The sequence below is a fragment of the Globicephala melas genome, chromosome 5, assembly GCF_963455315.2.
Source record: "Globicephala melas chromosome 5, mGloMel1.2, whole genome shotgun sequence".
NCBI lineage: Eukaryota > Metazoa > Chordata > Mammalia > Artiodactyla > Delphinidae > Globicephala > Globicephala melas.
This window is the reverse complement of record NC_083318.1, coordinates 14,576,662-14,648,750: the sequence shown is the minus strand read 5'-3', so window position 1 is coordinate 14,648,750 and position 72,089 is coordinate 14,576,662.

The following is a 72,089-nucleotide window of genomic DNA, read 5'->3' as shown; positions in this document are numbered from 1 at the left end:
AAACTCTTAGAGGAAAACATAAGCAGAACACTCTATGACATAAATCACAGCAAGATCCTTTTTGACCCACCTCCTAGAGATATGGAAATAAAAACAAAAATAAACAAATGGGACCTAATGAAACGTAAAATCTTTTGCACAGCAAAGGAAACCATAAATAAGACCAAAAGACAACCCTCAGAATGGGAGAAAATATTTGCAAACGAAACAACTGACAAAGGATTAATCTCCTAAATTTACAAGCAGCTCATGTAGCTCAATATCAAAGGAACAAACAACCCAATCCAAAAATGGGCAGAAGACCTAAATAGACATTTCTCCAAACAAGATATACCAATTGCCAACAAACAAATGAACGACTGCTCAACAACATTAATCATTAGAGAAATGCAAATCAAAATTACAATGAGATATCATTTCACACTGGTCAGAATGGCCATCATCAAAAAATCTACATACAATAAATCCTGGAGAGGATGTGGAGTAATGGAACCCTCTTGCACTGCTGGTGGGAATGTAAATTGATACAGCCAGTATGGTGAACAGTAGGGAAGTTCCTTAAAAAACTACAAATAGAACTACCATACGACCCAGCAATCCCTCTATTGGGCATATACCCTGAGAAGACCATAATTCAAAAAGAGTCATGTACCAAAATGTTCATTGCAGCTCTATTTACAATAGCCATGACATGGAAGCAACCTAAGTGTCCATCAACAGATGAATGGATAAAGAGAAAAAAGAAAAAAGCTTGAGGCATCATACTTCCTGACTTCAAAATATATTACAAAGCTATAGTAATAAGAACAATATAATACTGGAATAAAGACAAACATATAGACCCATGGAATGGAACAGAGAGCCTTGAAATAAATCCATGTGTATAGTCAACTGATCTGAAACAAGGTGCCAAGATTACACAAAGGGAAAAGCACAATCTCTCAACAAATACTGCTGAGAAAACGGGATATATGTGTGGCACATATATACAGTGTAATATTACTCAGCCATAAAAAGAAACGAAATTGAGTTATTTGTAGTGAGGTGGATGGACCTAGAGTCTGTCATATAGAGTGAAGTCAGAAAGAGGAAAACAAATACCGTACGCTAACATATATATATGAAATCTAAAAAAAAAAAAAATGGTAATGAAGAACCTAGGGGCAAGACGGGAATAAAGATGCAGACCTACTAGAGAATGGACTTGAGGATATGGGGAGGGAGAAGGGTAAACTGGGACAAAGCAAGAGAGTGGCATGAACATATATACACTACCAAATGTAAAACAGATAGCTAGTGGGAAGCAGCCACATAGCACAGGGAGATCAGCTCAGTGCTTTGTGACCACCCAGAGGGGTGGGATAGGTAGGGTGGGAGGGAGGGAGACTCAAGAGGGAAGCGATATGGGGATATGTGTGTATGTATATCTGATTCACTGTGTTATAAAGCAGAAACTGACACACCACTGTAAAGCAATTATACTCCAACAAAGATGTTAAAAATAATCAATTAATTAACAACAACAAAAAAGAAGCTACAAGAACTACAGTCCATGAACATAGATGCAAAAAGCCACAATGAAATATTAACAAACTGAATTCAACAATATACAAAAAGGATCACACACCATGATCAAGTGGGATTCATCCCTGGGGTGCAAGGATGGTTCAGCATATGCAAATCAATTAGTGTGATACACTACATTAACAGAAGGAAGGATAAAAATCATATGATTATTTCAATACATAGGGAAAAAGCATTTGACAAAATTCAACACCCATACATGATAAAAACTCTCAACAAATGAGGTATAAAAGGAATTTACTTGAGATAACAAATGCCATGTCTGAAAAGCTCAGAGCTTAAAAGAGGAAAAACTGAAAGCTTTTCCTCTAAGCTTAGGAACAAGGCAAGGATGCCCACTCTCACCATTTCTATTCAACATAGTACGGGAAGTCCTAGCCAGAGCAATTAGAAAAAAGAAGAAAAGAAATAAAGAAATATTAGGCATCCAAATCAAAAAGGAAGAAGTAAAAGTTATATCTGTTTGCAGATGGCATGAACTTATATATAGCAACCCTAAAGATTCCCACCAAGAATGTAAACTGGTATAGCTACTATGGAGAACAGTATGGAGGTTCCTTAAAAACTAAAAATAGAGCTACCATATGACCCAGCAATCCCACTCCTGTGCATGTACCTGGAGGAAACCATAATTCGAAAAGATACATGCACCCCAATGTTCATTGCAGCACTATTTGCAATAGTCAGGACATGGAAGCAACCTAAATGTCCATCAACAGAGGAGTGGATACAGAAGATGTGGTACATATATACAATGGAGTATTACTCAGCCTTAAAAATAACAAAATAATGCCATTTGCATCAATATGGATGAACCTAGAGATTATCATACTGAGTAAAGTAAGGCAGACAGAAAAAGACAAATATATGATATTGCTTATATGTGGAAACTTAAAAAAAAGAGGGATACAAATGAACTTATCTACAAAACATAAATAGAGTTACAGATGTGGAAAATAAACTTACGGTTACTAGGGGTGGGGATGGGATAAATTGGAAGATTTGGACTGACATATACACACTACTATATGTAAAATAGATAACTAATAAGGACCTACTGTATATCACAGGGAACTCTACTCAAAACTCTGTAATGGCCTATATGGGAAAAGAATCTTAAAAAGAATGAATATATGTATATGTATAACAGATTCACTTTGCTGTACACCTTAAACTAACACAACATTGTAAATCAACTATACTCCAATAAAAATTTAGAAAAAGATTCCCACCAAAACAGTTAGAACTAATAAACAAATTCAGTAAAGTTTCAGGATAAAAAATCAACATACAAATATCAATTGCATTTCCATACAGTAACAAACTACCCAAAAAGGAAATTAAGAAAACAATCCTATTTATAATAGTATCAAAAAGATAAAATACTTGGGAATAAACTTAACTAAGGAGGTGAAAGAGTTGTACACTGAAAACTACAATACGTGAATGAAAGAAATTAAAGGAGACACAAATAGACAAAAAGACATCCTGTGTTCATGGATTGGAAGACTTAACATTGTTAAATGTCATACTATCCCCAACAATCTACAGATTCAATGCTATTCTCATCAAAATCCCAATGATAGTTTTTTTACAGGAATATAAAAAACAATCCTAAAATTCTATGGAAAAAAAAAGAGCCAAAGAGCCAAAGCAATCTTGAGAAAAAAGAACAAAGCTTGAGGCATCATACTTCCTGACTTCAAAATATATTACAAAGCTATAGTAATAAAAACAATATAATACTGGCATAAAGACAAACATGTAGACCCATGGAATGGAACAGAGAGCCATGAAATAAATCCATGTGTATAGTCAACTGATCTGAAACAAGGTGCCAAGATTACACAAAGGGAAAAGCACAATCTCTCAACAAATACTGCTGAGAAAACGCGATATCTATGTGCAAAAGGATAAAATCGAATACTTATCATACATCATACACAAAAATCAACTCAAATGGATTAAAGTTTCAAGTATGAGATCTGAAACTGTAAATCCCTAGGAAAAAACATTGGGAATAAGCTTCACGACATTGTTCTTGACAACAATTTCATGACATTAAAAGCACAGGCACCAAAAGCAAAAATAGACAACTGGAACTACATTAAACTAAAAAGCTTCTGAACAGCAAAGGAAACAATCAATAGAGTGAAAAGGCAAGCTGTGGAGTGAAAGAAAACATTGGCAAACCATATATCTGATAAGGGGTTAATATCCAAAAATGTATACGGAACGACTAAAACTCAATGAAAAAAACCCTCAAGTAACCTGATTAAAAAACGGGCAAGGACCTGAATAGACATTTCTTTATAGAACAGATACAAATGGTCAACAGTTATATGAAAATGTGGTCAACATCACTTATCATCAAGGAAATGCAGATCTAGACCACAATGAAATAGCACCTCACACTTGTTAGTATGACTATTATCAGAAAAACAAACGTGTGGACAAGAATGTGGAGAAACTGGAACCCCTGTACACTGTTGGTGAGTGCAGCCACTATGAAAAACAGTATGGAGGTTCTTCAAAAGATTAAAAGTAGAAGTACCAAATCACCCAGCAATCCCACTGATCAGTATTTATCTAAAGAAAATTGAAATTATGACCTTGAAGAGATATCTGCACTCCTATGTTCATTGTAGCATTATTCATAATGCCCAATATATGGAAACAAACTAATTGTTCAAACCAAACGGTATATATTGATACAACAATGGAATATTTTCAGCCTTAAAAAAAGAAAGAAATTCTACCATTTGCCAACAACATGGATGGACCTAGAAGATATTATGTTAAGTGAAGTCAGTCAGTCAAAGAAGGACAAATACTGCATGATTCCACTTATTTGAGGTATCTAAAATAGTCAAACTTAATAGAAGCAGAAAATAAATGGTGTTTGCCAAAGGACGAGCAAAGGGGGAGATGGGGAGTTGTTGTTCAATAGGTATAAAGTTACAGTTATATAAGATGAATAAGTTCTAGAGATCTCTGTACAACATAGTGCCTGTAGTTAACAAAATGGTGCTATGTACTCACAAATTTGTTAAGAGAGTAGATCTCATGTTCAGTATTCCTACCACCAAAAAAGCAAACGGATATAAGGAAAACTTTTGGAAGCAATCAATATGCTTATTTCCTTGATTTTGGCAATGGCCTCATGGGTGTATGCATTTGACATTAAATATTTGCGGTATTTCTATATCAATTATGCCTCAATAAAAGCTGTATTTAAAAAAATAAATATACCCAGCACTCAATAAAGTAAAAACTGACAATGGTAAATATCCTGTAAAAAAATTAACAAGCATGGAAAAAAATCAGGACAATACAACACATAATGAAGAGAAAAAAACAATCAATTGAAACCAAACCACTACTGACAGAGATATTGGAATCAGCAGACAATAACACTGAAACAGCTTATAACTTCATTCCATGTATACAAAAAGTTCAATGAAGACATGGAAGGTATTTTTTAAAGATGTAAACTGAGCTTCTAGAGATGCCAACCACAATGTCCAAGATGAAAAATACACTGAATGGGATTAATTCAACATTAGATTTTGTAAAAGAAAAAAAATAGTGAACTTCGAGACATAGCGATAGAAACTATGCAAAATGAAACACAGTAAGAAAAAAAAGAATCAAGTAAATTAAAAAAAAAAACCCACAACGTAAGTGAGCTGTGGGATAACTTCAAGTGGCCTAACATAGGTGTAACTAGAGTTTATGTAAAGGAACAGGACAGAAGAAATATTTAAAGTAACAGTGGTTGAAATTTTTCTAAATTTGAAGGAAAAAAAAAACCCTTGGGCTGTAGAGCTGCAAATACACAGTCCTGCTCTAAGAGCTCAGTCTTATAAAAGAAACACACATTTAAAACAAATAAGCACAATAAAATTTGATATCTGCAATAATAGAAGCATGTTCAAGGAGGCAAGATTTCACAGAGAAGGTGACCACTAGGTAGCATTTTCAAAGATAAACTGAAATATGTCATGAAAAGAAGTCATAGGGACAGGGGAGTGTGGCACGAGAGGACATTCCAATCAAAATAAGTGGCATCAACAAAAGCACTGAGATGTGAAGCTGCATAGTGTCTTCGGGAATTTAACCAAGGAGGTGAAAGATTTATACATAGAAAACTATAAGGCTTTTTTTTAAAAAAGGGCAAGTTCATTATAATTATGGGGAGAGGGGAAACAGATTAGTTAATGACACTGGAGTAAAGATGAGGATTACGACTTTGCATCCTCTGCTAACCTGCTTATTCTAAAAGTCATAGGAAACTATTACAAGATTTTAATTGGAAGGGTGGCTTCGTTAGTAATATTTGCATTTTGAAAGGTTAGAACAAGCCAAGCCTGGAGATAGGGGGACCAGACAGAAGCTGCTGCAATGGTCAGAACTGGAGACAATGAAGGTTTGAACTATGGCAGGGTAACAGAGTGATAAAGGAGAGGAGAACTTGAGGAAATGTTTGAGAACAGACACTGGTTGATATTTAGGATCTAAAATCAGTAAGCATGGATTATTTGTTGGCTCTGGGGAGATAATGAGGGAATCAGGAAGACTTTCAGATGCCATGTATGTACTACTTAAAAATACAGAGAAAATCTCCAGCCATTCTGCTTGTCTTCTAGGCTGCAGTTTCCTTCATTCTTTTTTCCTAATCATCATTTTTCCACCTGTTCTCTGCCTTCCAGACACCTGTTAAAAGATTTTGTTTGTTCAATAAAGCCCTTCCTATTCTTCTCATTACATGTTTATTTCATTATCACCACCTAATTCTCATTTTAACATTTACAGGGGAGGGAGGTGTGTTCAAAAGGATGGACTTCATCTGCCATCTTGACCTGATGCACATCATACCACTTAGTGAAAATTAACAAGTGCCTAATTTAGGACCAAACCCATTCATTTACTAATGGAAAATTATGCCTATTTCTTGGCAGGCAATAGTTACTTTAAAATACTTTCATGTGTATTTTGTTCTCAGATTTGGATTTCAGTAGGATAATCATTATGGGTATTATTGGTCAGATTAAGTATGAACTTTTAGAAATGGAATATTTCACCCCCATTTATTTTCTACCATTTATTTTGCTGGCTTTACTTCTCTTCTTTCAAGCAAGAACAGCATCCTGCTCATTTCCATTTCGGTCTAGTGTCAATGTCCCCTTCAGAGCACTTCTCATTTCCTCAGAACAAAGCCCTTCCTAAGCCCAGGGATCATGGTTAGTGACCACATGGAATGCAAAGGGCAAGAAAAGCAGCCAAAGGGACAAGAAACAGCTGGAAACCACTGAAGAAACCTATAGAAAGAAAGCATGAGGAATAAAAGAATACGACTAATGTTTGATATCCAGTGTCACAAAATATTTTGGAAGTTTTCAGTTGTCTTTCCTGGGTAACAGCCTTAAAAATCTATGTCCACCATCTACCTTAAATCTTTTCTGGAATGAGGAGGTATCATGCCCACATATGAACTAAATCAAAACAGAACAGCAGTCATCAGCAAAGACTAAAATCTTACTGTGTGAAGGACAAATGAAGGTTTCTTTTGACAATAAAATGGCTCTGCCTTGATATTTTATTGATTTAGTGTTTTGACTTTTGACATCCAGTTTGAGAACTTTAGTTCATACCAGTTGGAAACTGTAATTCCTTCTCCCAGATCCATGAGTTCAGGGATTCTTGAAGGTCAATGGCTCTTTACTTTAATTCCTCACTATTTTATGAAACTGCCTCTCCAACTTCTTGGTATCTCCAACAACAACAGAACCATATCTGCCAAGATGCAGTAACTTCCAGTCAGATACCACCAAAGGAAAATGATGGCACCGTAAATATTCACATAGGAAAATATGAATTTTGCCTTCACAGATAAATTTACTGCTCCAAGAGCATCAGAAACCACGTCCTGCTCCTACTGCTTACTATCCACTGCCCTGAGTATCCTGCTGGCATCACGAGGCATCCATCGATATACTAGTGGAACACAACAGGTCAGGTTGGACAAGGAAACAATAGTTTCCCACCCAATTTTCAGAGTCCCCACTTTAATGAGAAAGGAAAGAACACTTCAGAGTCCTAATATAACTTGCACTTGATTCAGCAACTCCTAAAGCAGAAAAAGGACTTCGGTGGGAAGGACAGGGGTTTTGCATGGTATTAACTATTTTGATCAAAGGGAAAATTGCACTTGCTGAATTTATTGCCACCCTGCAGTCATTAAACCAAAATGTCTTATATTCATCCGTGAAAAATGGCATATGCTTTTCACAACCAAAATAATAGCAGAAAAGACAAATCCATAGCGCGTGCAGCCTCTATGAGAGGAGTGTTCATATTCTAAGGCTACTGACTAAGCCATCACCATCCCAACAGGTATAGGTAGTGATGAGGAGACCTTATCTGTGACTCTCTAACCAACCATATTAACTTATATTCATCATAAACATTGCAGAGCCTTTTCCTAACGGAAAAAAAAACAACAGCATTTCTTTATTTCTCTGGTGTTTTGGCATGACTGAACGATGGGTTTTAATACTTACTCAGAATCTATTATGTGTTGAAGACTGTGGATGTAACTTCATATATGTTATTTCATTCAATTCTGATGGCAATTCTGTAAAGCAGATGGTAAGTCATTTTCCAAAGGTGGAGACCTTTGCTCAGATAGGTTTGATAACTCACCAAGTCCCACAGCAGAGCTGGGATCTGAACACACTATTTAACTATACAATATCACATTGCTTCCTCTGGGCCACAATACACACACAGTTATCTTATTTTCCAGTTGTTTTCCCCTGTTTTCACTCATAGATCCTTGTATGTTTCCTAATAAGTTTTACCTAATAATTTTCATAAATTATTATTCCCATGTTTATTGTCCTTCCATCTACCAGATGGTGACCTCCTTGATGGCTGAAACCATGTCTGCCTTTTTCATCTTTGTATACAAAGCATGCAGCACAGAGCAGTAGGAACTCAGTATAATACTCGTTGAAATTAAAGAATAAGTAGATATTTCCCTCAGTGAAACTTCCACTCTAGCACACTAGTCAACTCACACTTCCCTAAATGTGCCACGCTCATTTTGCCTCTGCAGTTTGGGTCCTAACCCTCCACATTCTTGGAAAGAGGCTCAGTCTTCCTTTCCCATACAACCCCTACCAAGCCACTAAGACACAGCACAAGGCCTCTCAGATTCCAAGAATCAGTCCCATTCATGGTGAAATGCTAACTCTCCTTTGTTTCTGAACTGACATAACTTTTTTCTATTCCCTTCATCTAATGCTACTTTGTGAACTCATTTTTTTAGTGTGTAATTTGTTCTTATGAGTGTGTATGGGTTTTTTTCACCTCTAGATTAAAAGAGACATGAGTTACTGTATGTTATAATTCCTTTTCTCTTCCCTAAAAACCTAGCACTTAATTATGTACAAAGTATGCCCTTAAATATGTGCTGAATAAATAAATAAATGAACACCTAGGAGGAGAAGGTCTTAGTAGAATATTAAAATAAAAAATGAACTGTATTATCTGTGGTGAAACAGCCTGCTGGTATGAAATCGAGACAGGGTACTTTATTACCTGGGAGGCCGGTAATGGAGCTTCAGCCTTTGCTTTCACCTAGGCAAAGCAGTAACCCTAGAAATATGTAAGAAGAAAGCATACTAAATGGGAACAAGGGGTTTCTTTCCCGTGCAGGAGTTTAGGCTCTTCCCACGGACCTCGTGCTCCTTCCAAAAAGAGAAAAATTCCGCCAACGAACAGAAGACATCCCCTATGTTCTCTCTCCTCTTTCCCCTCAACTTTTCTATTGCTGGCTCCAAGTAAATATATAGAACAGAAGCAAAAAGAAATTACTAATGGGATTTCCGGACAACTCTAGCTGTTACTGCGCAAGGGATACACAAATAAATCATTATTTCATCATTCTCATCTGCCTGCAGAGAAAATTCAACAGCTCTCACCTGTCTTAATTTAAGTTGCCAATAAACAAAAAATAGACGCACCAGAGCTAAACACTTGGAGCTCTGAAGAAGAAACCTGTGTTATTTCAAACTAAATGAAGCTTGAAACATTTAGTTTGTTGAATATCTCTTCATACAACTGTCTATGGCTGAATTTTCCATAAAGTAATAAACAGCCATTGAATTACTGCTTTATTCAGAGATGTCTGACTCAGCAGGCTGTGATTTAGCCCCTCAGGTAAGTTCAGGTTTGACATGGTTTAGAAAGATCTGGTTAGGCTCTTGTTGCAGCAGCTGAAATCTTTCCACGGTCCCAGCAGCTAGAGAAGACCTGGTCCTTCAGCGCCCAGCGCCTTCCATGCAGGCTGAGCTTGTGTTGCTGACTTCCACTATGAAAACAGTATGGGGCCTCAAGACCCACAGACAAAATATAAATTTAAAAAATAATAATATACTCAGGGTTCCAACTGTCCACACATTTTCAGTTACGTTGCACCTATGTTTTATTAATCAACATGTGGTTTCAATTTTAACAACAATGCACATTTGTTCAACAGCATGCTGGCTGTTAACTTCACTTCTCACTGTGTTTAAATATGTCATGGCCTGTGACTCCCTTTTAGGGGTCAAGTGTCTGGCATGTGCCTGCTATGTTATGGTCGGTATAATCTTATAGATTATCCAAACTGCAAAACCAGAATCTTTGATGTCAAAAAGGCCTCTGTATACATAATAGCTATATAATGTATACCTGTATATATTAAACAAGAAGAAAGGTGTAAAGTAGAAAAAAGGACAAACAACTCATCAGCATGAAACAGCCATTCCCTTGCTCTTTCTGGACTGACTGACACGCAGCAGTGTTAAGCTTTGCTCCCTTTCCAAAATACAGAAGCCAAGCTGACCACCTTTAACTGTTGTTCACTTGGAGACTTCTTTCCTCACACTAAAGGATTATATTACACTTTGGAATTTCACAGCAGAATTTGATACCACTTAGTATTTATCGAAACATTTATGTTCACAGCATTTAGTATTTCAACGTCCATGATTTATGGTTCTCTCACCTCCACACTTTTAGCTATAGCCCCTTTAAGGGGACATAAAAAGTTAAAAGGAATTCATTGATCCTACCCTGAAGGCCATCCCTTTATGCTCAGCTATTAAGGATTTTTATGTTGTAAAAGAACATTGTGATGTGATTTGCCTAAATAACAAGGCCCTAGAAATCACATGAGAATTTTTGTTCCTTTCAAAAAAATGATAGTTTCCTGAAGTTCAAGAAGCATCTTCTAATTCTTAGAAACTCCTTTCAAATACTGTCTCCCTTCCACTAGCTCGTTCTTCCCCTTTACTATCATTATGTATAAAGGTAGATGCAGTAAAGAAAAGAGTACTATCTTCAAATCAGAAGATCTGAATACAGATTCCAGCTCTATAACTTACTAGCCACAGTAGCTAATTCAACTCATTAAAACCTTTTATGATTTGGCTTCCTCAGATATTAAATGGAATGAATAATTCCAAATCACAGGGTCAATCTGAAGATGAAATTAGACAGAGAATGGAATAGTAACCACACAAATGTGTTTGTTAAATAATGGACCAAAGATTCAAAAAGACCAAAGTTTGAGAAAATTAGTTTCTTGTGGCTACCAGATAAATGAAGAAAAGAGCAACAGGATAAAGAATGCTGAGGGAAGAGAAAATTTGAGGACACTAACCACAACGACGAACATTTATATTCAAAATACGCCTTCCAGGGCTTCCCTGGTGGCGCAGTGGTTGAGAGTCCGCCTGCCGATGCAGGGGACACGGGTTCGTGCCCCGGTCCGGGAAGATCCCACATGCCGCGGAGCGGCTGGTCCCGTGAGCCATGGCCGCTGAGCCTGCGCGTCCGGAGTCTGTGCTCCGCAACGGGAGAGGCCACAACAGTGACAGAGAGGCCCGCGTACCGCAAAAAAAAAAAAAAAAAAAAAAAAAAAAATACGCCTTTCAGTCCTCCCTCACTCCAAGGCACGAGAGCTATACTGCAGTCACAAGACTGCCACACTGTGTTGCCATCCCTTGAGCTTCGTGGCATCAAAGGAAGCAGTTCAGACCAGATAACCAGTCACTGAATGGCCAAGGATCTCTTTTGGAATTTAATCCCAAATAATAAAGGATGCATTAAAGTTCATTTGCCACCACCGCTCACCCCTCCCAAAAGTTCTCAGTGCCCAAATCCCATTCCCTCTTAGTGATACACTCCCTCCACTTAGGCATTTGAATAAGCATTATATCGCAGCAGAACAACTCAGAGGAATCTGAACCTAAATCCTATTTACTCTTCCCTTTCTATCCTACCAAACCATTTCATCAAGAAATCAAGATTTATTTAGGAAAGGGCTTCCTCTGAGGTTCCTCCAATTAAATCTAATTTACATTTCATAATTTAATTAGTGCTTTCAAAGTAAGCTTCTCTGCCTTGGACAATGAACAGATCACCCTCTCTCAAAAGATGCAGAGAGGATGATGGCATTTGTCTTTGTGTTCTCAGGGCCTGTGATCCTGACAGGGGTCACATTTTGCAGGAAAATTAGCAGTTAGACTGGCAGCCTTATTTCCAACCATGGCCTGCTTCTTACCATATACAAAATTGACAGGTCTCATGAGCATGCATAGCTTCAGCTATTACACCTAGAGCCACAGATCTAGTTCACACCTATCTCCTGGAATCTATCATATGGTTTCCAACTAGATATTCCCACTCAGATGTTCTATAGTATTTCAAATTCAAACTGCTCAAAACCAACTTACTGTTTCCCACCCATCATTTCTTGACCCTCAAACTTATTTGTTCTCCTGGGTTCCCTAGTTTGGATTAAAAACCTCAAATCCAGAACCATAAGATATTATATTGTCACGTATAATAAGAAATATACTTGGTCTTTGTCCACTGTTCCTGGCACAGAGCTCCTAAAACCCTTGGAACTTACAAAGTTATAACAGCAGCAAAGGTGTCTTTTATTATGTTAATGAAGTGATTTTTGAACCCCACCTAAGGATGGTGGCTGGTTGCCTGAAGAACCAACCTTGTGATTAGAGGGTTGAACATTTCAGTCCCACTCCTCTGACTTCCAGGAAGGGGAGAGGGGCTGCAGGTTCAATCTATCACCAATGACCAATGATTTAATCAATCATGCCTATGTAATAAAGCCTCCATAAAAACCCAAAAGGATGTGTTTCAGACAGCTTGTGGGTTGGTGAACATGTGGAGATCCGGGGAGAGTGGTGCAATTAAAGATGGTATGTAAGCTACAAGCCTTTTCTCCACATATCTTGCCCTATGTATCTCCTTTATCTGACTGTTTCTGAACTATATCCTTTTATAATAAATAGGTAACCTAGTAAGTAAAATGTTCCTCTGAGTTTTGTGAGCTGCTCTAGCAATTAATAAAACTCAAGGAGAGGGTCATGGTGAAACAGGAGGGAAGGGGTCAGGGCACAACCTTTGAAAGAATGACATAGCCTAAGGACATGACATAAATTGATTAGAACCAAATGGATCCAAGATGGCAGACAAGTCGACTTCCACTAGACCTTGAGCCTCAGTACACACTCACTGTAACACATCAGCAAGCTAAATGATATACCCACAGGCACCATGACAGTTCCAAGACTGACCACAAGGATCAAACTGGCATTGGCCCAATTCCTGGAAATCCCCGCCCCTTCCTGAAATAGCTGGAATACTCCTCCCACTCATTAGCCTATAAAATTACCCACCCCTATAAAAACTGACAACCCCATACCCTGGGGCCTTTCTCACCTTCTGAGACAGCCCACACTCTGTCTGTGGAGTATGTTTCTCCCAAGGTTGTTCTCGCCTTCTGAAATGGCCCACACTCTGTCTGTGGAGTGTGTTTCTCTCTAAATAAACCCACTTCTTACCTATCACTTTGTCTCTCACTGAATTCTTTCTGTGATGAGACATCAAGAACCTGAGCTTCAATAAGTCCTGAGACCAGGTGTGTGATCTCAGTTGGAAGACTGTGGGTTTTGGCCGGGTTCGAGTCCCAGCCACATGGGTTCAAGTCCCTATCTGGGTTTAGGCTGGGTTCAAGTCCCAATCTGAGGTGCACAGTTTCAATGGGAACCTCTAATCTATAGTCCTTCAGAAGCAGAGGTGACAACCTGGACTTGTGACTGGTGTCTGAAGTGGGGCTGGGGGGAGGTATCTGAGGGAGCAGTGTTGTAGAACTGAAACTTTAACCATGTATATGTTTATATCTTTTGAAAAATAGAAAGACAAAACCTGAAATTTTTAAATGGTTACCTATAGGGAATAGGAATGAACAAGGTAGAGGAACCAGGGACAGAAGCCACACTTCTTTGCAAATAGCTTATTCTGTAGATATGCCTTTAGAAACATGTAATTATTTTATATAATTATAAAATAAATTTAATTTCACAAAGCAATTCCTAAAAACTGCAAATAAAATGAACATATATATGTACACTTTTTTTTTTTTTTGCGGTACGCGGGCCTCTCACTGTTGTGGCCTCTCCCATTGCAGAGCACAGGCTCTGGACACGCAGGCTCAGCGGCCATGGCTCACGGGCCCAGCCACTCCGCAGCATGTGGGATCTTCCCGGACCAGGGCACAAACCCATGTCCCCTGCATCGGCAGGCAGACTCCCAACCACTGCGCCACGAGGGAAGCCCAATATGTAAACATTTAATGGCATAACCATACAGAGAGTACCTATTACAACTGATTCTAAAATACAATAATTTAGAGTAACTTAAAATATAGTAATGATATATCTTAAGTCATTTTCAGTAGTCATACTGTAGGTTGGCATCATTATTCTGAGACGGTTGAATATATACTGTGAAATAATGCACATAAGTACTTATTTTGGTGTTGTTAAGAACCAAGATTTTCAACAAGGTTGAAAGGAGATAAAGATATAAAACAGATAATTAAAAACTCTTTAGTCCTGGTTTTAAGCAGCAGTAAGAATTCATGGTCTACTTTATCTTCTAAAAATAAATATATTTATTTATATTATATATATATTTGCCCTTATGATGTCTTAACATCAAATCCCACTAAAAGGAATCAGGGCTTTTTGAAAAACATGACTGAATCCAGGTCAGGGACAGGAAATGCACAAGATGAGCCTGGAACATCTTGTCATTCCAGAAGCAAAGAAGCTATCAAAAAGTACTGGGTGGGGGAGGTAAATGAGGTATCACCTCACACCAGTTAGAATAGGCATCATCAGAAACTCTACAAACAACAAATGCTGGAGAGGGTGTGGAGAAAAGGGAACCCTCTTGCACTGTTGGTGGGAATGTAAATTGATACAGCCACTATGGAGAACACTATGGAGGTCCCTTAAAAAACTAAAAACAGAATTACCATATGACCCAGCAATCCCACTACAGGGCATATACCCTGAGAAAACCATAATTCAAAAAGACACATGCACCCCAATGTTCATTGCAGCACTATTTACAATAGCCAGGACATCGAAGCAACCTAAATGCCCATCAACAGACTAATGGATAAAGAAGATGTGGCACATATATACAATGGAATATTACTCAGCCATACAATGGAAAGAAATTGGGTCACTTGTAGAGATGTGGATGGACCTAGACACTGTCATACAGAGTGAAGTAAGTCAGAAGGAGAAAAACAAATACTGTATATTAACGCATATATGTGGAACCTAGAAAAATGGTACAGATGAAATGGTTTGCAGGGCAGAAATCGAGACACAGATGTAGAAAACAAATGTATGGACACCAAGAGGGGAAGGTGGCGGGGGTGGGGAGTGGTGGTGGGATGAATTGGGAGATTGGGATTGACATGTATACATTAATATGTATACATATTACATTATACATACATATTACATTATACATACATTAATATGTATAAAATAGATAACTAATAAGAACCTGCTGCATGAAAAAAATAAAATTCAAAAAAAAAAAGTACTGGGTGTGGGAGGGTCATGTCAAAAGTCTTGGGAACAACCTGCATGAGCTCCAACTATATAAACTTCAGATGATATTTTGAAATGGATAAATGTATTTTAACTCATGTGTTCAAAATAATGCTTCCATGGATCATCCCTCCTCCAAAAAAAAAAGGTCATTTTTGCAAGACTTTAGGGAACCACCTTTATTATGAAAACTGGTATTTAAATGGAAAGAATCAAACTTTTTCTATAGCCTCTACCTTAGGGGAATGATAGTCCATGAGGAAAAGTTCTTTATAGAAATTCTGCCGCTAACAATGAAAACAGGAAATGACAGAATTAACATTTTGCAACTCAAAATGAAGTAACAGACCTAGAAAATGATCAATGATTGATAACTCACAGAAAGAAATGCCAAGACATTATGTACCTCCTGGGAAGTACATAACACCATGTAAGAAGTAATCTTACCAAAACAAAACCAAACACAAAAGAAACAAAAAACCCAACCCTCAAACCTGGACTTGATCAGTTCTCTAGATCCATCAATGTACTGGAAATACAAAGGAGAAACAATGTGTTAAATAGCCCCATGTGGATTCAGAAAAAGAAGAAAAGTGGAGGGAAACTTATAGACTAAAAGACGTAAGAAATATGATTAAGGGGACTTCCCCGGAGGTCCAGCAGGTAAGACTCCACACTCCCAATGCAGAGGGCCCGGGTTCGATCCCTGGTTGGAACTAGATCCCACATGCATGCTGCAACAAAGACTCCACATGCAGCAACTAAGAAGCCCACATACCAAAAGGAAAATCCTGAGTGCTGCAACTAAGACCTGGTGCAGCCTAAATAAATGAATAAGTGAATAAATATTTTTAAAAAAGAAATATGATTAAGTAATCACAATATATGACCTTATATGGATCCCCACTCAAATAAACCTTTAAAAATATATGAAAATTGAGGACAAAGTTGTGAAGATGGCAGAGGAGTAAGATGTGGAGATCACCTTCCTCCCCACAAATACATCAAAAATATATCTACATGTGGAACAACTCCTACAGAACACCTACTGAATGCTGGCAGAAGACCTCAGACTTTCCAAAAGGCAAGAAACTCCCCACGTACCGGGGTAGGGTAAAAGAAAAAACAGAGACAAAAGAATAGGGATGGGATCTGCACCTCTGGGAGGGACCTGTGAAGGAGGAAAAGTTTCCACACACTAGGAAGCTGCTTCACTGGCAGAGACGGGGGGTGGGCGGGGGGGAAGCTTCAGAGCCACAGAGGAGAGTGTAGCAACAGGGGTGCAGAGGGCAAAGCGGAGAGATTCCCGCACAGAGGATCGCTGCCGACCAGCACTCACCAGCCTGAGAGGCTTGTCTGCTCACACGCCGGGGCGGGTCGGTGCTCAGAGCTGAGGCTTCGGCTTTGGAGGTCAGATCCCAGGGAGAGGACTGCGGTTGGCTGCATGAACACAGCCTGAAGGGGGCTAGTGTGCCACAGCTAGCTGGGAGGGAATCTGGGCAAAAGTCTGGAACTGCCTAAGAGTTAAGAGACCACTGTTTCGGGGTGCATGAGGAGAGGACATGCAGAGCACTGCCTAAACGAGCTCCAGAGATGGGCACGAGCCGTGGCCATCAGCGCGGACACCAGAGACGGGCATGAAACGCTAACGATGCTCCTGCAGCCACCAAGAAGCCTGTGTGCAAGCGCAGGTCACTATCCACACGTCCCCTCCCAGGAGCCTGTGCAGCTCGCCACGGCCAGGGTCCTGTGATCCAGGGACAACTTCCCCAGGGGAACACACGGAGTGCCTCAGGCTGTTGCGACACCATGCTAGCCTCTGCCGCCGCAGGAGCACCCAACTCAGGCCTCCCTCCCCTTAGCCTGAATAAGCCAGAGCCCCCAAATCAGCCACTCCTTTAACCTCCTCCTGTCTGGGCGAAGAACAGATCCCAGAGGGTGACCTACATGCAGAGGCGGGGCCAAATCCAAACCTGAACCCGAGGAGCTGTGCAAACAAAGAAGTGAAAGGGAAATTTCTCCATGCAGCCTCAGGAGCAGCGGAGTAAATATCCACGATCAACTCGAGGTACCCTGCATCCCTGGAATACCTGAACAGACAACGAATCATCCCAAAATTGAGGTGACAGACGTTGGGAGAAACTGTAGACTTGGGGTTTGCTGTATGCGACTGACCAGTTTCTGATTTGTATATATAACATAGTTTAGTTTTTAGTGCCTGTTATCATTGGTGGATTTGTTTGTTAGTTTCGTTGCTCTCTTTTTTTTACTTTTTTAATTTTTATTTTAATAATATATTTTATAATTTTTTGTTTTAATAACTTTATTTTTACTTTCTTTCACTTTTATTCTCCCTTTTCTTCTGAGCTGTGTGGCTGACAGGATCTTAGTGCTCCAGCTGTGTGCCAGGCCTGAGCCTCTGAGGTGTGAGAGCCTAGTTCAGGACACTGGAGCACCAGAGACCTCCCAGCCCCACATAATATCAATCAGCAAGAGTTCACCCAGAGATCTCCGTCTCAATGCTAAGACCCAGCTCCACTCAATGGCCAGCAAGCTCCAGTGCTGGACACCCCATGCCAAACAACTAGCAAGACAGGAACACAACCCCACCCATTAGCAGAGAGGCTACCTAAAATCATAATAAGGTCACAGATACCCCAAAACACACCACCATATGTGGTCTGCCCACAGAAAGAAAAGATGCAACCGTATCCACCAGAAAACAGGCACCAGTCCCCTCCACAAGGAAGCCTAAAGAACCCCATGAACCAACCTTACCCACAGGGGGTCAGACACCAAAAACAATGGGAACTATGAACCTGCAGCCTGCAAAATGGAGAACCCAAACCCAGTAAGTTAAGCAAAATGAGAAGGCAGAGAAATACACAGCAGATGAAGACACAAGGTCAAAACCTACCAGACCAAACAAATGAAGAGAGAATAGGCAGTCTACCAAAAAAAGAATTCAGAGTAATGATAGTAAAGATGATCCAAAATCTTGTTAATAGACAAAATGCAAGAAACATTTAACAAGGACCTAGAGGAACTAAAGTGGAAACAAACGACAATGAACAACACAATAAATGAAATTAAAAATTCTCTAGAAGGAATCAATAGCAGAATAACTGAGGGAGAAAAATGGAAAAGTGACCTGGAAGATAAAATAGGGGAAATAACTACCACAGAGCAGAATAAAGAAAAAAAGAATGAAAAGAATTGAGGACAGTCTCAGAGACCTTTGGGACAACATTAAATGCAACAACATTTGAATTATAGGGGTCCCAGAAGAAGAAGAGAAAAATAAAGGGACTGAGAAATTATTTGAAGAGATTATGGTTGAAAACTTCCCTAATATGTGAAAGGAAATAGTCAATCAAGTCCAGGAAACACAGAGAGTCCCAAACAGGATAAATCCAAGGAGAAACACGCCAAGACACATATTAATCAAACAATCAAAAATTAAATACAAAGAAAAAATATTGGAAGCAGCAAGGGAAAAGCAACAAATAACATACAAGGGACTCCCCATAAGGTTAAGAGCTGATCGTTCAGCAGAAACTCTGCAAGCCAGAAGGGAGTGGCAGGACATACTTAAAGTGATGAAAGGGAAAAAAACTACAACCAAGATTACTCTACCCAGCAAAGGATATCATTCAGATTTCACAGAGAAATTAAAACCTTTACAGACGAGCAAAAGCTAAGAGAATTCAGCACCACCAAACCAGTCTTTTAACAAATGCTAAAGGAACTTCTCTAGGCAAGAAACACAAAAGAAGGAAAAGACCTACAATAACAAACCCAAAACAACTAAGACAATGGTAATAGGAACATACATATAATTACCTTAAATGTAAATGGATTAAATGCTCCAACCAAAAGACATAGACTGGCTGAATGGATACAAAAACAACAACCGTATATACGCTGTCTACAAAAGACCCACTTCAGACCTAGGGACGCATACAGACTGCAAGTGAGGCGGTAGAAAAATATATTCCATGCAAATGGAAATGAAAAGAAAGCTGGAGTAACAATTCTCATATCAGACAAAAGAGACTTTAAAATAAAGACTATTACAAGAGACAAAGAAGGACACTACATAATGATGAAGGAATCAATCCAAGAAGAAGATATGACAATTGTAAATATTTCTGCACCCAACACAGGAGCACTTCAATACGTAAGGCAAATGCTAACAGCCATAAAAGGGGAAATCAACAGTAACACAATCATAGTAGGGGACTTTAACACCCCACTTTCACCAATGGACACATCAACCAAAATGAAAGTAAATAAGGAAATACAAGCTTTAAATGATACATTACACAGGACGGACTTAATTGATATTTATAGGACATTCCATCCAAAAACACCAGAATACACTTTCTTCTCAATTGCTCAGGGAACATTCTCCAGGATAGATCATATCTTGGGTGACACATCAAGCCTTGGTAAATTTAAGAACACTGAAATCATATCAAGTACCTTTTCTGACCACAACACTATGAGACTAGATATCAATTACAAGAATAAACTATAAAAAATACAAACACATGGAGGCTAAACAATATGCTACTAAATAACCAAGAGATCACTAAAGAAATCAAAGAGGATATCCAAAAATACCTAGAAAAAAATTACAATGAAAACATGACAACCCAAAACCTTAGCAGTTCTAAGAGAGAAATTTACAGCAGTACAATCCTACGTCAAGAAACAAGAAACATCTCAAATAACAACCTAACCTTACACCTAAAGCGATTAGTGAAAGAAAAATTAAAAAAACCCAAAGTTAGCAGAAGGAAAGAAATCATAAAGATCAGATCAGAAATAAATGAAAAAGAAATGAAGGAAACAATAGCAAAGATCAATAAAACTAAAAGCGGGTTCTTTGAGAAGATAAACAAAATTGATGAACCATTAGCCAGACTCATCAAGAAAAAAAGGGGGAAGACTCAAATCAATAGAATTAGAGGGGTTTCCCTGGTGGCGCAGTGGCTGGGAGTCTGCCTGCCAATGCAGGGGACACGGGTTCGAGCCCTGGTCTGGGAAGATCCCACATGCCGCAGAGCAACTAGACCCGTGAGCCACAACTACTGAGCCTGCGCGTCTGGAGCCTGTGTTCCGCAACGAGAGGCCCAATAGTGAGACCCGCTCACTGCGATGAAGAGTGGCCCCTGCTTGCTGCAACTAGATAAAGCCCTCATACAAAAAACAAAGACCCAACACACAGCCAAAAAAAAAATAGAATTAGAAATGAAAAAGGAGAAGTAACAACTGATACTGCAGAAATACAAAGGATCATGACAGATTACTACAAGCAACTATATGCCAATAAAATGGACAACCAGGAGGAAATGGACAAATTCTTAGAAAAGCACAACCTTCACAGACTGAACCAGGAAGAAATAGAAAATATAAATATACAAATCACAAGCACTGAAATTGAGACTGTGATTAAAAATCTTCCAGCAAACGAAAGCCCAGGACCAGATGGCTTCACTGGCGAATTCTATCAAACATTTAGAGAAGAGCTAACACCTGTCTTTCTCAAACTCTTCCAAAATATAGCAGAGGGAGGAACACTCCCAAAATCAATCTACAAGGTCACCATCACCCTGATACCAAAACCGGACAAGATGTCACAAAGAAAGAAAACTACAGGCCAATAATAGTGATGAAGATAGATGCAATATTCTCAACAAAATACTAGCAAACAGAATCCAACAGCTCACTAAAACGATCATACACCATGATGAAGTGAGGTTTATCTGCGGAATGTAAGGATTCTTCAATATACGTGAATCAATCAATGTGATATACCATATTAACAAATTGAAGGGAAAAAACCATATGGTCATCTCAATAGATGCAGAAAAAGCTTTTGACAAAATTCAACACTGATTTATAATAAAAACCCTCCAGAAAGTAGGCACAGTGGGAACTTACCTGAATGCAATAAAGTCCATATATGACAAACCCACAGCCAACAGCATTCTCATTGGTGAAAAACTGAAACCATTTCTTCTCAGATCAGGAACAAGACAAGGTTGCCTGCTCTCACCACTATCATTCAACATAATCTTGGAAGTTTTAGCCACAGCAATCAGAGAAGAAAAAGAAATAAAAGGAATCCAAATTGGAAAAAAAGGAGTAGAACTGTCACTGTCTGCAGTTGACATGATACTATACACAGAGAAGCGTAAAGATGCTACCAGAAAAGTACTAGAGCTAATCACTGAATTTGGTAAAATAGCAGGGTACAAAGTTAATGCACAGAAATCTCTTGCATTCCTATACACTAATGATGAAAAATCTGAAAGAGAAATTAAGGAAACACTCAAATCTACCACTGCAACAAAAAGAATAAAATACCTAGGAATAAACCTACCTAAGGAAACATGTATGCAGAAAACTATAAGACACTGATGAAAAAAATTAAAGATGATACAAAGAAATGGAGAGATATACCATGTGTTTGGATTGGAAGAATCAACATTGTGAAAATGACTCTACTACCCAAAGCAATCTACAGATTCAATGCAATCCCTATCAAACTACCAATGGCATTTTTCACAGAACTAGGACAAAAAATTTCACAGTATTTCTGGAAACAAAAAAGACCCTGAATACCCAAAACAATCTTGAGAAAGAAAAACGAAGCTGGGGGAATCAGCTTCCCTGACTTCAGACTATACTACAAAGCTACAGTAATCAAGACAGTACGGTACTGGCACAAAAACAGAAATATAGACCAATGGAACAGGATAGAAAATCCAGAGATAAACCCATGTACATATGGTCACCTTATCTTTGATAAAGGAGGCAAGAATGAATATACAATGGAGAAAAGACAGCCTCGTCAATAAGTGATGCTGGGAAAACTGGACAGCCACATGTAAAAGAATGATATTAGAAGACGCCATACACAAAAATGAACTCAAAGTGGATTAAAGACCTAAATGTAAGGCCAGACACTATAAAACTCTTAGAGGAAACATAGGCAGAGCACTCTATGACATAAATCACAGCAAGGTCCTTTTAGACCCACCTCTTAGAGAAATGGAAATAAAAACAAAAATAAACAAATGGGACCTAATGAAACTTAAAAGCTTTTGCACAGCAAAGGAAACCATAAACAAGATGAAAAGACAACCCTCAGAAAGGGAGAAAATATTTGCAAATGAAGCAACTGACAAAGGATTAATCTCCAAACTTTACAAGCAGCTCATTCAGCTCAATAACAAAAAAACAAACAACCCATTCCAATTTAGGGCGGAAGACCTAAATAGAAATTTCTCCAAAGAAGATATACAGATTGACAACAAACACATGAAAGAATGCTCAACATCACTAATCATTAGAGAAATGCAAATCAAAACTACATGAGGTATCACCTCACACCAGTCAGAGTGGCCATCATCAAAAAATCTACAAACAATAAATATTGGAGAGGGTATGGAGAAAAGGGGACCCTCCTACATTGTTGGTGGAAATGTAAATTGATACAGCCACTATGGAGAACAGTATGGAGGTTCCTTAAAAAACTAGAAATAGAAACTACCATATGACCCAGCAATCCCATTACAGGGCATATACCCTGAGAAAACCATAATTCAAAAGGAGTCATTTACCACAATGTCCACTGCAGCACTATTTACAATAGCCAGGAAATGGAAGCAACCTAAGGGTCCACTGACAGATGAATGGATAAAGAAGATGTGGCACATATGTACAATGGAATATTACTCAGCCAAAAAAATAAACGAAATTGAGTTATTTGTAGTGAGGTGGATGGACCTAGGGTCTGTCATACACAGTGAAGTAAGTCAGAAAGAGAAAACCAAATACCGTATGCTAACACATATATATGGAATCTAAAAAAAAAGAAATGGTCCTGAAGAACTTAGGAGCAGGACAGGAATAAAGACGCAGACGTAGATAATGGACTTAAAGACATGGGAACGGGAAGGGTAAGCTGAGACGAAGTGAGAGAGTGGCATGGACATATATACAGTAACAAATGTAAAATAGATAGCTAGTGGGAAGCAGCCGCATAGCACAGGGAGATCAGCTCGATGCTTTGTGACCACCTGAGGGGTCGGATAGGGAGGGTGGGAGGGAGAGGCAAGAGGGAGGGGATATGGGATATAAGTATACGTATAGCTCATTCACTTTCTTATACAGCAGAAACTAACACAACAATGTAAAGCAACTGTACTCCAATAAAGATGTTAAAAAATATATATATGAAAACTGAGAAAATGTGAATACTGACTGGGAGTTTGATGGTAGTAAGTATTTTGAGGGGTTAATTTTTAGGTGTAATAATTGTGATGGTGTTTTTTATTAAAAAGTCTATCTTTTTGAGATGTATAATGACGTATTTACAGATAAGTGATATGACATCTGGGATTTGCTTCAACATAGTTCTGGGGTAGAAGGACAGTGATGCTGGTAGTTGTAGGCACAGACGAGGCAGAACTGTGCTGATGATTGCTGAAATTGGGAGATGTATACATGTTTATTTTTTATTATTCCCTCTTCTTTCATATATGTTTTTAAATGTCTATAATCAAGTTTTTATTAAATGTATGAATGGTAATAGTCATAATCAGATGCAATCCAACAGAGTAAATCAGAGATGTGGAAACACACAATTACTTAATGAGAGTCAAGATTAGGGCAGGTCTTAACTCGTAGCCTAGTTCTCTTTCTACTAGATCATATCGCAGCAGCCACTCATTCCCACCTTTAAAATCCTTGTTATGTAGTGGGACAGAAGTCCATGTAAATTTCATTCTCTAAAGGAGAAGAATAATAACACTACTTCTCTTTCACCAAATATCCACCATAGTGCCTAAGGAAAAAATAATTACATTCCCAAGAAAGGTTTTATTTGTTCAAAGAGACCAAAACCAGATCACCACACAAATCTCAGACTATAAATTGCAACACTTGGAAAAAAATAAACATGGTTTTAGACAACATGAAGAAAAACAAACTCTTTTCTTAAATAAACCTCACAGGCAGAATCTGGATGAGGATCTGATTGTAGCCACATTCAGAAACATTAAAGAATATTCCACTCCCACCATACCATGCTCCAAGAAACCAAATGCAAAGCCATGTCTTTCTTTAATGACAGAAATAAATCCAGTTACTGAAGACGATGCTTAGATGTACAAAATGTGCTGCTGGCAATAAAAGAGCTCCCTAAGCTCAAGGGGTGATGCTTCAGAGGAAGCACATGGTGGTGAGTTATGGGTGCAGACCCAGGCTTTGCTTTCCAGGAGATTTCCTTTACAGTTTCCACACTAGCCTTTCCACCCAGAGTCTGGAACATGTTGTTCCATCCCAGACCTTCAAGTGTCCACTGCAGCTTAGAGGAAACTGAGTTCTGAAATTACATAACATTTCAGATTTAATAGTTATTGTGCTCTGCTATAAATCTAGTAGACTAGAAGAGTCACAAAAGAAATGTGGTTGGCCCAGCAGTCTCTCTCCAAGCCTATGGATTCACACTTCAGTACAATTTCTTCTGCCTTGTAAATTTATTGATGATAATAATATCCAACACGTATCATCCAAGACTGTGGCTCCTTGCAAATAGTAATAAATTTAATTGACTTTAAAAAAGATATTTAGAAATTCTGTGGAAATTTCCAGCTACACTAAAAACAAATCCAGACCTTACTAATTTCAATTATATTAGATTCAGAGTTTAGGATCTTACTGCAGATTACATCAGATCACTCAACTGGCTCAACTTCCTGTTACTTCTCTCATGCTTACTTTCCATTTTTTATTTAAAATATTTCCATCATGTCTACTGGTAAAGTAGAAGGCAAGAGAGAGGAAGGAGACTAGGGAAAAAACTTTTTTCACATTTTCTACTTAACTTCCTTTATTATCATACAAAGCTCTTTGTGCTCTGATCTCTTAAAAGGCAGAGAAGTGGCTGGGCATTTATTGACCTAACTCTGCAATAACCCACGTTATCTCTTCTCCTACTCCTTTTCTTTTCTGTCTCTTCTGTCTTTAACACCACAACATCTACAAGTGCTTAACTAAACTATATTCTTAAGTAAACTATAATACATCAACTGTATAGAACACAACTTAATAGAATATTGTACAACCTTAAAAGACTGTTGCAAACACCATGCTGTACCAGGGGAAAGAACTGGATAAACTAAGTAAAAAATGTAAGATAAAAAATAATATGTAAGACTTATTTTTAAACGTATTCCTAGAAAAATATTGAAAGATGGTTATCTAAATGCTAACTCTGCATGACAATGAGTGAATTATCCCTTGTCTTCTAAATGTAATGCATTGACTCATTAATAGAAAAAATATATATTGATGTTTGATTTTTAAAAAAAAGAATACTGTCTTATTTCAGATTCATGACTGGAAACATTAAAATAAAGCCTAAGAAGGCGGGACAGGGGCTCACACAGTGAAACACAAATGCAGTTGTGAAGTTCTAAGTAATTTGACAAGAGTATTGTCACAGGAATTACACTATAATAGGACCTCCTGGAATTCATAAATAATGCCCTTTTGTGGGATGTCAACTCTATCCCCAGTTTCACTGATTATTAAAGCATAAGGCTGAACTAATCCAGAATATCTGCATTCCAAATATTTGACACTGAAATTAATCTTGAATTTACTGTGGGTCAATGTCTTTTACACTCTTGGCTGAAAGATATTAATTTTATGAAGGATCTCATCAGATTATGCAGACTACACATTCCTCCGATACCATCTTTCCTTGGATTAAGCAAGAAAATCCAGAAAACTTCATAACTGGACATGATATGGCCCATCATTTCAACTCCATCTGCCCCAACACTCAACCTCTCCCTCTACCCCATTAAAACGGTTTACTGAGTTGTTCTAGAATTAAATGTACTGAAGCCATCAGCCTATAATGAAAAATGGACTGGACTGCGTTTCCAGTAAGTACACTGTTCTTTATGTGGCATCATACATGAGGGCCTACGAAAGAACTTTATCTCAGTCTCAGATATTATGTTTATCCTCAACAACTAGTTCATTTTTCCCTTATGGGCCCTGTATCTTACCATGCTTCCCCCGCCCCTGGTGAAAATACATGGAGATATGTGGCCTATAATTTGTTTCACAGCCTCACTGCCAGCTTGATATACTTTCTTCACTTTGTTTTTCTATTACCTCATGTTTCTTGTTCATTTTTAATTATTTTCTTTTACCATATTATTTGAATCTTTATTTTAAGTCACCTTTGGAATAACGTAGGATATGATTAGTTATTTAATTAATTTAAATGAAAAAATTCCATAGGAATTCCCACTTCTAAGGAACCTAATATGCAGTCACCATTCAGCAGACTAGAGCCCCTGACAAAGAGAAAGTGGCCAGTTAATATCAGTTGTTATCATTATCATTACATAATTGTACACTGTAATGTCAAAGTAGCAGTGTTTGTAAACCAAATAAATGTACACACAGGAGAACACACACAAATACTCATTTAATGAAATAACCTTGACTATTTTCTTTGACCTGGACAGTGTAGGCAATCCATAGATATTTTCTTAATAAGTTACTGAATAGTGAATCGCTGGCATCACTATGTCTGCACATATTTTTGCATGGTGAATAACATGTATTTTTTAAACAGCTTGGGTACTATCCGAATGCTGGTAACAAACAGATACCAATACCAGATATCAGAGATATTTTACCTTCTCATTAGAACTTCCTTGTGTTATTTTAAGAATTAAGTGAAGCAGTCTAATAGAACCTGGTACACAGAAGTTCAACAAATGCTAATTTTACTTTTCCTCTTCCTCCCTGACAATGTATTCTTCCATAGCAGTATTACAAATATATATGTGTGTGTAGAAAGCCTAATCCCCTCAAAAGATATTACCACCAAAGGACTATCTGTATTTCTCTCTATAACTCTCTTCACTTACCATGATGACCCTTCTCTTCTTCCCTTAGCTCCTATGTTGGCTATCTGACAAAAAAGGAGAAAAAAAGTAGAGGCAGGGGAAATGAAGGGAGGAAGAAAGGAAAGAAAGAAGGAAAGAAGAGGGAGGAAGAGACACCAGGAGGGAGGGAGGAGAGCAGAGAAAAGAGAAGAACCTGGTTGTCTCACTAGAAAAGAGGAAAGTATCTAATAACTATTGGATATGAATACAGTATCCATTCAGAGTATGCAATATTCAAATAAATGTTACCATTCTTTCTTAGAAATCACTGATTGAAAGATCACTCAATCTGAGCAATTAGCAGTTTATTAGATATGCAATGTACTTTTCAGACAGATATCCTATGTGGAAGTAAAGCACACAAACTCCCTCCGAATGAGCAACAGCTTTATGAAACCACTGACTCCATGGTTAACAGAACAGAAAACCTGACTACAGCCATCTAGTGTGCAGCAAGCTAAATAATATGACTACCAATCACTCCCAAATGCCTCAAACCCATGCATTCATTCTTTTGTGTTTGGTGCATTTCATGATAAAGACTTCACTTTGGTGGGTTTTTTCCCACATTTGACACAAAGTTTTTCAATCTGTGATGAACTCTTTTTTTCTCTTCACCCCAATCCCCTCCTTCACTTTATGAGAGAATAAAAAAGCAAGTACTGACCTCTAAGACTTTTGTCCAAGGTCATCTTTTCTTAACCTTATCCATTCATTTCGTTCTTCCTCTTATCAAATACCACCTCGGCCAGATTCCCAGGTCTCTATCCCTGATACAGGCAGCACATTGAGAAATCCTTACTATAGCATTTGCAGGCACCGTGCTGGGATGAGGTACTGGATGACAGGCTTTCATCTGGATATAATTTATTTATTATATTAGTACTTTATTTAGGAAAATGCACCAGTGTGAAAATTGAAGGGAAAACATATTTTGGCTAAGGAATAACCTGGAAATTATTAAAGTCAAAAGCTTATGGGTCAAAGGGTCGCAGCTTCATATTATTATAATAATATGTTAATGTTTAAGTCATGCAACCTCTATGGGTCTTTGAAACACCTGCAATGGAAATGGTTTTCACACTATTATAATGATAACAAATAGACTGAGGCTCGATGCTTTACTTTTGAGTCTGCTTATGTGACTGAATTTTATGAGCCTATAAAACATATCCTAACACAAATATAATAAAGGTTCAAAAAAATACCACCCTAAGTCAATTTTCTTTGCAACTCTGCTTTCTCGCTCTCTCTTTTTTTTTTTTACTGCTACTCCCACCTCAAGCTCCACCCTCTCCAACTCTCCCCCTCTTTTTCTTCTTCTTTACTTAGGTTTATTTGACACAGCTGTTGCTGGGGGACTAGAGAATGAGATTGCCACTGGGATAAACCAGAAAGCATGTTAGCTGCCCTATAACACATTTTCGGTTATTAAACAAAGATGAAACCACAGACTAGATTCTGCCCTTTTCCAAACAGTATTGCAAAAAGTGTATATTACCATTCAATAAACAATAAAGTATTTCACTTTAATTGTATTTTTAGCATTAGTGTCTAAACATATGTACGTACACACACATACACACATATATGCTTCTCAAGATATGAATCTCTTCCATGTATCCCAAAAGTCATATAACACCCAGAAGCCCTCTGAAGACATGCCAAAGAGCCACTTTCATCTGTAACTGGTGAAATTACCTCAACTGACAATCTGAGAGGTAAGATGCATCAGATTACAATAATTTCCATTTATTATTTTAAATACAGATGTCAGATCTCTGGAGTTGTTTCATGTATACACAAAATAAAGCACGTTGGGGGAAAAAATGAAATGGTTCTGTTGGCTTCAAACTGAAAATTCTAAGAAAACCAAAGAAATAAAATGAAATCTACATTAAATGTATCCTTGTCCTCAATATGTCAGTTGATTATTAAAGAACCATGATGAATTAAAGAATCATGTTATGGACTGAACTGTATCTCTCAAAATTCGTATGTTGAAGCCTTAGCCATCAATGTGACTGTATTTGGAGATGGGCCTTTAAGGCAGTAATTAAGGTTAAATGAGTTCATGAGGGTAGACCTAATCTGATAGGACAGGTATTCTTATTAGAAAAGGAAGAAAAACCAGAGATCTTACTCTTTCCACAGGCACAGAGAGGAAATGCCATATGAAAACACAGTGAGAAGGCAACTGTCAACAAGCCAGAAGAGAGGCATCACTAGAAACCCACCCTGATGGCCCCTTGATCTTGGACTTCCAGCCTCCAGAACTATGAGAAAATTAATTTCTATTGTTTACGCGACTCAGTCTGTGGTATTTTGCGATGGTAGCCCTAGCAGACTAACACAAAGCAAAAGTCTTTTTTCTTCCCAAAACATAAGTTATTATAACCACAGAGATAGAAAGGGCCTTAAAATCACTGAGCCCTAATAGTGAAAAATAATATTCATTGAGGGCATCTTGAAGGACTTCCATTAAGAACATTACTCTAGAAAATAGTCTGTATATTACCACTGAGACAAATCAAATCAACAGAGGTGCGTATTAGAGATCATTGTTTTAGCCCCTTTTTGTTATAACATCAAGTTACACTAAGGGATATGATAAGAAATCACTGTGGGAAAATTGTTTAACATATCTGTTGTATGCTTTCAAGAATATGGTCTTTCACACATCATTATGATATCCTAAGGGGTTCCTTTCAAGTCTCAGTAACAAAACTGTTTCTTTCACCTGAACAACTTGTATTCTCATTTTATCGTGGCTGTGACTTCTATAATGATGTTTCCCTCTGTACTTAGAGTCAAATTTGAAGTCTGTTTCTAGCAGCCATATAGATTCTCAAAGTATGTTTTCTGTGAACCAGTTTTCCTTGTTTTATTCCCCCTCTCTTGTTTTCCTTTTGTATACATTTGCTCAAGTATTTATTTTACTTTATGCAGTTTTCATGCCATCTCAAATTCTTTGTGCATTGATGAGGGAAATAAGTGCATAAATAAGCGTATATCATCTCATCCAACCCTGTTACTTAAAGGTGGGAAACTGAGTTCCAGAATACTTGAGTGATTTGCTCCAGATCATGCAGTCAGAGTGTGGTACAGAGAAGATTAGAAATTCAGCTTCCTCTCACTCAGTCTAGTGTTCCTTCTCCTCTATCATAAAATTACCTCCCTAAGCCTTGAAGGAGGAAGGAAATTAATTCAAAAGGAAAAATATCGCCTTGGTACATGTAGCTCAGTGTTTCTCAACAGGGGCAAGACAAGTCTTAACTGTGCTGTGCCAAACTGGCCCCAGCATTCCTGACCCCTGCCCACTAAATGCCATTAGATCCCCCCAGTCACTGTGCTAAGAAGTCCCCTATATTTCTCAAAGCCCAGTGCTACCACATTTTTATTTGTTGTTGTTTCAAAAGAAGTAGAAAATATTTCCCCGATCTAATGAAAAATCGAGTCTTTAGGGGAAAGTAAGGATTAGAGTTTGAAATATATGCATTTAACAGCTGACATTAAACTTCTCTTAGAAAGATGTGGTAAAGTGTTTGCAAAAATTACCGCAATAATTTCCCTCACTGCCCCAGACACTTGGGTTATCCCTTCCCACAATGCCTTTGGCCTTGGCCACTTGAATAATTTTGACCAATGAGACACTAGCAAGTGTGACACAAGCAGAGGCTTGAAAAGTCACTTGTGGGATTCTCTGGAACTCTGAGACCACCATGTGAAGAAGCTCAGGCTAGCTACCTATAGGATGAGAGACTGAACAGAGCATATTCAAGCAGTTCCAGCTGTGTGCCACTCACTCCACAAAACCAACCAGTCTACCCACTCCTGACATATGACTGAGGCCATCCAGATCATTTAGCCACCGTCCAACTTCCATCTGACCAAAGATACATGAGAGAGCCCAGAAGAGGTCAGCCAAGCCAGCCCACTTAGAACAACCTAGGTGATCCACAGAATAGTGAACTGAATAAAATGGTTTTGGTTTTAAGCCACTCATTTTGAAGACAATTCGTTATGCAACAAAAACTAACCGTTAAAGGAGGGAATCAGCTTTGTTTAGAAAAATAAGCTGAAAACCTTCAGGGTTTGGGGACAATCCATAAATTAACCTATTTGTAGTAGAAGCAGGAGCTCAAAGTCAGAGGTTATCATGAGATCATAAACCTTTCTCTGTTCCTACAAGAACTATAAAAATCTTGAGAAGGAAATGGACGGGAAATAGAGGTTTAAGCCAATCTTATCTGATTCTTAAGATGCAGTGAATCTCCAGCTGACATCTTGGAGAGATATCAATGTAGATATAGATATAGATAATACATATATAGATATAGATATAAACATAGATATATAGATATACATACAGTTATGGGTAAGGACATGGAAGATGGAAATGGCCTGGACACAGACATAGATAGAAATATAGAAATAGAATTGTATATAGATAAACATACACACAGGGATAGAGATCTCAAAATACAGGCATACCTCTGAGATATTTCAGGTTCAGTTCCAGATGACCAAAATAAAGCAAATACTGCAACAAAGTGAGTCACACACATTTTTTGGTTTCCCAGTGCATAAAAAGTTATCTTTACACTATAATGTAGTCTATTAAGTATACAATACCATTATCTAAAAAACAGTACATACTTTAACTTAAAAATAATGCTCTTAGAAAAATGATGTCGACGGACTTGCTCAACATAGGGTTCCCACAAACCTTCATTTTGTAAAAAATGCAACATCTGCAAAGTGCAATAAAGCAAAACACAATAAAAAGAGGTATGGCTACAATTTGCCACAGTTACCAACATGAAATATTATTAAAAACCTCACATGGATTGTTTATAAACAAGGCAGCTCTTAGAAAATTCATTAGTCAGAATGAGTTTGTGTAATTCTCTTACAAAAATTAATTTATTGAGATTAATTTTTATGCCAACTTGAGTGAGGCTTGTGTCCAATGCTGTTCTGCTGCTTTAAGAGCTCACCTTCAAATTAATACATGAGCCATGTTTGTGGGACTAGTTCCTGGTGTGACTATTAACACAATACCTACCTACTTGGATATTTCTCTGATGTCATCTTCACTTCTTTGTTAGTCTCTAGGACCTTCCTGACAAATTGCGCAGTCAGCATTCTAACCCTTTCTCCTTTGTCTCTCTGACTTGGACTAGCATCTTACTCTCAGCCCATTATGAGGGCCCCTCCCCCATTATACCTCTGAACTGCTCTCCTGGGCGGCTCTACTTAGAAGCAAGACAGATCCTGGTCATCTATTCCTAGGTCATCTTTAAAGCACTAGAATAAATACTGGTCCTTACCACAGCCTCCAACACCCAGTGTATAATTAATATGTATCAATGAACTTCAACTACATATCACTTCTTATTTCAAGGTAGTAATAACCACTATCAACCTTTAAATATCTAAATTATTAGAACAGGCAATATGTGAACATGCTATACTATACTACTGTTCAAGCAAGAAGCCAAGTTTATCTTTATCTATGCTATGTTCATAAATGCTAACTATAACTATACATGTAGCCTGTAGCAGATTGTACTTTCCAAAGACGGCTGCAACAACATCTCCTGTCTTACCATTTTTCTAGACTCTTGCCATGCCCCATCACAATGTGGCGTCGAATTCTCCTACCCTTCAATCTAGGAGGGTTTATGACTGCCTTGAAATCAATAAAATGTGGTGGAAGTGCTGCTGCATGACTTCTAAGGTGAGGTCAATAAAGGCATTGCAACTTCCATCTTGCTTGCTAGAACAGTCACAGTGGAGTGCTGAGTCACTATATAAGCAATCCAACTGCTCTGAGGCTACCATGCTGTAAGGAAGTTCAAACCAGCTTATGCAAAGACTACAAAGAAAACACTCTTGGTACTGATTCAAAGAAACTCACTGTCCAGGGAATGATGACACCATTGACCCTGATAAAGCATGCTTTCAACTAGAATCTACATTGATAGAAATAAGATCTAATCCCCAAGAGAGGGAAACATCAAAGTTAGGTAAATTCAAACACTAGAGTCTGTCCTAAACTGTATGGAACTGAGACAAAAGAGCAATCATCCAGACCAGGTATCTATGGTACCCAACAGTTCACCCTATTCAGATAAAATTCTAGGCTTTGGGCAGCAGGAATAATTCTAGGTTCTACCTATCACAGATGATAGCTCTTATAATAAAGTTTCTGTATTCTGGTCCAGATTGCTTCAGACATTGAGTAGTGCTGGGCTTTTAAGCTGAAGGTCTTAAGATGTTGTGGATGATGAGGAATAATAAAGGTGTGTGTACAGTAAAAGGAAAAGCAGAGTAGGGTGGCATAGGTCAAGAGCAGCTGAGCCTCTTTGGATTTAGACAAGTCCAAAGGAGTTGTACATAGTTCAACTGAAGAACATTATAGGCAAGAGGAACATGTAAAATATAAAGAGAGCTGTAAGAACAATGTGGCAAGGGCCCAAGTGGAAAAGCAGAGACACACTTAAAACAAATGAGGAATGAGGTTAATCAAGTATTATAGGAAAGAGGAATGAGTATTATAGGAGTGAGTGACCAAGAATTACAGAAATGAGTCCATGGTACCAAAAATTTTGAATGTCAACGGTGGAGTTTAGATTTTATCCAGCAATCAGGAAGTTATGGGAGTCTCCTAGACCCCAAGGAGGGGAAAATCTGAGCAGGAAATATTCTAGGCCCCCTTCCTCGAACTCCAACTTCAATGACCATAATTTCAACTATTTTACAATTGCTCATCTAAGTAATCTTTCATTTGAAAGATATCTTTTAAAATGCTGAAAATTTTCCTATAATAGACAAAGACTTTCACTGTACACCAGTGATAAGAAAAGTAATGTTAGGGGCTTCCCTGGTGGTGCAGTGGTTGAGAGTCCGCCTGCCGATGCAGGGGACACGGGTTCGTGCCCCGGTCTGGGAAGATCCCACATGCCGCGGAGGGGCTGGGCCCGTGAGCCATGGCCGCTGAGCCTGCGCGTCCGGAGCCTGTGCTCCACAACGGGAGAGGCCACAGCAGTGAGAGGCCTGTGTACTGCCAAAAAAAAAAAAAAAAAAAAAGAAAAGTAATGTTTGAGGATTATTCCTTAGCTTTGTTCACGATATAAATAAGAATGTAAATATCAATAAAAGCCATAAATTGAAATGGAGAATACTAGAAAACAAATAGGAAAGTAAAAGAGAGAAAACACTTTTTAAAATAAATAGCTTGATTAAAGAAAGCAAGGTAACAAGAAGCCAAACTCCCACTTCCTTTGTTATCCTCTGTGATCTTCTACCTTCCCAGGCTTTTTGGTCTCTATTTGGTCATTTAATCCAGTCCTTGATTCTCCTTTGCTCTCTTCCTGTGCCTTCCATGCAATCTTTTTATTCCTCAGGGCTCAGCACCCATCCATGATCACAGTGCTGCTCTTGACTGGCACCACAATTCTGTGTTCTCCTCACTTGGCTTTACATTACACATTTAGGTCTTGCCTGTCCAAAGTAATAACTTCTTCTAAAAATATTTTATTTTTGGTGCTTAGCCTTCTCAAAGTTCCTACAGACATTACCTCATCCATTTCTCTTGAAAGTAGGTGCCCTGATGACAGTGGCCCCAAAAGCTATTTGTGCATATTTGGGGATATAAGTATGCTGGGGACCTCAAAGGTGTCAATCTTGTCTATTTGGAATGAGAGATGAATGTTCTCAGCTATCAATAAATACCAAAAGCTCTCTCATTCAAAGAGAGAAAAAATTTCCACCACAAGCATTAAAAAAAAAAAAAAAAAAAAAAAGTCACCAAAGAAAGAAAACATAAGAAATGACATTTCTTTAAATTTCAAATTTTTACTTTTTCTAAAACTTACAGGATTTTATCTCTGGGGACACTGTTGTATTCTTATGTACTCTTAGAAAATAAATATAAAGTCAACCTGCTCTCACTCAAAAGTCTGCACTATCCTTTTATTCACACACACATACACACATACACCATTTCCACATATCACACACCAATATGTTTAATCTACTTTTGTGTAATGAGTAAAGCAGACATTCTGGAGAGGAGACTTTAATTATGCAACTGGAACTGCCTAGTCCAACACAATGTGAGAAAGTGAGACTAGCAGAGATAAAAAGGAATCTTTAAGTACCTCTCCTTTTTCCATACTCTGCACTCCACTCTTAGTATTGTCTCAAAGTTTTAACCACTGTGACTTTAGGATCCTAGAAATGTCTAAATTTATAACATGGGAAAACATTAACATTTTATTAACTTAGTAGAAGATTCCAGCCTAAACAGATTTTTTTTAATCTCTGCTGAACATATGTTTAAAAGATTATGGGAAAAATTTCTTAACTTGAGCCTTTAGTTCCAATAAAGAATGACTCACTTGTGTATTTTCATAAGGCATAAAGATTATTTCATTTCAACTACACTTGAGTTTTAAACTTTTGTTAAAGTTTACCTGCCCTTAAGTAGGTACATGTAAGTAATTAATGCAGCAACCCAAAGTAAAAAGGAGATACTACTAATAAAATGAGGCAGAAAATGAAAATATTATATAGGAAAAGGAAAGAGGTCCACCAAAGGTGCTGTCTTGTCTTGAGACCAAAGCAAAGACTAAATGAAAGACCTTCCAAGGGTATTTGATGGAGTTGAACATCTGTGGCTCTTGTGAGGAGCAGAGTCTTGCTGCCACTTAGATATAGAAGTCCCTGGTAACAGGCCATGCATGGCTCCTGGCCCTTTTCTCCAAACATAAGCTTTTGCTTTCTTTGTTAACAACAGTCTTTTATCCCTGACAAAACAAAAACCATGTACCGGATTAACTGTGGTTTATGTAACACTTATCTCTTAATGCATAGGAAAAAAATCTTCCCCTCTTTAAAGAGTGAATCTTATCAAAAAGTCCCAAGCTATGGATTGGTTTAAATGCTCATCAGTTTCCTTAACCTCTTTCAAAAGAAACTACAGCAAGTACCATGATTAACACAACAGCAACCTTAATAAACTCTCCATTCTTCTCTTCCCTACCCAAAGAACACCTGGTATAGGTGCATCAGGCACACACATGTAGACCCTAGGAATTGCTCTGACTACATAATTGCATTCTTACTTAAATGTCTTCAACTGTCACAGCTAAACATAAGTACGGGAGCTTTGTACAACAGATGATCATTCTGACAATGTAATAATATTAATGTAAAATCTTTACACCTAATCATAACTATCACCATGTTTTATTTAAATATCAGTTTAAAGGTTAGGAATGAAAAAGTTAGGAAAATTTCCTTTTTAAAAACATCAACTACTCTCCCTTTCCTGCTACAATATTCTATTTGATACCAATAGTCCAACAGTCTCGTCACGTATTTGTAAATTAAGAGAAAATGTAAATTTCAGCGCCTACAAAATGAGGAGAAACAGTGAAAGCTGTTGAAATGTCTTGGCACTGAGAATACATCTCTTCAAAGAAATCAATTCTGGGACAGATACAGGGCATCAGGCCATAGCAGCTTTTATGTGTGCTTCATCTTTAATTGAAGCAGGACTTTATAGACTCTTATCAGGGTTTTCAGCTTAACTAATCATCATCCAGAGATCTTGAATCATATGATTAGCTACCTCCTTTCCATAGTTCTTTCTCATAAGTACGAAAACTAGGATGCTAGGTATAGTTATTCCAGGTTGATGGGATGTTCCAGCCAGATGTTTGCAAACATTATTCAAAGAGCCCAGAGTCAAGCCATCCACAAAAATTAACAGAAGAAAGGTCCGTATTAACCCTTTAAAAATGAATATAAAAATGATGTTCATGGCACATGCTAATCTTCAGGGGCTCTCAAGGCTTCCTCTCTTCAATTCCAAAAGTCAGGAAAAAACAGACTCTTTCAGGGACATGAAGTTGAGGATGGAGCTTTTAGGTAGAGGAGTAAAGTGATTATAAATAGAACTGATTTGGGACAAAGGCCTTCTTCTCTTTGAACTCTCATCTCTCTTGGCTCACTTAATCTCAGGCAGCTGGTATTGTGAAAGGATCCTAGGGAAGACACTGACTTAGAGGGAGGCCCTTGCATGGTCAATGGAAACAGAATAGGGCCTAGAGGGAAAAAGAATATTACTGCTACCCTAATCCAGGCTTTACACTAATAGGTCAAAAGGCATGCTGAGACTCTCTCACAGCCCAGCCCAGTTCACCAAAGCAAGGCATTAGGTAGTGATTTGGGCCTATATCCCTCTCTAGTAACAAAATATTTATTGTTCTTGAATGTCCTTTAACAGATATAAGCTATAATTACAGATGTAGTTGGAGATACAGCTATAAATATACAAAGCTCTCGTTTTATTTGCTTGATTAAATGACACTTTCTTTCCCCTTTACAAAAGACACTGGCCAATGTTCACCACTAACTGAAGCCTTAGAGCTAGCATACCCCTCTCTAGGAAGCCTGAATACTTCTGTTCTCATCTATTAAGTCATACACACACCAAAGTCAAATCTATTTATTCTTATGCAATGACTTTCATTAAATATAATCTGAGTAAAAATTAGTGCAAAAGGAGAGGAGGTTAAAATAAAAATTAGGTCAGATGACTTGAAAAGTCTAAATTAAGGTGAATCATTTAAAAACACTATTGAATTAAACTGGTATAAAAATAAATATGAAATACTGGTGGAAAAATCATAAAAATCTAGGGAATCCTGTACTCAGACTGTTTCACAGTGTATAAGGTTGTGCTCTGCCAAAACTGCAGGGCTTCCCTGGTGGCGCAGTGGTTGAGAGTCCGCCTGCCGATGCAGGGGACACGGGTTTGTGCCCCCATTCTGGGAAGATCCCACATGCCGCAGAGCGGCTGGGCCTGTGAGCCATGGCCGCTGAGCCTGCGCGTCCAGAGCCTGTGCTCCGCAACGGGAGAGGCCACAATGGTGAGAGGCCCACGTATCGCAAAAAAAAAAAAAAAAACTGCAAATTCAGTATCATGTTTTATTGGTATTCCCTATGCATGAAAGATAAAGTGGAATTCTAATCAAAAGACTCATACTCAAAAAAAAGGTTTTGTCCCTACATAAGACATGTCTCTACATAAAAGATAAAATAACATTAAGTTAAATTAGACATGCATTATCTTTAACATTTTATCATTTTCCACTTTGACTTTTACTTTCATTAATAAACTTTCAGAAAAGAAAGGCTTTACTATATCTCTAGATCTATGCACAGATTATAGCTATACCTCTGTGACCTAACTGAAGTAAGGATGGCACAGTAAACAGCCAAAACAAGATCTGCCTTTAGCTACATGTAGCAGATATGGAGATGTGCTGCTCAGATCCCTCTTTGAGAAAGCACTCCATGTCCAGCAACAAAAAGAAAAAATGTTGTCAGCTGACAGCTTTCAGCAGTTAGCTCTTCAGGGTCTGCCTCAGCTTTAGAACCAAGGGAACCAAGGTCACATTCTTCTCAAGGTGGCCCCTAATGACTGATAAAGACTGTGGTACAAAGGCCTAGGTATTTCAGCCTAATGCAGAATTACTCCAGATGATGATTTTTGTGATAGAGCTCCCCAATGGGCTGGCAGAAACTTAACAGGTCTGTATTACAGTCTGATGACTCACCCCTGCCCAATCCTGCTTCCTTCTTTTTCCTTTCACAGGTATTAAACCCAAATAAACTTTCTGCACTCCTAAGTCCATCTTGAAGTATACTTCCTGGAAAACCAAACCAGTACACTATATAATGGCACAACTAACAGAGAATATTTCACACATATACATACAGGTTTAATTTGTGCCAGGTATTCTCACCACTCATGAACCCATCACTGGAAAAAGTCATTAAGTGACAGTGAATTCATGACAATAAAGGAACAATGTACCTGACTTCCCACAAAAGCAGAGCTCGGTTCTAGCAAATATGCCTTGGATGCCTACCTCAATGGACTGCCAGGGGTCCAGGGCTAATATTCAAACTGTACTGAATATCGTGTACCATGACCTGGCAGAAAATTTATAGGAAACAAGCCAGATTTTCTATCTAAATATGAAGGATCCGTTTCATATATTCCATGAGAATGACCTTCAACAATTTCTTCCAAGTTGAGCTGAGACATGCTGATAGTTATAGCTGGACTGATCCTGATCAATACTTAACAACACAGGTTTGGCCAAACTGTGCCAGCCAATCCAATATACATTTAAGCTATTGTGTGACATAAATGGTACCTGGTAGCTGTTCAATAGTACTTTTCTCCCTTTCCTTGTCAATTCTGGATATTAATGACTCAATATAAGTTTAAATAGATGCATCACAACCCCCAGAACAGAAAGAAATAAGACTCGACCATGGCAAACAGGGTGCTTCAGCTCTGCCAAGGATTAAGTCAGACCTGGTTATTGAGAGGAAAAGACAGTATACACATTCTGATTTACTTTCCTCTCTCCTGGGCCTCTTCACACCTTGGCCAGGAAAAAGCCAAAAAAGCAGAACTCAGCAATTTATGTAGCACTGTGGAATTGACAGAAGGCAGGTATGATATATTAGTATAGCAGAGAATCTGGCTTCTCCTGTACAAAGAATAGCTTGGATTGCCAAAGAAATTAAATTTGAGGCTTAAAGAATGTACATGTAAAATGTCCACCAATGATACTAAACTCCTTAAGTGGTAAATCTCCTACTCTGTGAGACTTAGGTGCATGGATTATACCCAAGAGATCTCTTTTGGAAATGTCCTTTGGAACCAGATAATCAGTTATTTCCATCCAAACTTTTTATTTTAAAACCTCATACTGAGATTAAAATTTAAAACAAAAATTGAGACAAGGACTTCCTACTGTTCAGTAATCACTAAAAAGGGAGATATTTAAGAAATCGGATAAGAGTGTTTCATGATTTATGATTTTACTTGTTAACTGTATGACATTTTTAAAGTCCTAAAACAAATGATCCTCTGTACATAATTTGAGCCAGTCATTGTAAAATCTATTTAAAAGAGACTAAAATCAGGTAGAGCCTATTTTTATACCAAAGTTAAAATGCAAAAGCAATAATTTGGGGGAGTTCCCGAGACTGCCAGAATAATTAATAACAAAGTCCCTCCACCTTCTGCTCACTGCATGATTCTAAAGCCATATCCACATTTTTATGTATTTGTTATAATAGCACCCCAAATCCCAGTACCAAAATCTGTATTAATCTGTATTAGCTATCTATTGCTACATAACAAACTACTCCATTACTTAGTAGCTTAAACAGCAAACATTTATCATCTCATAGTCTCCATGGATCAGTTATTCAGGAGCAGCTTAGCTGGGTGGATCTGGCCCAGGGTCTCTCATGAGGTTGCACTCCAGATGTTGGCTGAGGATGCAGTAATCTGAAGCCTTGACTGGGGCTGAAGGATCCACTTCCAAGATGGCTCATTTGCATGAGTCTTAGCAAGAGGTTAAGACTAAGACAGTTCATTACTAGTTCTCAGAACAAGTCCCTTACTAGTCCTCAGTTCTCCCTACAAGGGCCACCATATAAGGCTTCTTGAGTGTCTTCACAATGTGGCAGCTGACTGGCTTTCCCCACAGGGAGTAATCCCAGAGAAAGGGAAGCAAGGAGGGAGTGTTTTATTAGTTTTGAAAGTTATATATGCTGTTCATTAAAAGTGAGCCAATAAGGATAACCTACTCTTTTTTTTGGGGGGGGAGGGGGGAATTAAGCTTTATCTCTTGAAAGGAGGCATATTAAATAACTCATGAACATACTTTAAAACCACTCCAGGGGAGTATTAGGTTTAGAACAGCAACTTATAAATTATTATTTAGTGATTTCATCCTTATCTTGACCAAGGGGTCAGTACGAGATATCGAGACAACCAGAAAATAATGACAGGGCTCTCCCAGACTAGCTCCAAGTTCAACATACCATTACTCAAAAACATAAAACAGTAAGATATTACTACACCCCAATTTAGAATGACTAAATTTTTTTAAATAACATGTTGAAAATACCAAGTGTTTGAAAGGATACAGAGCAATGGTAACTCTCATGTATTGTTGGTAGGAATGCAAAATAGTATAGCCACTTATGAAAGAAGTCTGCCAGTTTCTTATAAAGTTAAACATGCCTTTACCATGAGATTCTGCAATGCTACTCCAAGTGATGAAAATTTGTGTTCACATGAAACTTGTATGTGGGTTGTGTTAGGGTTCTCCAGAGAAACAGAAGCAACAGAATGTGTGTGTGTGTGTGTGTATACACACACACACACACACACACACACACACACACACACACATATATACACAAAGAGATTTATTATAAGGGATTGGTCATGTAATTATAGAAGTTAGCAAGTCCAAAATCTGCAGTGTAGGCCAGCGGGTTAGAGACGATATTCCAGTTTGAGTCCAAAGGTCATCTGATTTAGAACCAGGAAAGAGCCAATGTTGTAAATAAGGTCCAAAGGCAGTATACTGGAGAATTCTCGCTTGGCGGGGGGGGGGGGGGGGGGGGGGGCGGGGCGGGAGGAGGGGTAAGGTTGTAGGCCAGCCTTTTTGTTCTATTTGGACCTTCAAGTGTTTAGATGAGGCCCACCTATATTATGGAGAGTGATGTTTTACTCAAAGTCCACTGATTTTCAATGATAATCTCATCCAAAATCACCCTCACAGAAATATCCAGAATAATGTTTGACCAAATATCTGGACACTTTGTTGCCCAACCAAATTGACACCTAAAATTAACCACCACATTGGTGTTTACAGCAGCTTTATTCGTAGTCTCCAAAATCTAGAAATAACCCAAATATCCTTCAACTGGTGAATAAACTGTGACACACCTATACAGTGGGATATCATTCACCAATATAAATGGATTAATTACTGACATATGCAACAACATGAATAAATTTCAAACGCATTATGCTAAGTGAAAGAAGCCAACTCGAAAATCTATATACTATGTGATTGAATTTATATGACTTTCTGGAAAAGGCAAATATTAAAATCAGAGGAAGAGTTGACTACAACGGGGAACAGGAAAATTTGGGGAGGTACTGGAACAGTTCTGTACCTTGATTACAGTGGTGCTTATATGACTGTGTTTGTCAAAACTCACAAACTGTGCACTCAGTAAAATTTACAGACATAATTTATTGCATGTAAATTGTACCTAAAATAAATGAAAAATCAAGTCAGCCACTTTACTCCTCATATATAAGGAATTGTGTCATGTACACTTTAAAACCCACATCCACAGCTATGGTAAATAATAGCTAAACATCAACCTATTATTATCCTTTCTCGTCTCTGCATCTCACCCCTCGATTGCCTCTTCCCAACCATTAATGTGAGAATACTCTTCGGTTACATGAAGTGTCACTGAACATCCCCTAGGTCTCTGCTTAGCTTACATAAAATCCAAGCCAATCACTTTTAATCAATCCTCAGTTAAGGAAATTAAAAAAGCACACACCACAGCGACCAAAGAGTCAGAAACTTCATTCACCACTCAAAGACAGGGGAAGATTCGCCTCTAAAATGGCTACTCCTAGCTCCTGAAAATTAACCACAGCTGTTGATGAAAACTAGTCCAACTCCACAGGAAAGCCACAAAGTTGGCAACCTAAAAAGAGCAATATGTCTCCCTGAACAACTTTTTAAATCATGATCCCTCAAGAACTCAAGGCCAAAGCTAACATACCATCCACTGTCGGCTAAAACCTCATCATGGTTTATATATACCACTCTGGCATCTTCCAGAGGCAGTGGCCACACTTGTCCCTAATAAACCACTAAGCAGTTCACAATGAGGGATAGAATCTAATAATGTAAAACTCAAAAATGCCAAGGGAAAGGGAAAAATATACCCACACAAATAAACTGAAAGTGACTTTCTTTGCAAGTGACATCAGCAAAGAAAAATGGGGTTGCCAGCAATTGTTTTAGCCTAAGACAGTGTGGCTGGAAACTTGGATATAGCTGGTAGTATGGAATAAAGAAAGATGACAGTTCTCTTTCTCATGATAGCCTTCTCTCCAGCTTCCTCACCAAGGTTTTTAAACTAAAGCTTCATGTCAGATTTCCTTGTCAATCCATCTCAAGAGTTTCCTCTCAAGACTAGATGACCAACTCATATTGGGATTTCATATCTTATAGAGGCTTCATGAACTTCATTATGCTTGTCTTTCCTAATATTTCTTAGGGGTTTGGCACAGATATTTCAAAAAGTGAACATGTTTCTGATTGTTGACACAAGAATTTTTTTTTCTAGTTGTCATATCTAAATAGTGACCTATTGCCTCTCATTTGAGCTGAATCGTAAAATGTCGTCATTTCTGTCACTATCCTCTTTAAGCTTTCTCTGGCCTGGGACTTTGTGCTGCCTAAATAAAAGAATCTAGTTGATTAGAGTGTTATATAGTCATATAGTCTCTATAGAAACAATATCACTGCCATAAGACAATCAAATACTATTGGATCAGTATAGTAAGATGTCAACCTTTACATGGACAAGCATTTTAATACTGTGACAGGTTTTCAAAAATACTGTCTCAAAGAAACATACTATGGAAATACCCTCTACTCAGTATTTTTAATGAATTTTATTGAACTATAATTTCTATACAATAAAATTCACTAAGTTTAAGGGCATAATTCAGTGTTTTGACAAATGTATATGGTCATATAATAGCCACCAAAATCAAGATACAGGACGTTTCCATGACCTCAAAAACATTTCCTCATGCCTCTTTGCAGTTAGATCCCCTTCCCACTGGCTCTTCACCTGGCTACCCCAATCTTTTCAATGTCACTATAGTTTTTCCTTTATAAAATGTCATATAAAGTCACACATTGTGGGCTTCCCTGGTGGCGTAGTGGTTCAGAGTCCGCCTGCCGATGCAGGGGACATGGGTTCGTGCCCCGGTCTGGGAAGTTCCCACGTGAGGCGGAGCATCTGGGCCCGTGAGCCATGGCTGCTGAGCCTGTGCGTCTGGAGCCTGTGCTCCACAACGGGAGAGGCCACAACAGTGAGAGGCCAGCGTACCGCAAAAAAAAAAAAAAAAGTCACACATTGCGTAGTCTTTTGCACCTGTCTTCTATCACACAGCAGAATATTTTTGAAATTTTGTTGTTGTGTGTATCACTGATTTTTTTCATTTGATTGTTGAGTTGTTGAGTAGTATTCCATTGTGTAGTTATATCACAATTTGTATATCCATTCACCAGCTGATCGATATTTGACTTATTTCCAGTTTGCAGATATTATAAATAAAGTAGCTATAGATGTTCACAGAAGAGCTTTTGTACTGACATATATTTTGATTTCTCTGAGGTAAACAGGAAAGAAATTATATCATATAACTATAGCCATTCTAATTTTAGTCATTCTAGGGAGTAGATAATGACATTTAATTGCAGTCTCATATTTCTCTTATAACTAATTATATTGAGCATATTTCCACTGCATAATTGCCACTCAGATAGCTTTTTGGTAAAGTGTCTGTCCAAATATTTGCCCATTTATTTATAAAAGTTTTTTGTCTTCTTTAATTGAAAAAGTTTTAACATATTATGTTTCAAGTCCATTCTGAGATATATGTATTGTGACTATTTTCTCCCAAGTATATGGCTTACATTTTCATTTCTTAACAGTGTCTTTTGTTTTTTGTTTGTTTTAAATTTTTTATACAGCAGGTTCTTATTAGTCATCAATTTCATACACATCAGTGTGTACATGTCAATCCCAATTGCCCAATTCATCACACCACCACCCCCAACCCCCCGCCGCTTTCCTCCCTTGGTGTCCATACGTTTGTTCTCTACATCTGTGTCTCAACTGCTGCCCTGAAAACCGGTTCATCTGTACCACTTTTCTAGGTTCCACATATATGCATTAATATACGATATTTGTTTTTCTCTTTCTGACTTACTTCACTCTGTATGACAGTCTCTAGATCCATCCACGTCTCAACAAATGACCCAATTTCTTTCCTTTTTATGGCTGAGTAATATTCCATTGTATATACGTACTACATCTTCTTTATCCATTCGTCTTTCGATGGGCATTTAGGTTGCTTCCATGACCTGTCTATTGTAAATAGTGTTGCAGTGAACATTGGGGTGAATGCGTCTTTTTGAATTATGGTTTTCTCTGGGTATATGCCCAGTAGTGGGATTGCTGGATCATATGGTAATTCTGTTTTTAGTTTTTTAAGGAACTTCCCTACTGTTCTCCATAGTGGCTGTATCAACTTACATTCCCACCAACAGTGCAAAAGGGTTCCCTTTTCTCTACACCCTCTCCAGCATTTGTTTTTTGTAGATTTTCTGATGATGCCCATTCTAACTGGTGTGAAGTGATACCTCATTGTAGTTTTGATTTGCACTTCTCTAATAATTAGTGATGCTGAGCAGATTTTCATGTGCTTCTTGGCCATCTGTATGTCTTCTTTGGAGAAATTTCTATTTAGGTCTTCTGCCCATTTTTGGATTGGGTTTTTTGTTTTTTTATATTGAGCTGCATGAGCTGCTTGTAAATTCTGGAGATTAATCCTTTGTCTGTTGCTTCATTTGCAAGTATTTTCTCCCATTCTGAGGGTTTTCTTTTCGTCTTGTTTATGGTTTCCTTTGCTGTGCAAAAGCTTGGAAGTTTCATTAGGTCCCATTTGTTTATTTTTGTTTTTATTTCCATTACTCTAGGAGGTGGATCAAAAAAGATCTTGCTGTGATTTATGTCAAAGAGTGTTCTTACTATGTTTTCCTCTAAGAGTTTTATAGTGTCTGGTTTTACATTTAGGTCTCGAATCCATTTTGAGTTTATTTTTGTGTATGGTGTTAGGGAGCATTCTAATTTCATTCTTTTATATGTAGCTGTCCAGTTTTCCCAGCACCACTTATTGAAGAGACTGTCTTTTCTGCATTGTATATACTTGCCTCCTTTGTCATAGATTAGTTAACCATCGGTATGTGGGTTTATCTCCGGGCTTTCTATCTTGTTCCATTGATGTATGTTTCTGTTTTTGTGCCAGTACCATATTGTCTTGATTACTGTAGCTTTGTTGTATATTCTTGAGTCAGGGAGTCTGATTCCTCCACCTCTGTTTTTTTCCCTCAAGACTGCTTTGGCTATTCAGGGTCTTTTGTGTCTGCATACAGATTTTTTGTTCTCATTCCATAAAAAATGCCATTAGTAATTTCTAGGGATTGCATTGAATATGTAGATTGCTTTGGGTAGTAGAGTCATTTTCACAATGTTGATTCTTCCAATCCAAGAACATGGAATAGCTCTCCATCTGTTGGTATCATCTTTAATTTCTTTCATCGGTGTCTTACAGTTTTCTGCATACAGGTCTTTTGTCTCCCTAGGTAGGTTTATTCCGAGGCATTTTATTCTTTTTTGTTGCAGTGGTAAATGGGAGTGTTTCCTTAGTTTCTCTTTCAGATTTTTCATCATTAGTGTATAGGAACACAAGAGATTTCTGTGCATTAATTTTGTATCCTGCTACTTTACCAAATTCATTGATTAACTCTAGTAGTTTTCTGGTGGCATCTTGAGAATTCTCTCTATATAGTATCATGTCATCTGCAAACAGTTGACAGTTTTACTTCTTCTTTTCCAATCGGTATTCCTTTTATTTCTTTTTCTTCTCTGATTGCCATGGCTAGGACTCCCAAAACTTTGTTGAATAATAGTGGTGACAGTGGGCATCCTTGTCTTGTTCCTGATCTTAGAGGAAACGCTTCCAGTTTTTCACCATTGAGGATGATGTTTGCTGTGGGTTTGTCGTATATGGCCTTTATTATGTTGAGGTAGGTTCCCTCTATGCCCACTTTCTGGAGAGTTTTTATCATAAACGGGTGTTGAATTTTGTGAAAAGCTTTTTCTTCATCTATTGAGATGCTCATATGGCTTTTCTTCTTCATTTGTTAATATGGTGTGTCACACTGATTGATTTGCGTATATTGAAGAATCCTTGCATTCCTGGGATAAATCCCGCTTGATTGTGGTGTATGATCCTTTTAATGTGTTGTTGGATTCTGTTAGCTAGTATTTTGTTGGGGATTTTTGCATCTATATTCATCAGTGATATGGGTCTGTAATTTTCTTTTTTTCTAGTATCTTTGTCTGGTGTTGGTATCAGCGTGATGGTGGCCTCATAGAATGAGTTTGGGAGTGTTCCTTCCTCTGCAATTTTTGGGAAGAGTTTGAGAAGGATGGGTGTTAGCTCTTCTCGAAATGCTTGATAGAATTCACCTGTGAAGCCATCTGGTCCCGCACTTCTGTTTGTCGGAAAATTTTTAATCACAGTTTCAATTTCATTACTTGTGATTGGTCTCTTCATGTTCTCTATTTCTGGTTCAGTGTTGGAAGGTTATACCTTTCTAAAAATTTGTCCATTTCTTCTAGGTTGTCCATTTTATTGGCACAGAGTTGCTTGTAGTAGTCTCTTAGACTGCCTTATATTTCTGTGGTGTCTGTTCTAACTTCTCCTTTTTCATTTCTAATTTTATTGATTTGAGTCCTCTCCCTCTTTTTCTTGATGAGTCTGGCTAACGGTTTATCAATTTTGTTTATCTTCTCAAAGAACCAGCTTTTAGTTTTATTGACCTCTGCTATTGTTTTGTTTCTATTTCATTTATTTCTGATCTGATCTTTATGATTTCTTCCTTCTGTTAACTTTGGGTATTGTTTGTTCTTCTTTCTCTAGTTCCTTTAGGCATAAGGTTAGATTGTTTATTTGAGATTTTTCTTGTTTCTTGAAGTAGGCTTGTATAGCTATAAACTTCCCTCTTAGAACTGCTCTTGCTGCATCCCATAGGTTTTGGATTGTCGTGTTTTCATTGTCATTTGTCTCTAAGTATTTTTTGATTTCCTCTTTGATTTCTTCAGTGATATCTTGGTTATTTAGCAATGTATTGTTTAGCCTCCATGTGTTTATGTTTTTTATGTTTTTTCCCATGTAATTGATTTCTAATCTCACAGCGTTGTGGTCAGAAAAGATACTTGCTATGACTTCAATTTTCTTAAATTTACTGAGGCTTGAGTTTCGACCCAAATGTGATCTATCCTGGAGAATGTTCCATACGCACTTGAGAAGAAAGTGTAATCTGCTGTTTTGTCCTATAAGTATCAATTAAATCTATCTGCTCTATTTTGTCATTTAAAGCTTGTGTTTCCTTATTAATTTTAATTTTGGATGATCTGTCCATTGGTGTAAGTGTGGTGTTAAAGTCCCCCACTATTATTGTGTTACTGTTGATTTCCTCTTTTATAGCTGTTAGCAGTTGCCTTACGTATTGAGGTGCTCCTATGTTGGCTGCATATATATTTATAATTGTTATATCTTCTTCTTGGATTGATCCCTTGATCATTATGTAATGTCTTTCCCTGTCTCTTGTAACATACTTTATTTTAAAGTATATTTTATCTGATATGAGTATTGCTACGCCAGCTTTCTTTTGATTTCCATTTGCATGGAATATCTTTTTCCATCCCCTCACTTTCAGTCTGTATGTGTCCCTAGATCTGAAGTGGGTCTCCTGTAGATAGCATATAGATGGGTCTTGTTTTTGTATCCATTCAGCAAGCCTGTGTCTTTCGGTTGGAGCATTTAATCCATTCACGTTTAAGGTAATTATCGATATGTATACTCCTATGACCATTTTCTTAATTGTTTTGGGTTTGTTTTTGTAGGTCCTTTTCTTCTCTTGTGTTTCCCACTTCGAGAAGTTCCTTTAGCATTTGTTGTTGAGCTGGTTTGGTGGTGCTGAATTCTCTTAGCTTTTGCTTGTCTGTAAAGCTTTTGATTTCTCCATTGAATCTGAATGAGATCCTTGCCGGGTAGAGTAATCTTGGTTGTAGGTTCTTCCCTTTCATCACTTTAAGTATATCATGCCACTCCCTTCTGGCTTGTAGAGTTTCTGCTGAGAAATCAGCTGTTAACTTTATGGGAGTTCCCTTGTATGTTATTTGTCATTTTTTCCTTGCTGCTTTCAGTAATTTTTCTTTCTCTTTAATTTTTGCCAGTTTGATTACTATGTGTCTTGGCCTGTTTCTCCTTGGGTTTATCTTGTATGGGACTCTCTGCACTTCCTGGACTTGGGTGGCTATTTCCTTTCCCAGGTTAGTGAAGTTTTCGACTATAATCTCTTCAGATATTTTCTCTGGTCCTTTCTCTCTCTCTTCTCCTTCTGGGACCACTATAATGCAAATGTTGTTGCATTTAATGTTGTCCCAGAGGTCTCTTAGGTCTCTTCATTTCTTTTCATTCTTTTTTCTTTATTCTGTTCCACAGCAGTGAATTCCACCATTCTGTCTCCCAGGTCACTTACCCGTTCTTCTGCCTCAGTTATTCTGGTATTGATTCCTTCTAGTGTAGTTTTCATTTCAGTTATTGTACTGTTCATCTCTGTTTGTTCTTTAATTCTTCTAGGTCTTTGTTAAATATTTCTTGCAGCTTCTCGATCTTTGCCTCCATTCTTTTTCTGAGGTCCTGGATCATCTTCACTATCATTATTCTGAATTCTTTTTCTGGAAGGTTGCCTATCTCCACTTCATTTAGTTGTTTTTCTGGTGTTTTATCTTGTTCCTTCATCTGGTACACAGCCCTATGTCTTTTCATCTTGTCTATCTTTCTGTGAATGTGGGTTTTTTTCCACAGGCTGCGGGATTGTAGTTCTTCTTGCTTCTGCTGTCTGCCTTCTGGTGGATGAGGCGATCTAAGAGGCTTGTCTTAACAGTGTCTTTTGAATAAGCAAAGTCTTTTTATTTATTTTAAAGAAATGTAATTTACCAAAGTCTCATTTTGTGAGCTCTCAAGAAAAATCTTTTCCTAATATCAAGTCACAAAGACTTTCTCCTATACTTTCTTCTAGAAAGTTTACAGTTTTATTTCATCTATAGTTTGGTCTCTGATCCAGTTTGAATAAAAAATATTTTTTTAATTTTGAAGTAAAGGTCATATAAAGGTTTGAGTTTTGCAAATGCATATCAAATTATTTTAGCACCATTTTTAGGTATAATATTCTTTGCCTCATTAAATTACCTTGGCATATTTGTTGAAAACTAATTAGCCATATAAATGTGGGTCTATTTGTGGACTGTCCATTCTGTTCCATTTATCCACAGGTCTGTCCTTACACCAATAACTTACACTGTTTTAATTACTACAGCTTTATAGTTAAGTCTTTAAAACAGATTGCCTAAGTCCTCCAACTTTGATCTTCTTTTCCATATTGTTCTTTCAAGAAATTTGCCTATTTCATCTCTAATTTGTAGAATGCATTGCATAAAGTTGGATGGGTAACATCACTTTCTTATCATTTAATGCCTCTAGTATTGGTAGGGATGCCTCCTCTTACATTCCTGATATTGGTAATTTGTGTCTCTTTTTTTTTTTTTTAAACTAATCAGTCTGACTACAGAATTATCAATTTTATTACATTAACATTTTATTAACAACATTTGGTTTATTAACATTCTCTAGAGTTTGTTTTATATTTCACTGAGTTTTGCTCTCTTCATAATTATTTTGCCCCTTACTTTGTGTTTAACTTGTCTTATATTTCCAGTTTTCTTTTTAAGGTGGAAGTTTAAATCATTGATTTCAGGACCTCTTTTTTCCAATACAAATATTTAAAGGCATACATTTCCCTCTAAGCAATGTTATAACTTCTTCCAGCAAATTCTGGTAGGTTGTAATTTCAATTCATTTCAAAATATTTTCTAATACATGTCCTTTCTTTCTGGTCTCATGCGTTATTTAGCTCTGTACTATTTGACTGATAAATATCAATATTTGGAGATATTCTAGATATCGTTCTGGTATTCATTTCTAGTTTAATTCTATTATGATGAGATAACATATTTAAAATTTGAGACATCCTGTATAGCCCATAATATGACCTGTCTTCATAAATGTTCTGTGTATATTGAAAAAAATACATATTCTGTTGTCATTAGGCAGGATGCTTTATAATGTCAATTACATCAAGTTGGTTATTAATGTTTCAAGTTTTCTATATCCTTACTGATTTTCTACTTGTTCTATACATTAGTAAGAGAGAATAATCAACATATTTGACTCTAACTGCAGATTTGTCTACTTTCTCTTTTAATCAATTATCATTTCTTTCTTTATGTATTTTCAAGCACTTTTATTAGGTATACAGATATTTACTTTGAACTGTATAGTCTTCTTGAAGAGTTGAACCTTTTGTCATTATGAAATGAAAATCTACATTATCCCTAGTAATATTCCTTGCTCTGAGTCTAAATTAATATTAATATGGCCATGAAATTTTAGGCCATTTTTCTCAAAATGTTCTTTGTGATTCCTGTCTCTCCTCTCTTCTTGGAAATCCAATTATACATATGTGAAACTGTTTGGTATTATCCACAGCTCACTGAAGCTCTGGCATATTGTATTTCTCTAGTCTTCCTTTTGGGTTATTTCTATTGTTACATATTCAAACTCACAGATCTTTATTCCCAAGGTCAGATAATTGAATGTATTTTGTAAAGAAATTATTGAGTAGGAGAGCAACAGAAAAAGCATTTCTATAAGTGATGAACATAACCAGAATGTACAGCATTTTTTATGAAAGAATGACCCAAGAAAGATCCAAGAGATCGATAAAGAAATCCAGATACAAAGAGATCAAAGGCTAGATGGGCCTGTGGCACAGAGAACTGAAATAAAGAGAAGTGTGAAGTAGATATTTCAAAGGAAAATTTATAAAATTTAGTAGAGTATATAAAAATACCAAGAAGAGGGATATATCAAGATGAAATTGTTTTAAGCCTTAGTGACCAGAAAAATGATGGTAACATGTAGGAGACATACATATAGCTTAGGTGAAGTGAGCAATGAAATAAATTTTAGACTAATTATAGGAAACTATACAAGTGTAAGCATCCTGGAAGAAACTGGGCATAAGTAAATGAAGCTCATGTGAAAAGTCAATCCTAAGATATACATATTCAGTCAAGAGTAGAATAATTGAACCAAAAAAGATCAATAATTATCTATGCAAGAAATTATATAATGAGAAAAGCATAGTAGGCTAAGGGACTATAATCATAGGTAGAGTAGGAGAGAAGAAAGTATAAAAAGCAACAGAAATAAAGGAATAGTTCGAGATAAAAGGGAAGATAGCATAGCTTAAAGTCATAAAAGCTAGTAGAAGAGTGATTAAATGACAGGACCTGGAGTTTCAATATTATAAACGTCTGCAGAAATCTAAAGAAAAAATAAGAACTGAGAAAATGATATATTCATGATATTCAAGGTGGAGAGAGTCAAAGTAACAGTAGAAATACCTAATCATCCTTAGTAGAAGAGAAGCAGTAGCAACAGTGTCAGGCTGGGAGAAATTAAAGGTCTCTGAAGTGCTCCACCATACTATGACCACCAAGTGTGAAAGAACAACAATTTCTAACCAGATACAGAGAGCTTCAAGTATGCAGACCTTTAACTACCAGTAAAAACCTAAATTAGGAAAAGGTGTTACAGTGAAGTGCCATAAAAGATATGCTTTAAATCAGAGTGCTTTAACATTCATATTTCCACAAAACAAGTCTTCCCTTAAAACATCATCACTGTTTATAATAAACAAACCTTCTGACTCTAACTTAGGTGGGTTTACACAAAGTTTAGAGACATAAAAGTAAAGTTACAATTAAAACAGAACTATAGATAGTCTCTAAATTTTAAGATCAAAATAGGGTATCCAAAAAGTAAAATTCACGTTTGTCCTTTAACCATTTGTAAATGTATTTCAAATAAATCTAACTCTATAACTCTGTTCAGTCCTCTCTGTGGTCTATTAAATCCAGCATATTGAACAACAGAAAGTAAAGTGAGTTCTTTGGTAACTAGTATCCACAATTCCACACCTCATACAGTTTTCTTCAACCATCTGCCCTTTACTTTTATGGGCAAACCCATACTCCCAGTATATCTGGATTTTAAGATTCTGAAAAGTATGACCCAAATCATTTGTTCAAGAGTTTGAGGAAAGTTCCTTTTAAAACTTTGGACAATAATTGAGTTAATAGTGTCTTGACTGTTTATTTAAAGTCAGATATTTCTAGTGATAAACTATTAATAGATGTAACAAAGTTTAGAAATTACAGAACTGTTTCACCACTAGAATCTGTTGCATGTTTATATGGGAATAATAACAAAGTCAAAAATTTTTATATCTTGCATGAAATTGATTGTAGTTCGACAGAAGTCAGACAGCTTTAATATGGCCAATAAGAAATAAAAAAACATTTTCAGTTCCTATTTCCTGCTTTCCTGTCCTGCCTGTCCCTATAAACACCATCATACTTCATAATATATGGTTGGGTACATTAAAAATTCAAGAGAATTGACAGAAACCTATTAGAAAAAAAAATAAAGTTTAAGAAGATTGCTAGATACAAGATCAGAAAACAGTAATTAATTTTACTCTAAACAGCAACAAACAATTAAAATATTTAGTACCACAATAGCTACTATGTCAGAAGTGGCTTTGTTTGAAAGTAACAGAAAAAAATTACAGTTATGTAAACAAATAAAGGTTTATTTTTCTCACATGGCAAGAAATCTGGAAATAAGCAGTCACTTGATTCAGTTGCTCTACAAGTCAGCAAGTACCTGAGGGCTTTTTCCATCCGATTGCCATGTTTTTTATACTTATGTTTTGTCATTTCTTATTCACAGAATAGTAGCTCTAAGCACCATGTCTTCACACCTGCATCACAAGCAGGGAGAACAGGGAAAAGATATCATCAGTAACACACCTGTCTTTTGCCAGAAAAAAAAAGTTCCTAATAATCACCCTTCGAAAGACTTCCTAAGTGTCATTGACCAGAACTAGGTCATACAGCCACCTCAAGCTGCAGAAGTTAAAAATTGCTGCTAGATTAGCCAATACACAGAATCTGCACAGACTCTTCTTAAAACCCCATCAAAATATATAAGGTACCTATGAACGAAATTTAATAAAAGATATGGAAGAACGTAATAGAGAAAATAATTACAACTTATTTAAAGACATAAAAGGAGACTTAAATACATAGAAAGATATATTCAGGAAAGAATCAACCCTGTGAAGATAGCAATCATTTCCTAGTTAACCTATGAATCAATGGAATTCCAATCAAAATCCCAACATTTTTGTAGAAATTCAAAGTTTATCATAAATTTTACCAACTTTAGTTATATGTTGTCACCTCTAGAGATTGATGGAGGAGAAAAGGGTAGAAAAATGTGTCTTTACCTGTATCTATAATATTTCATTTCTCTAAGAAGATAATTACTTTGAACAGGTATAGTAAGAAATAAATTTGTATTGTGTTAAGCCATGTGATTTAAGAGTTTTTTGTTAATTCAGCATAACTAATTTATCTGACTCATATAAGGAGAAAGATATAAACAATATGGGTAGGGATAAATAAATTATGAACTGAAATTAAAATGTAAAAGAAAGTACAGCCCAATTTTTTAATGAAACAAACATGAACCCATCTATAAAATAGAAAATAAAGTACATAGTAATCACATCATACATTAAACTTTACACAAATATTCCCATTTTATCAGTTACTCATATCTTTATAAAAATGAAATTTCTGCTACGCAATGTTTAACCCTTATAAGCTATGGGTGGGTAGAAAAAGGCAACATGCAATCATCACATGAGGTTAGATTACCATGACTAATAAGCCAGGGATGGAAGATCTTATTGGAAGCAAGATGGTCACAGAGAGCAGGACCCAATGCAGCACAGCAGAATTCAACGTTCAGCTTCCCTTGGGGTGGGCTGAGGAACAGCAACAAAAGCTACAGTATGTGCACTGATTCTGAGAAACTGAGTGCTTGCTAAACCATCACCATTTTACTACCCCAAAAGAACTTACACTAACCATCCCTTTACCCCTATTTGTTTCTCCCCGCAACCGCCCCCTCCAAAAAAAACAAATAAGATCTTTTGATTCTTGCATTAAATAGCATCAGCAAGACCACATCCACATCTAGAGAAGAAAGCAGACTCAGTTCCCAGGGGTCCTTGATCAATATCTCTGCCTCTTGCTTTCCAGTAAAGCCCATTTATCGTCAGTCTATCCACTTACTCAGAACCTTAAATGAGCGTCCTTGATGTAACTTTAGTCTGAGGACAAAAATTCATTTTTCTCACATTATCTTTGAGATGATCTTTTAAGTTTTAGCTAATGAAGTCGACTAGTGAAGCTGAAAAGAAGAAAAAGCTAAGTATGAAAAAGGCCTATGAAACAAAGTAAAACAAAAACTGGTATAGAATCAGATCACAAGTCACCTGAAAGACTACAGAGAAGCACAGAGGCAAGCGCAGGAGGAAAGTCCCGGCAGTGGATGAGCCCTGGCAAGGGAGCAGAGAAACACATGGTATAGTTCTGTGTGACTGCACTGCTTGACAAATTCTATAATATACTTGACCTTAGTAATAATCAAATAATTGAACATGTAAGCAATAATTATATTCCATTCCTCCCCATCTAATACAGTAATGAAAAAAGAAGTATACATATTGTGGATGAGGGTACAGAGGATGGATGCTCTCATATACTGTAAATGAGAGCATTTATTAGTATAATCACTTTGGGAAGTCAATATCATGTTATGGATAAAACTTTTAAAATGCTCATACATTTCCACCTAGAAATTCTATTTATATTAGTTTATCTTAGGAAATAACAGCACAGATTGCAGAATAATTTATAAAGGAAAAAAATGTATACAGTCTAAACAAGCCAACAAGGTGGCATATTAAATAATGAAACATCCATACAGTGCAATTCCTGAAATGACTGAAAATATATAATAGAAGACTACTGAAGGAGAATATATCCATGATATTTTCACTAAGTAAAGGGCAAGTTATTAAATAGTATATGTGGTATAATCTCAATTTTGTAAAATGTACATACATATACATTCGTGCCCAAACATGTGGACACACACTCATAATGACTGAATAATATACACTTTTGCAAAAGTCACCTACCTCTGGATCATAGGCATCTTGTCAGTTTTTGGTGTAGGACATACCAAGGTTCCCAAGGAACACACTAAATAAAAAAGTTCTACGCTGGTTCTTGTTTTGCTGAGTGAAGTATTCCCGCTGAGGGGAAGAGCTGCAATGCTTAGGGCAACAGAGGGATAACCCACTGGAAAGGTTAGGGGTATAACTTGTGAAAAAGAAAGAAGCATAGGACAGACAGCAAGAGAAACAAAGGAGAGAAGAAAGATGATTAGAGTATTTTAAGAAGTTTTGCACTGTGGTATGCAATTGAACTGCTCTTCTGTCATCTCATGAGAATTTCAGTAAATGCTGCAGCACTTGACAATACTTTTAGAGTTGGCTTTGTGGTGGGGCTTGAGGGAAATACTGCTTACTGGATCCGTTGATTTGTTTTTACTGAAGTTTTTAGAGATTCAACAAAATGCTAAACATGGCCTCTAGGGGAATATTTTTATTTCATATAGGAGAAGACCAGGGAAGGCCCACATAGAAAGGCAAAACTCTGGGCATCAATTCAAAAAGGAAAAGAAACAGAGTATAAATACTGCTAAGAAAAATACGCATCTTACTATCCAAGCCATGATGGGTCAGGCAGTGAGAGCTCACAACAAAGGTGATATAAAGCAGAAACCCAAATAAGAAAGTCAGTTGGTATTGGTGAGGGCCAACAACAGATGTCAGGAAGTAAGTCACTGGGAGACTCAGGTTCAAAGTAAGAAATTCAACTCACTTCAGCGTAGGGTAAGAACTTCCACACTACAGAACTACAGTACTAATCAGGAGCCCATCCCCTGCGGTGTATAGAATACACAATAGGAGCCAAATATTTTAAGGTAGAGTTTTATGAAGAAAACCAAATCATTTGGATACCAGAGTACCCAAAACAGAGAAACAAAGAACAACATTTACACAAACCTTAGTCAATTAATTATTTTTATAGCTCTTATTAAGCTCCTCTGACTTATACAAGGACTGTATCTAGAATGTAAACTAGTGGTAAGCCTGAAATTGAAGGGGGGTATTGTAGTAGCAGACTTAGAAAAACTTGAGTTTTGGAAGTCAGGCGAACTTTACACTTCTCATTTATCATGAATTCCTAAAACCAAAAAACTTTATTCAAAGGTCAAACTCCATTTCAAAAATAAACTTTAGTATTAAAAACAAATAAACTGCCAATCATTTCAAGATTCTGCAGTGCTCCTGCAATTTAATAATAACCAAAACAGCACTTACATCTATAAAAGTAACAAGACTTTGCTTTGTGCCCCACCCCTAGCAATACTGACATCCGAAATAAAGGACCTGGGGAGGTAAACTGAGCCTCATAAATACTCCAGATATGACTGCAGACATCACAATAACTTTCCTACAGAAAAAGAGGGGGGGAAAAAAAGACTAGTTTTGCTATCAGCAAGACTAAAACAGCACACCTCATCAATAATATTACCCCTGTTTTATCTTAAAATGTACACCAAAGAAAACATGGAAGAAAGAAAAATACTCTGTCTTGTTGACATTAATTCAAAATGCACTTATGCCCCACATTCTTGCAACTTCCAGTTTGAGCCCTGATTTCTTGGGTAACCTAGAACTGAGAAAATGCACCTAAACCTACTACAATGACCTTTCAATTCTATGCCATTATATCTGAGCATTAAAAGAGCATAGGGCTTCCCTGGTGGCGCAATGGTTGAGAGTCCGCCTGCCGATGCAGGGGACACAGGTTCGTGCCCCAGTCCGGGAAGATCCCACATGCCGCGGAGCGGCTGGGCCCGTGAGCCATGGCCACTGAGCCTGCGCGTCTGGAGTCTGTGCTCTGCAACAGGAGAGGCCACAACGATGAGAGGCCCGCGTACCACAAAAAAAAAAAAAAAAAAAAAAAGAGCATAAAGAAGCTCATAAGTCTTAAATTTTCCCATATTTAAATAACAGTATGGTTCTCTGTATGTGATATTGTAAATATATGCTTTATATTCTGCAACAAGGTATTTGGCTCTACAAGAAGAAGTGTTACACTTACACTACTTGCAAGTATAAACTGTTCAAGATTAGGAGTTAAACCCTCTGAATTCATAGAGATTTTAAGCTGATAATGAAAAATTGACAGTGATCAAGAGGCATGTAAAAGAAACTAAGATGCTAGTGAAGATTCCGGAATAACGCTTAAGAAAGTGATTAACACTGGCACTGGCCGTAAAGGTCAGCATGTTGCAGTGCAGGTGCATCTACAATGTAATTCACTCCATGAAGCCACATATAAGCTCCATATTACCCAAAGGGGCTGTTTTATAGGTCAGAAGAGTAGGAACTAGGTCTTACTCACCACTGTAAACCCAACCCTGATACCAAGTAAGTGCTCAATAAATTTGTACTGAGAAAATCAATTAATGCAAAAACGAACAGGTCAGGCTCTCAGAAGAAATGAAGTAAAATGTGAAAGGGAACAACCTAAATAGCAAGCCTACCCTGCAGCTTACCTGAAGGGTACTTACTCAGACACCAAAATCCTCTCTACCAGAAAAGTATATCTCTCTGCCCAGAAGCCCCAGCAGCACACAACTTGAGCACTTCAGTCCTGGTTCAGATCCCAGAAGAGCAGTGCCAATTCTGTGGTCTAAGCTGGACATTGGTAGGAGAATGGGTGAATCTAGCATCAATTCAAGAGAACAAGAGAACAATAAGAGTAGCTACCACTTACTGAATGTTTACCACGTGACAGGTACTGTACTAACCACTGTCCAGGCTTTACTCATTTACTCTTCACAAAATACTTCAAGGTGTTATTATTCTCATTTCACAGATAAGGAAACAGAGACGCATAGAGTTGAAGCTATCTATCCAACATCACACAGCTAATTTAAAAAATGAACCTAGAATTTGAACAAGGCTTGTCTAAGCACAAAGTCTTTTTTCTATTATAACACCATCCAGAATGACAGAGTAGCTCCTAATTTCGAGAGGTTCCAAGAGACTAATTACATTCAATCCCTTCAAGTTGATCTTAACCCTCAAAACCAATTTGCTATAGCAGGGTCATGATGACCACCCTGGAACATAATTCCCTGTGACACTTTGAGACTTGGTCATCAAACACATTTCATATGCATGAGATGACTTTTATAGCTAACTGACATCTTTTGTAATCTGGAGCGAAAACTGAATAGGAGAAAAGAAAAAAAAATGTGTGGGGAGAAGGGGGAGTAGGTGGGCGAAGGAATTAAGAAAAACAATAAGAGGGAAAGGGTACAAAGGGAAAAGGAAAAACAGAGGCTGAGACCAGATTATTATTTGAAAGCTATTACTCTGTTAAATGAAACCTGGAACTCCAGGGTCTTTGAAAAGTAAGTGTGAAAAATGAGAGATTTTTGCCAATAGACCCAGTAAAAATAAGCAGCTACAACAGTGTAGCCCATTGTTTTGAACCTTCTTTAGCCTATTTAACTAAATTTAAACATGACAGCCAGTTTCATAAATTCTTTCCACTATTTTGTTTTTTTAATGTAGGTTGAAATTGGAACTTTCTCTGTTCCTTTTCTCCACCTTTCAAATAAGTCCGAATAACAGATTCTCTCAGACCCCTGTGTCACCAAGACTCACAATGCCTACACATGTCCAGCTATGTTTCTAAGAGTTTGGGGACTTTTTTTTTTCTGGTGATCTCTTTATGACTTTATTTTGTCCTGTTATTACTACCTTTACCTAAAAAGGCTAGATTTAAGTAGTTCATCTAGTGGTACTTATGTTTTCTCCAGTAAAATTATACAACTATACTATGAACTCCAAAACCAAGACTTCAGCATCACATTAGTTTGATGTAGTTTTACTTTTTACTTTCAAATTACTTTAATCAACCGTTTCCCTATCCAGCTTGTACCAAGTGTTTAATCATGTCAACAACACTACCCTGGCTGCCATACTAGATTTCCTCGCCACCTATCTTCTGCTGTAACCACTGTGTCACATTGTGCAGCATTAAAGTTATATTTACCATTCACTGAGTTCCAGGCACTGGGCAAGGTGCCACTCCACAATCATGGGGAAACTCCACAATCTCTTTTCTCCTCTGATGTACCCAAGCTAAAGAGTATTTTCTGGAAGAGTTAAGATACTAGGTCAATTTTTTTCTACCATATATTCATACTACCCAATCTGAGCTGGGCTCTTAAATTTATTCAGAACTTCACTCCTTTATCCCTATGTATAAATACCTGTTCAGCCTCTACCATATGCCAAGCCTGATTCTAGGCACTGGAAATATGATGAATAAATGAATCAGACAAAATCCACACCATCATGAGGCTTACAATTTATGAGAAAGACAAATTAAAAGCATATAATATAATATTAAGTAATGATAAATGTTATGAAGCAGAGATCCATGCAAATTGTTTCCCTAACACATAAAAAGAATTCCTTTTTACTTTTCTCATATCTTCAATCCTATATATAGTCCCCTAAATCTCTGTAGATTAACCCTTCCTTCCATTTTACAGATAAGGTACAGGATGGTCACCATTTATACTCTTGGCTCCTCTACAGCTCAAAATATCTCTGTACCTTCACCCACTGTACCAGGGATAATGCTGTCAAAGTAAACTCAACTCAAGCTGGTTTATACAGTAAAAGAAATTCATTGGCTCACATAACTGAAAATTCTAGAAGTAATCAGGCTTTGGGCACATGGCAAAGATCCAGTTGTTCTGATTTTCTCTATTCTGCCCTTTTCCATGTTTAAGCTTCATCCTCAAGCTGTGCTGCCTTCCCTCAACTGAAAGAGAGCTGCAAGGAGCATGCTTCGTCATTCATATACTGGGAGTTAGAAATGAGTCACTTTTACAGCATCATAAAAAATCCAAAAAATCCTAAGCTCTGGCTAAACCATCATGGTAACAATTACCAGGAAATGCCTTGGGGAAGACTGGATTAAGTCTGAGTTTATCAGTGGAGCAAAGCAGATGGGGTTACACTAACTGGCTTAGGACAATAAGAAACAAATTCAAAGCTGGGGTCAGTTCCACTAACCTGCATGGCTAGGGCATGGTGGCATGAATAATGAGACCACCACAATGTTCCTTAACTTATTATTTCCTCCATAGCATGTTTCTGAAAGCAGTATCCTTCCTCTCAGCTAAGACAATTTGAATTTTGGAATGACCATTGTTCTAAAAAACTATACAAAATAAATCTGAAATTAAGATAGACAAGAGTAATTCAAATAAATATTTAAATTCCTGCTATATTGCATTGTGCTACATGATTGTGTAGCCAAATTACTTTTCTACTGCCTGTTTTGATTAATTGATGAGTAATATACAATTTTATCAGGTGCATTTATTTTGTATGCATCTCTTAATCATCTGTATTCAATGACTGTTGCAGTAACAGTAACTCAAGAAAGGCAAAGTAACTAAGGGATTAGACCACTTAGGTCACCTGACCAGGAAAAATACCCAGACTAGCTAAAGTTTCAACAAAGGTAAGGGAAATTTAAACTGGATAGTAGAGGAGAGAAATTATGACTGTCAGTTATGTCATTGAGAATAGTTTCAGTAGCAAGGACTATATAGTTTATTTCACTAATCATCTTGACTCAAGATTTTTAGATGATGGCAAGTGGCCATTGCTTTGAAGAAGTCACTAAACTGAAACTGTATCTTCCCTTATAAAGGATAAATAAAACTTCATGCTTTCCCAAAAATGGAGACCCTATATTATAATGTGGGAGCTAAATATCATGGGAGAGTACATGTAGATCTATATCAGATACAATTTATATACAATCTCAGATAAGTCCAGCCCCCAGAACTTGAGATGCTTGCTCAGTTAGGTTTCTTGTACTTTCAGCAAGCTCTATTATTTAAAATAAACAAGGAATATGAAATTTTTATTAGTTGCCCCATTTAATAGACATTTAGCATCTATCTTTCACATAACAATAAAGGAATCAGAACATAATAGCTACTTATTTAGACTTAACTCTAATACTATGATGCACACAATTCAATCATTCTTCATTATTATGAAGACATTTTAGGATATTATACTAACTCTGATTACCATCTATGAACATCTATAAACAATAAACATCATCTATCAAGGTCTTGGCTGCCCATTCTACACCACAGCATAGCGCTACACCACAGCTTAGCACTAGCTCTGAGGCAGACAGGTCCTGGGAAAAGTCTGCCACAGAGGCATCACAGATCTCAGGCAGAAGCACAGCCACCTCAATTCCTGCAGCCACAATGCCCCGAGCCCCAGCCTACTCCACACCACAGTCTTGCACTAGATATGGGATGAACACAACAGAGAATGACATGTGACCATGGGCTGCTCCTGAGCAGAAGCATGGATGCCTACACAGCTGGCAAATAGATCTGCTGTCATCACAGAGGATTCACTACACAGGCAGCATGTAGGTCTCATCAAACAGAGCCTGATCAAACCCAAGCCTCAGGGCTTCCACTCCAATGACTGGGGAGCAGACTCCACCTCCAACAGGGCAGTAACAACCAGGGAGCAAAGAGAAAGCCCCACCTCACATCCACCACAGACTCTAGACACTGCAACACCAACCACACCCCCTATCAAGGGGACAACAGCCAGCACACTCTGACTAAAGATGTGGTTGGCACCCATACCAAACCAGCCCTTGCACTAAAAACACTGGACACAGCCTGTGTAGGGATGCTCCCACATAAACACACCCCTTCAAGAACACAGCATATAACTGTTTCCCCTAAATTCGTAGAGATAGAGAAAGATAAGTAAAATGAAAATGTAGAGGAACTACTCCCAATTAAGAGAACAAGAGAAATACCCTGAAAGAACAAATGATAAAACAGACCTCAGCAGTCTACTAGACCCTGAGTTTAAAAAGGAGGTAATAAAAATGCTACAGAAATTAAGAAAGGTTATTGATAGAAATGCAATCACTGTAACAAGGAACTAGAAACTATAAAGATGAACTAATCAAAATTAGACAATCCAATTGCCAAGATAAAAACCAATCTAAAAGCAATGAATAGCAGACTAAATGACAGAGAAGAACAAATAAGTAACCTGGAATATAAAATAATGGAAATCACCCAATCAGAACAGCAGACTGAAAGACAGATGAAAAAAATGAAAGCAACTTTAAAAATCTATGGTATAATATAAAGCATGGCAACCTACGCATAATAGGGGCTCCAGAAGGAGAAGAGAAAGAGAAGGGGATCTAAATGTATTTGATGAACTTATGGCTGAAAACTTTCCAAACCTAAAGAAGGAAACAGATATCCAAGCACAGAGGATCTCAAACAAAATGAACCCAAACAGACCCACACCAAGACATACCATATAAAATGCCAAAAGACAGAGGATTCTAAAGGCAGCAAGAGAAAAACAAAGAGCCAGTTACAAGGGAAAAACCCTCCATAAGGCTATCAGCTGATTTCGCTGCAGAAACTTTGCAGGTCAGATATGTTCAAAGTCCTGAAAGGGAAAAACCTGCAAACTAGGATACTCTACCCCGAAAGATTATCATTTAGATTAAAAGGAGAGATAACAAATTTCTCAGACAAACACTAAAAGAATTCAGCAATATTAAACCTATCCTAAAAGAAATATTGAAGAGTTTTCTCTAAATAGAAAAGAAGCAAGAATCTATAGGAAAGGGAAAATCACAATAAGGCAGGCAAATATGTAAAAGGATTGAAGCACTTAAATAAGTCAGTACATAGATTAAAAAATAATTAAAATATTTTAAAAGTGATTATAACTACAACAAACAGCAAAAGGATAAGCATTAAGAAGTAAAATAGGACATCAAAATCACAAAATGTAAGGGAGGGGAGTACAAAAATGTAGATCTTTTAGAATGTATTTAACTTGTATGACTATCAGTTTAAAGCAAGTAGATACAGTTATGGGTCAACATACTTGAAATCCAGAGCAATCACTAAGCAAAACCTTACAAAAGATTCACAAAAACCAAAAGAAAGTAACTCATGAATACTACAAACCACAAAAGGAAAAACAAAAAGAAGAAATGAACAAAGAAAAACTACAAAAACAACTAGAAAACAAGGAATAAAATGGCAATATCAATAATTACTTTAAATTCAATGGACTAAATGCCCCAATCAAAACACATAGAGTGGCAGATTGGATTAAAAAAACCCAAGAACCTACAATATGTTGCCTACAATTAACTCACTTCAGGGTGAAAGACACACACACACACATGCACACAAAGTAAGGTGATGAAAAAAAGATATTTCCTACAAATGGAAACAACAAGATAGCAGGCATAGCAATACTCATATCAAACAAAACAGACTTTTAAAACAAAGGCTATAACAAGTGACAAAGAAGGGCATTACATAATGAAAAAGGGATCAATACAAGAAGACAATATTACACTCATTAACATATATGTAACCAATACAGAAACACCTAAATATATAAAGCAAACATTAACAGACATAAAGGGAGAAACTGACAATAATACAACAATAGTAGGAGACTTTAACACCCCACTCACATCAATGGACAGAAAATCAACAAGGCAACAGAGGTCCTAAATGAACAATGAACAATAGAACAGCTGGACTTAATTAGCATCCGCAGTACACTGCATCCAAAAAACCCAGAATACATTCCTTTCAAGGGTGCAGAGAACATTCTCTAGGGTAGACCATGTACTAGGACACAAAACAAGCCTCAACAAATTTAAGAGGACAGAATTATTTCAAGTATCTTCTCTGAACACAACAGTATGAAACTAGATATCAACCATAGAAAGAAAAACAGGGAAAGAATGAACACACGCAGACTAAACATGCAACTAAAAAACCAATGAGTCAACAATGAAATCAAAGAGGAAATCAGAAAATACCTCAAGACAAACAATAATGAAAACACAACCTTACAAAATCTACAGGATGCAGCAGAAGCAGTTCTCACATGAAGTACACAGAGATACAGGCCTTCCTCAAGAAACAAGAAAAATCTCAAATAAACAACCTAAACTACCACCTAAAAGAACTAGAAAAAGAAGAACAAACAAAACCCAAAGTCAGCAGATGGAAGGAAATAATACAGAGAGGAAATAAAAAAATGGAGATCAAAAAAACAACAGAAAACCTCAATAAAACCAAGAGCTGGTTTTTTGAAAAGATAAATAAAATTGGCAAACTTCTAGTTAGGCTCACTAAGAAAAGAGAGAGGATCCAAATAAACAAAATAAGAAATGAAAGATAAGAAATAACAATTGATACCATAGAAATACAAAAAATCATAAGAGAATTATATGAACAGTTACATGCCAACAAATTGGACAACTAAAAGAAATGGACAAGTTTCTAGAAACATACAGCCTGACAAAACTGAGTCAAGAAGAAATAAATAACTTGAACAGGCTGATCACTAGAAATGAAACACAATCTGTAACAAATAAACTCCCTGCAAACAAAGTCCATGACTGGATGGCTTCACTGGCCAATTCTACCAAACATACAAAGAAGGACTTATACCTATCTTGCTCAGACTATTCAAAAAAACTGAAGAGAAGGGAACACTCCCAAATTCATTCTATGAAGCCACCATCACCCTGATACCAAAACCAGAAAAAGACACTACAAAAAAAAGAAAATGACAGTCCAATATCTTTGATGAATATAGATGCAAAAATCCTCATCAAAATATTAGCAAACCAAATCCAAGAATATATAAAAAGGGTCATACACCATGCTCAAGGTGGATTAAGTCCAGGGTCACAAGAATGGTTCAACATACACAAATCAATCTGATACCCCACATCAATAAAAGACAAAATTCACATGGTCATCTTAATAGACACAGAAAAAGCATTCAACAAAATTCAACATCCATTCATGATAAAAACGCTCACCAAAGTGGCTATAGAGGGAATATATCTCAACATAATAAAAAGCTATTTATGACAAACCCACAGCCAACATAATACTCCTTGGTGCAAAACTGAAAGCCTTATTGCTAAATTCAGAAACAGACAAGGATGCCCACTCTCACAGTTTCTATTCAATATAGTGCTGGAATTCCTAGTCACAACAATCAAACAAGGAAAAGAAATAAAAGGGATCCAACTTGGAAGGGAAGAGGTAACACTCTCACTATTTGCAGACAACATGATACTCTATAGAGAACCCTAAAATCTCCATACAAAAACTATTAGAACTAATAAGTGAATTCAGCAAGGTAGCAGGATACAAGATTAATATAGTGAAATCTGTTGCATTTCTTTACACTTATATAATGAAATATCAGAAAAAGTAAAAAAAATAAAAATCCAGTTTAAAATCACTTCAAAAAATAACAAAATACCTAAGAATAAACATAACCAAGCAGATTATGGACCTATACACTGAAAACTATAAAACACTGATAAGGGAAATTGAAGATAGGGTTCAAAGAAATGAAAAGATATCCCATGCTCCTGAATTGGAAGAACTGATTTTGTTAAAATGGCCATAGTACCCAAAGCAATCTACAGATATAATGCGATCCCTATCAAATTACCCATGACACTTCTCACAGAACTAGAAAAAATAATCCTAAAATTTATATGGAACCACAAAAAAACCAAAATTGCCACAACAATCCCGAGGAAAAAGAACAGACCTGCAGGCATAACCCTTCCAGATTTCAGATGATACTACAAAGATACAGTAATCAAAACAGCACAAAAACAGACACAGATCAATGGAACAGAATAGAGAGCCCAAAAATAAATCCATGCACCTATGGTCAATTAATTTATGACAAAGGAGGCAATACAATGGAGAAAAGAGAGTCTCTTCAGCAAATGGTGCTGGGAAAGCTGGAAAGCTACATGTAAATCAACGAAATTAGAACACTCCATACACCATATACAAAAATTAACTCAAAATGGTTTAAAGACCTAAATATAAGATATGACACCATAAAACTCCTAGAAAAGAACACAGGCAAAACATTCTCTGACATAAGTTGTAGCAATATTTTCTTAGATAAGACTCCCAAGGCAAAAGAAATAAAAGCAAAAAATAAACAAATGGGACCTAATCAAACTTAAAAGCTTTTGCACAGCAAAGGAAACCATCAACAAAATGAAAAGATAACCTATGAAATGGGAGAAAATGTTTACAAATGATACAACCTACAAGGGGTTAATATCCAAAATATACAAACAGCTCATACAACTCAATATCAAAAAAACAAACAATCCAATCAAAAATTGGGCATAAGACCAAAATAAACATTTTTTCCAAAGAAGACATACAGATGGCCAACAGGCAAATGAAAAGATGCTCAACATCGCTACTTAATTAGAGAAATGCAAATCAAAACCACAATGAGGTATCACCTCATATAGGTCAAAATAGCTATCATCAAAAAGCCTACAAATAACAAATACTGGAGAGGGTGTGGAAAAAAGGGAACCCTCACACACTGTTAGTGGGAATGTAAACTGGTGCAGCTACTATGGACAAGAGTATGGAGGTTCTTTAAAAAACTAAGAATGGGGGCTTCCCTGGTGGCGCAGTGGCTGAGAGTCCGCCTGCCGATGCAGGGGACACAAGTTCGTGCCCCGGTCCAGGAAGATCCCACATGCAGCGGAGCGGCTGGGCCCGTGAGCCATGGCCACTGAGCCTGCGCGTCCGGAGCCTGTGCTCTGCAACGGGAGAGGCCACAACAGTGAGAGGCCCGCGGACTGCAAAAGAAAAAAAGTACTAAGATAGAGCTACCATATGCTCCAGTGATCCCACCACTGGGTATATATCTCAAAAAGATGAAAACCCTAATTCGAAAAAGATACATGCACTCCAACGTTCATAGAAGCACTATTTACAACAGCCAAGACATAGAAACAACCCAAGTGCCCAACAACAGACAACTGGCTTAAGAAGATGTGATGTGTATGTATATATATATATATATATATACACACACACACACACACACACACACACAATGGAATTTTACTCAGCCATAAGAATGAATCAAATATTGCCATTTGCAGAAACATGGATGGACCTAGAGAATACTATGCGAAATACGTCGGACAGAGAAAGACAAATACTATATGATATCATTTACATATGGAATCTAAAAATACAAATTAATCTATATACAGAACACAGACAGACTTACAGACAAAACAAACTTATGGTTACCAAAGGGGAGAGGGAGGGGAGGAGGGACAAATTAGGAGTATGGGATTAACAGATGCAAACTGCTGTACAAAAATAGATAGGCAACAAGGATTTACTGTACAGCACAGGGAATTGTATTCAATAACCTATTATAATAACCTACAATGGAATATAATCTGAAAAAATATATATAACTGAATCACTTTGCTGTACACCTGAAACTAATATAATATTATAGATGAGCTATACTTCAATTTTTTAAAAGAGAGTAGCCCTTTCCAAACTATAATAAATTGAAATCTTTCTGCCTGCCAGCTTCTGTATACTATGATTATCAATATCTGATAATTATTTTAATCAGGAAATAGTCTCCCAGACCATCCTTACAGTCTCTTTTATGGACTTCCTAAGGCTACTCCCCAGCAAGAAGCCCAAGGCCCATCATTTGGCCCATAATCTCCTCTCTGTTCCAAATCAACCACAATTCTCATTGCAGGGTAAAGTGAACCCAGACTCCTGAGGAAGACAAATTGAAACTGGCAGGCAGTAGAATCTAGAACTGCTATCAAGATAGAAGCAATGATAAATTTCTCAAAGGTAGCGTTAAATGTCTACCCTTTAAACAGATACAGATAAAACAATCTTACGGATATCAGAGGGAAACGGGGGAGAGATTGGGAGATAGGGATTGACGTATACACACTACTATATATAAAATAGATAATTAATAAGGACCTACTGTATAGCACAGGGACCTCTATTCAATACTCTGTAATGACCTATATGGGGAAAGAATCTAAAAAAGACTGGATATATGTATATGTATAACTGATTCACTTTGCTATACACCTGAAACTAACACAACATTGTAAATCGACTATACTCCAATAAAAACTTTTAAAAATAAATTTTTTTAATGTCTACCCTTTAAATTAATACAAATATCACAGTAAAAGCTTGCTTTGGGAGGGACTGGCCAAGGCAAAATTTTAGAACTGGGGTTTTTTTCTCGAGCACCCAACCCTCCTCTGTGGAACCTTTCCAGAAAGGCCACAGCACCTCATGCAAAGCAATCGTTGCGTTTACATTTCTCCTTCCATCTTACTAACAAAATTCATAGGAGAGGATCTCTTGACTCTCATTTAAAACTTAGACTAAATGTGTCACTATTACCTTTATTATGTGAATTTTCTTTTCATATAGAATACAAATGTGTAAAGTTAAAAGCTTTGTTCCTATTAGACATATTAAAAGTATCCAGAACTAAGTTAGGGAAGTACAGTCAGTGGTCATATGTTGCTGTTCCCTGCACGATACTCAGACTCTGCCATGGGATGCTACCTTTACCCATGAACAAAGTTATGGCAGGACTAACACAATCACTATGGCTCCCCTAGATTTGAAGTCTAGAACAGTGTCTGAAAGACTGACAATTTTTGGTTTCCATCCCAACAGTGAGAGAAGCACCCTGAAATGGATGTGCTTCATTTCTTGCCCTAGATCTCCAAGGTTTCTCTGGTTCCTGTGCTTTCGTGGTTCCTGTCTTTCAATTCTGAATCCACAGTTGTCCAATAAATTTCATTTTTTACTGTTTGCCAGAGACTCTTTCTATTGCAACTAAAGAAGTTAAACTTAAAGAAGTAGAAAATATGGATGCAAATTTGTCCTTACTGATTGTCTAAAATTACTCTATGTGAGCAACGGCCTGTGCCATCTTTACAGCAGGCTGCCACTACTTCAAATTTTGGAAAAAGAACAAGCATGAATCCTGTATTTCATTTCCAGTTAAAATTCTCCCTTACACATAGCCTGAATTCTCCCTGGTGTTCATTTATTTCCAGCCTCTGACCTTAGCAAGATCGACACTGAGCTACATGAAATTAATCAGATTTTTTTTTCATTTTAACTGAAATGAGAATTAGTTAGGAAAATCACTTACTCTTTATGATAATATCCCAAATGTGTAACAGCAATATTAATAAAATACTCTAAGAGGACTAGTGAGCAAAAGAGGTAAAACAGAAATCAAAACTGTCATAAGAAAAAGGCTGAAGGAAATTTGTTTGTTTTAAGCAAAAGAAAATTTAAGAATGCTTGACGGTTATCTTCAAATATGTAAATAACTATCACAGAGAAAGGTCAAAACTCAGAGTAAAAGGTAAATGCTACGGGGTGAATATTTAATTCAATGTGAGAACTGCCTTTCAACCACACTTTCCCAAAAAGGGAACTAGCCACAGGATTAGACAGAAAGTATCCCACCTCTGGAAATGTTTAAGAAGAGGCATAAACAGCATTTGTATGGAAAGCTAGATAATTCAACCCTCAGATTCTATATTTCTTTTTTTCCCTCAGATTCTATATTTCTATGTACTTCAAACTAAAATTTCAATTACTCTATTTTATATTCACGGAATACTGCTACCTAATATCTACTAAAACTGAAATATTTTTCATGCAGAGGGTAATTATGTACAAAAAGAAACAAAGAAACTCCTGAAATTTACCCACAAACTGTACAGTTTGCCTTTTTGATTTCCTTTTTAGAACTGTACTCCTTGGATTCATACCTCATATGATAAATAAAAATAATTTTTTCATGTATAATTTACAAAATAAGTCACCATTTTCAGAGAAAAAAGCCACTTAGGACAAACCAATAGCAGATGTACTTATATTGAGGGTTGAGAAACCCAAGATGGCCTCATCTCAGAGAAACAAGAACAGTTTACTGGCTAAAGTTTTCATATTAACCTGAACAAAATTTTTCATCTATCATTTCCATTTTGGAAATTTTTAGTTAGTTATGCATTTATAGTATTTAAGAAGGGTGGCAGGCACATGCTTTACACAAGTTTTCTAAGAAGAAGCTTCCAGATCAGTGGCTGATGAAATAGTAAGTCTCTGCATTCCATGGATAGTACAAGCAGAGTAAAAAAATTGTTTTATAACAACAGTTTAACTTGTTACAGTGTTGCAATATTTCTCTATCCATATTACAAAATGCCTCCTGATGTAACTTATGTATAGAACCAATGCTAACTCTATAGAACACATTATTATAACAAAGGAGACATGGATTGGCAACTACAAGCAGCCACACTTAACATGCCAGTCCTAAGCTAACCATTCTTTTTCCTTGCCTCTTCCTACCAAATTTAATATTTTCATAACTAAAAATATCCCTCAAAATCAACTAACCATTAAGAAAGAAACGTTAGCATTGTACCTACACATATATAAAATGTATCTCTTATCATATACATGGATTACCAAACTTTACAAAGGAATAGATTAAAATAA